This window comes from Erpetoichthys calabaricus, chromosome 5 (assembly GCF_900747795.2).
Source record: "Erpetoichthys calabaricus chromosome 5, fErpCal1.3, whole genome shotgun sequence".
Classification (NCBI taxonomy): Eukaryota; Metazoa; Chordata; class Cladistia; order Polypteriformes; family Polypteridae; genus Erpetoichthys; species Erpetoichthys calabaricus.
The window spans coordinates 79825574-79897662 of record NC_041398.2 but is presented as its reverse complement, the minus strand read 5'-3'; positions in this window follow the sequence as shown (position 1 = coordinate 79897662).

The window sequence follows — 72089 nt, the reverse complement described above, 5'->3', positions numbered from 1 at the left end:
GCATATGCTGGTTGACACTGACATTGAGTGTAGTAGCCATTATGCAAAATAAAGTGTCACTCTGCACACCATATACTCATAAATCTTAATTTGCCTGAAATGCATTTATTGGAGATGAAGTATTTGATTGAGGCAGTTGCTGAAATAAAAGCACAGCTTAAAGAAAAATTAGAAAATAAGTATTAGTCATATACTGACAAGGCATTTGATAACTCAGGAAGAGCAGGGAAATTGTAACCTTGAAACCCATAGTATTCTTACAAATGACTTGGTAAAAGAAACTTTGGCCAAAGAGATTATAAAGTGATGGCAAAAATGTTTCAAGTAATGGCAAATGAAACTACGCACTTATGGGAAAGGTTTTTGAGCACTGTTCTTGGACAGTGATCTGCATTTAGCTCCCATTTATATATTGTGGTACCAATGATGTCAAGTGATGTGACGTGTCTTTGGGGACCACACCCCTTAGAAACTGTGACATAAAACTGCAGCACCCACAAGAAAATAAAATGATATCATGATAATTTCAATATAGAAGAGAAGATACAATAACAAATCCAAAAACACATTCTAAGTACAAAATGGAAATTAGTACTGAAAACAACTGAATTTGTTGTTTATTTTTTTTAAAAAGTTGTAGGAAAAATGAAAACCTCTGGTAAAAATGTATTGATTAGAATAAAAAAGACAAAAACAAAATAACATAATAGTCTACTTCTTTGGGTGTTAAGTCACCCTGCTTGACACAGACCTGACTTTCCAATTCAGGTGATTAGTAAAAATAAATGTTTTCAATCTGCTGCACTGCTAATAAAAATACTGTTAGTGGTAGAAATAAGGAAAGAAATATCCACAAATTTGAACTTGTAATCAGGGCTGAGTCATGGTCAAAAGCAGTGTTTTAAGAAACTAGAGTACTCAGATTTTAGAACGAATCAGATGTGAAAATCAGGGGAAAGTTGAGGTTAAACACCAGAATCAAAAATCATAGCCACATTAATTCAAGGAAGTCTTTTGTTGCAAAAATACAAAAAAGAGAAAAAAATACCCTATACTTTTCTCTGAAAGGTTCTATTCAGTCCAAGTGCTATCAAGTTCAAGATACAGGAGGTTTTTTGTTGAAGTTAGCAAAGTAATTGCCAAAAGTATTTTTCTTTTGTTTTGTTATTCCTTTTTTTAAAGGATTCTCACACAGAAGTGATCAAAACACCTAGTGAGAGTTTTTCGTGTCCAGGTCAAAGGTCTGAATGTTTACAGTGAAGACAGAGGACATCATTGGCAAGAGTTGCTAGAAGCACAAGGAAACCGATAAGAAATCACAAAGAAACCACAACAGTTAGTAAAATAATGTTATAATTGATAATAATGGCACAAGACACTCAAACAATGTCAGATCTAATAATCCAATAAATAAAGCTACAAATCTGACTGGCATGAAAGTAAGGAAGTGGAGGGCTATAATGGTGACTCCTATTTTAATAAATAGCACAGAGGACGGATCTCAATACCTGGATAGATAAACACTTCAGACTCGATGGAAGAACTTATACCTTGGCCCAGTAGTTCATTTTAAAATTTTTTTAAAGAAATAAAACATAGTAACAAAACAAAACAGAGCTCAGTCAACTGAAAGCAACAATAGTGTGTTCTAAAGAAGCACCATGAAAATCAGCAATTAATTTAGCCCTCCAGCCATCTCTTTATCCTTTCACAGACACTAGAAAAGTTTTGGTATTTTGTTGACACTTTTTCATGTGAGAACTTGGAGATGGCATCCGTCCATTGAAAGTCTTATAGGATGTTCGACGTCAGAGCTAACTAGAACTTCATATTAGAAACTGCATAAGACGTGCCTTTTCTCCAAGCCTCTACAATTTGGTAGACAGCATATCAAGGCATAGCCAAACTTTATGAATTTTTCTGTGTTTGAAAGTGATATCTTTGTTATTTGTTGAGGATAACGTCATTCTTGTCTCACCTGAAACTTATGTTTTATTAAGCACGAGCCATGGTAGCTGTCGAAGACAGGTAATAGAATCATTTTTCCCTACATATAACTTTAGCACCTTTCCTCGGTATCTGCATGTGTCTGAACCTCCCTTCACTGGCACTCACAAGCGTGTTCCACTAAAGTCTGCTTATTTTCATGATGCTTCTCTTGCCTCCTGTCCAGTATTATACTTTCTGTGTTTGAAGACAACTCTCTCTGTGTACCCCCTACACGGTTACTAACGTCTCTTCACCAGCATTCCCTCTTTCGAGTGCATTCCTGTAAAGCCTGCTTCTCAGACTCTGACAAATCATTTTCTAGGAGACTTAGTCACCTCCAGTCCGGTTTTATACTTTCAGTATAACGCTCAGTGTATGTCCTATGCCATTTCTCCTTCTCCTGTGTCTAACAGTGGCACTTCCTTGTTCATTCGTGTCATCAAATCTAAATTGACCAATCAGATTGCTGTAAGGGACTGGACTCACAGACTTTACAGTTTTATTATATATTAGAGTTTATTGACTAGTGTGACACACCGAGAATGAAACTATCACATCCAAAGTTAATGGAATGGGTCAACTTTTTTCTTTGAATTGTTTCATATAATAAGTTTTCACTGAGAAAATCACTTCATTATTTATGTTTCACCATTATCATTGGATTATTCATGCATCGATAAGTCATATTTTTGTTATACAAAACATTTTTTTAAAATACTGAATGCACCAATGTAATGATGACTGTTTCAAACAGTTGCATAGTGGGGCTTTAGTTAGTTCTAACGTTTAAGAGGCATGGATTTGAATCCTGGCCTGTTTGTGTGGAGTTTTGTCACTATTCTGTCTGTATGGATTTTCTTCAAAGTTTTCTGGTTTTCCTTTCCCATTTCTGAGACAGGTGGGTTAGTTTTAGTTAATAACTTTAAATTGGCTCTCCATGAGTGAGTGAATAAATGTCAGTGTGTTATTTGGTCCTGTAAAGAACTTGAGCCCTGCCTAGATTTAATTCCTGCATAGTGTCTAATCCTGGTATATTTTTAGAAAAATGGTATGACAAATATGGTGCGTCCCAGAGACAGTCACACTAATGACAGTCCCTGGTTCAGGTCCTCATGGCTCTGACTCATCAGAGTAAGGTGGAGGTCCTCTTTTTAAACAACACCCACAAACATTTCATCTCCGTTAGCTTTTCCAAGCCACATGGAACAGTGGGGGTTAGTCCTCTCACTAACAACTTCCCCCTGATGCACCCAAGGAACCCAAAAGGGCAACCCAGTGTGGAACTGCAACTTTCATGGAGCCCTGCAGTTGTCCAAATGGCAGCTTACCAAGAGGTTTGCTGAGCTCCAATGTACTGGGAGAACACATGACCCCAGGAGGCAGTCTCCCACTGTTCCTACTTTATCTTCGCTTCCTGACTAGGAAATGGAACATCAACCATCCTGGTCAGGATGCCCCTTCTCCCATAGTGTCCATCCATGGTCGGCCTCCTTACTAGAAAAGGAAACATGCGCTGTTTTGGCCAGGATGTCCATCTGCCCCTGCTCTCTGTTCATTATGATGGCCTACCGGCAAGGTAAGGGAGCCCAATTAAGTCCAACAGGGATGCCAGTCCACCCCTGCCTTTCTTCACAATCGACTGATAGATGTTTTACAGGAACCAAACACTCTGTTTACCGCAGGACACTCACATGTGCATCACCCACAAATTTCACTAATATGGAATTACCAATCATCTTACTGATTTGGGAAATATCAAGTCCCTAGGTATACCTCTGCAGACAAGGGTAGAATGTGAAGCCATCCATAGGCAGTGACCCTGAAGAGTTGTTGAATTCATCTACAATTTTTGTTTCAACTCTTTTCTAAATTTATTCTGAAAATAAATATTTTTAGCATGTGGCATTTTGGTAGAGTGGTTAGAGCTGCTGCCTCACAGCGTCAGAGACCTGAGTTTAAATTATAGGTGGGCTTTTCTCTGCTGCCTTAAGTTTCCACCACATCCCTAAACACAGGCATTTTTGGCTAATTGTCAGCCCTGAGTTTGGCCTGTGTGATTTAGTACCCTGTATATGTTTGTTTTTTTATCCTGTTCTCATTGTTGCAGGGACAGGCGCTAACTCAATGTGACACTAAACTAAAAAACTGAGAGGATGAATATTTTGTCTCAGTTTAACTTTATGGAATTCCTGTAGCCACGAGTCACCTCAAAGATATAGTACGGAAGAAGAGGTAAAAAATCAGTTATATATTTTCACAGAACAAAGTTTCTGTTCAGTTTTAAGCTATCCATTTGAGCTTTGACTCCATATATCTCATTTGTCATACCAACTAATAAATATAAAATGCATATCGTTGAAATGTGGAATGAAAACTGTAAGGTGGCAGATCTAATCACTGCACCACCATGCCGTCCATAGTATAGTTTTAAAACTGTATACGCTCATTATATACCTATATCCTATGTGATATTTGCCCGGACACCACCAGTCGAAGACCACATCTTTATACAAAATCTCTTCTTTATTTTACTTTTCCACAACACAACACAGTCCCGCACAACTCACAGTGCCTCTAGCCCCAGTCACCTTTCTCCTGGGCCTTCTCTCTCCTCATCCCTGGGCCACCTGTCCTCTCTCTCCAGGGGCTTCGTCCTGCTCCTGACTCCAGCTCGGTGACTGGAGGGAGGCGGCCCCTGTTATCCTCACCCGGATAAGCTCCAGGTGCTCTACCTGACGTCACGTCCTGGTGTGGCGGAAGCATCAGTAGAGCCCCCGGAAGTACTCCGGGTGACCCTGGAAGGATCGTCCTCCATGGGTGTGGCGGAAGTAAATAAGTACCCGGGCTCCATGAGGCTCAGGGCGCCCCCCTGGCGGTGGATATGGGCCTCCACGGACTTGAGCCTCCCTGCTCCCCTTCCGTGGCCCTCTTCTGCTCCAGAGCGGTTGCCCCCTCGTGCCCCTTGAGGACAAATATGCCACCTCTTGGTCCCTCCAGGCGTCCTAGCCGGGTCTGACCCCCAGCCATGTACGACACCTAATTGCATCACAAGTGGGAAATGGCAATATTTTTGTCTCTTTCAGTCAATATTTAAGTCTGTAAAAATATATACTACAATCCTGTTTTATTTATTTAATGCCTGATGTGTGCTGTCTTTATATTAGAACAAATCATATTATACTGGACATCACAGTAACAAATGCTTCAGTTTTGTGTAAATATTTACAAACATTCCCTTTGGAGCTGATAATGATCACACCCATTAATTTCTGAAGTGATGAATGATCTTTGGTCAATAAGGACCAGTTAAAATACATTTTTATGAGATCCATTACTGAGAATAAGTGGGTAATTTTTCAAGTACTATCACCCAGGTTTACTCTAAACCAGCAAGATAAATTCAAATTCATTTCTTCATTATGCAGTAGATGTATACTAGTAGACCAATTTTTATTTACCCCTGTGGGGTCTATATTGATAATGTAGTAAAATATAATGTATGTCATTCTTGTGAAATACAAAAAACAGCTTAAGTAGAAAACAAGGAAATGGGTCTTCCTATTGAACACTGTATATAGAGTGATTTACACACAGAGTAGTGTAATAAATAAACAAATAAAAAATGAAACTAAAGACTTAGTGACAGTTATGTGCTGGACATGAATGCCCCAAGGCTTCTTTTGAGTAATTGAGAGGGTGAAGGAAAAGCAATTATATTTACAAGTCTGGGGCACTGATGTAAAATAGCCTTATTAAAGCTGAAGATTTCATATGTATTGTTGCAAAATGCTGCATTATTATTCTAAATTCAGTATGGAGAAAAGACCCGAAGGAGTCACATTGAAATTAAGATGCCAGCTTGATTCTGGGTTTCTAAGAAAGCATAATTGGAGGCCTTCTGTTCTTCTAAATTTCTCTAGATGTGTTATTTTTCCAAATATGGTATCTCATTTATTATAAATCAACTGATTTTATTCTGTAAAAAGAAGTGAATGATAAAATGTGTATATACAGCTTTGAGAAAGCAATTCGCTACGACAGTTGTGGCAATATTTCACTCAGCTCAGCTCTTGGACACAGCATGTACCCTAACCCTGTTGTGCCCAAGCAAGTAAACTGTGATGAAGGAGCCACAGCTATCTTTGTACTTCTTTCAAAAATGTTATGTTTAGGGAATTTGAACTGCAATTAGTCACAGACCCTCTACAGCCAATAACTAACAACAGGACAACAATCAATGCATTTTTACATCACCTGAGTTGAACTCTGTTGTCTATGAAAGCATGCAGCCAACACAAGCCTATGTGGGCTACGTTTTTAATTGCTTGATAATTGTAATATGTGTTAAAAAGCATACATTTAATACAGTCTACTAACTAATTTAATTGCATTCCATTAATGCTCTTATATTTGTATATAACTCACTTTTACAAAAACATTTAATAAACAAAAATGTGACTGACTCTTTGATGAAGTGACAAAAATCTAAATGCTTACATTTTCAAATCAGTTAACTATGTCCCTGAACACACCCAAATGTTACACACTGCACATATTTTTTTAACTTTTTGAATATTCCACGTGCTCAAATAGTAGATTCAGTATTGTACTGGTGATGTTCTCCACGCTACTCTTTGTCTTTTAGGTAAATTGCTAATTGTTCTAATAGGCCTTGGATTTATTTAGCAGATCTCTTTAAATCAGATTTTCAAAAAACTTGATGATGTGAGAAGTTAAGGTCACTGGTCAGAAATTATTTATGTTTTTGGCTTCAGTTTTGGTGATTGAAATAACATTTGCCTGCACCTACTTAAAATCCAGAGACATCTGAACTATAAAATGGAACAGTGGAGAGAGTTGCTTTGTACAGAACTGAATCAGGGGCTGTTATTCTGTCTAGTCCAAATAGCTTTTTTTTATTTTAGTTTGTCTTGATCAAAGAATGGCTGACTCCCAGCTCTAGCCCTGAGTCTGGTCTTTTGCTGAAAAACTGCAAAATCCTGTTCTTCAATCCTAAAATAGAATTCGTTGAATTTTTGAGCCAATTGATGCCTCTGCCAATTCCATTCAATTATCCTCGCATTAATCCTCAAACGAGTCTGTTGTCAGTCTTTAGTTTAATCTCAGTTGTTTCCATATACTTCATGCGTGCTTTGTTTCATATTTCACCTTCTTCTGTAGTTTCTTCTGTTCAGTTATAGTTCCATAATGAAATGCCCCTCTGTTTAGCATTCTGCTAAAAAGTTTAATAATCCACAGCTTGTTGTTAGAAAATGTATTTTTACTTAATCATAACTGTACACATTACAGGGTTAATTTAACATGGTCAACTCACTACATTCAAAAGAGCCAACCTGGCTCTTAATAAACTCCTCATCATAGACTTTGATTTGTTTAATTACCAACTTTTCTTTTTAAGTCTCTTTTAAAGACTGTAATATGTAGTAATACAGTAAGATGAGTAAATTGTAAAATGCAGTGTAACAAGAATAAGATAAAAACATATAAAGTAAACAAAAACAATAACATTTATTTCTATAGCACATTTTCATATAAACAAATTAGCTCAAAGTGCTTTACAAATGTCAAAGAAGTAGTTACAATTAAAAATCAGACAGATATAAGTAAGAGAAATTGACTCCCTAAATATAGAATTTTTTTTTAAGTTACTAAATGATGGTCTGATGATAAGGTCAGTTGTCTATGGTAAATATATACAGTGGTGTGAAAAACTATTTGCCCCCTTCCTGATTTCTTATTCTTTTGCATGTTTGTCACACAAAATGTTTCTGATCATCAAACACATTTAACCATTAGTCAAATATAACACAAGTAAACACAAAATGCAGTTTTTAAATGATGGTTTTTATTATTTAGGGAAAAAAAAAATCCAAACCTACATGGCCCTGTGTGAAAAAGTAATTGCCCCCTTGTTAAAAAATAACCTAACTGTGGTGTATCACACCTGAGTTCAATTTCCGTAGCCACCCCCAGGCCTGATTACTGCCACACCTGTTTCAATCAAGAAATCACTTAAATAGGAGCTGCCTGACACAGAGAAGTAGACCAAAAGCACCTCAAAAGCTAGACATCATGCCAAGATCCAAAGAAATTCAGGAACAAATGAGAACAGAAGTAATTGAGATCTATCAGTCTGGTAAAGGTTATAAAGCCATTTCTTAAGCTTTGGGACTCCAGCGAACCACAGTGAGAGCCATTATCAACAAATGGCAAAAACATGGAACAGTGGTGAACCTTCCCAGGAGTGGCCGGCCGACCAAAATTACCCCAAGAGCGCAGAGACGACTCATCCGAGAGGTCACAAAAGACCCCAGGACAACGTCTAAAGAACTGCAGGCCTCACTTGCCTCAATTAAGGTCAGTGTTCACGACTCCACCATAAGAAAGAGACTGGGCAAAAACGGCCTGCATGGCAGATGTCCAAGACGCAAACCACTGTTAAGCAAAAAGAACATTAGGGCTCGTCTCAATTTTGCTAAGAAACATCTCAATGATTGCCAAGACTTTTGGGAAAATACCTTGTGGACTGATGAGTCAAAAGTTGAACTTTTTGGAAGGCAAATGTCCCGTTACATCTGGCGTAAAAGGAACACAGCATTTCAGAAAAAGAACATCATACCAACAGTAAAAATATGGTGGTGGTAATGTGATGGTCTGGGGTTGTTTTGCTGCTTCAGGACCTGGAAGGCTTGCTGTGATAGATGGAACCATGAATTCTACTGTCTACCAAAAAATCCTGAAGGAGAATGTCTGGCCATCTGTTCGTCAACTCAAGCTGAAGCGATCTTGGGTGCTGCAACAGGACAATGACCCAAAACACACCAGCAAATCCACCTCTGAATGGCTGAAGAAAAACAAAATGAAGACTTTGGAGTGGCCTAGTCAAAGTCCTGACCTGAATCCAATTGAGATGCTATGGCATGACCTTAAAAAGGCGGTTCATGCTAGAAAACCCTCAAATAAAGCTGAATTACAACAATTTTGCAAAGATGAGTGGGCCAAAATTCCTCCAGAGCGCTGTAAAAGACTCATTGCAAGTTATCACAAATGCAGCGGAACAAATGGCATCTAACGCCGATGAAAAAGCCACAGCTGCGAACTCGGAATACAAAAAACTTGGAGACAGACTTGCAGCCCTGGAGGATGGGTGCAGAAGAAATAATATAAGAATTGAGGGTATACCTGAGAAACGAGAAAGCTCAAGCCCAGTGAAATTTGCAGTAGAATTACTGTCTAAAATAATTGGAGATGACTTTAAACTCGACAATGAGATAGCCACGGCTTATCGCACAAAGATACCAAGCGCCTTTAAATCTAGGTCTTTTATTGTCCGCTTCGAACGACTAAGATGTAAGCTTGATGTGATGGCACTTCTCAGACACAAGCAAGAGATTATATTCGAAAATAATCTTATTCGTATTTTTCCCGACTTCTCACCATCAACAGCTGCAAAACGCAGATCCTACAACGACATTAAAAGGATGCTACGGGAAGCCGATATCAAATACAGCCTCTTGTATCCTGCCAAACTGAAAGTGGAAGTTCAAGATGGACATTATATCTTCTTCAGCAAAGAAGAAGCTGAAAAAGAATTAAAGAAGCTGTTTCCGACACTTTTTTGAAAGTTAATTAAAATTAAAGAGCCGTATTCTATCAAGGCACGGGAAAGACCTATGATCTGATCGCTGGATCCATGTTTAAAGAGACTGGTATTATAATTATACATCTTATTTTCTTTTTTTTTTTTTTTTTCTTTTTTCTTTTTTGTTTTTATCTGGACTTTATATGTTATATGTTTATGTTTTAATCAGAGTTATAGAGTTATAGACGTGAGTGTGAAAATGTGGAAGTGATTAAAGTAGGATTCGTTTTATTTATTTATTTTTTTATTCCTTTTTTTTTTTTTTTTTTTTTTTTTTTTTTTTTTTTATTTTACTATACCTTAAAGTAGACTGTTTAACTTCATACCCTTGGTTTAATGCTTGTTCTACTATTTATACAATTACCATTATACTATTACAGTATGAATTACCAGGTTTATCCTAGACTAGTTTTTTAAAATCACTCCCAGGGTTTTTTTTTTTTTTTTTTTTAATCTTAATATCTTAACTTAAAAGCGCTGAAGATTATTTCAAGCTTAAATATTGTTAATGAGAACATTTTCGGCAGATAGTATTAAGGATTTAACTGTAAAAGATATCTCTGTTTTAATTCTGTAACGCCGCTGCAGGGTGGGGTTTGTTTTTGTTTTGGACGTGCTCTGTCTCTTCGTATGTCAGAGGACTGGAACATCGCGAAGTGGGGGTCTAGCCTCATGTGGGGAGGCAAAATGGGGGGGGGGGGGGATAAAGGGGGGAGAGAAGGAGAGCAGGTTATATTTAATCTATTCTTATAATCCTTATAATTATAAATATCAATGCAGCAACAGGCTAACATGCAACAACTCCTGGGGAATCTTGAAACTAAGATTAAAACTGCCATATTACCAATTAAAAACTATAAAATGACATTAAAAACTCAGAATCAATGTCTCCATGATGGGACAGTTAACTTTGTGAGCTGGAATGTTAAAGGCCTGAATCACGAATTAAAGAGAAAGAAAGTATGCTCTCACCTAACAGGCTTAAACGCTAAAATAGTATTTTTACAGGAGACCCACTTACTAACCAAGGATCAGTTCAGATTACAAAAAGACTGGACTGGCCAAATGTTCCATTCTAGCTTTATAAAGAAAACTAGAGGGGTGGGAATTCTCATACATAGAACAGTTCCATTTGTAGCATCAGAGGTAGTGTCGGACCCTGAAGGGAGATATGTGATGGTCATGGGCAACTTATATAACAGTAAAATGATTTTGATAAATGTTTATGCACCCAATGTTGATGATAAGGAATTCATGCAAAATCTATTTGCATCCATTCCCAATGTAAACACTCATAAAATTATAATGGCTGGGGACTTTAATTGTGTTTTAAATCCACTCTTAGATAGGACTCCCGTGACAGGGGGGACGACATCTAATACTGCAAAGATAATTACACAGTTTTTAAATGATCACAACTTATCAGACCCCTGGAGGTTTCTTAACCCAAACTCAAGAACATATTCGTTCTACTCACCAGTGCATTATAGCTACTCAAGAATTGATTATTTTTTTATAGATAATAATTTCCTGCCTACAATTAAATCATGCAAATATGACACAATTGTTATCTCTGACCATGCCCCTCTAGTCTTGGAGCTAAAATCAATAAGCCCCTCGTACTCACCTCGCAGATGGCGTCTTAACCCTCTTTTATTGGCAGACGAGAACTGCACAGAATTTATATCCAAACAAATCAGCTTCTTCCTAGAGACAAACACGTCTACAGAGGTTTCTGCAGGAACACTCTGGGAAACTCTAAAGGCCTTCCTAAGAGGCCAGATTATTTCATATCTTTCCCATAGAAATAAATTAGAAACCAAGAAAGTGTCAGAGCTAAGAAATGAAATTACTAGAATAGATGAAGAACAAGCCAGGCGTCCAAGTGAAGCTCTTCACAGGAAAAGGCAGGCCCTGCATACAGAACTTAACATCTTAACAACTAAAGAAACTGAACAACTTATTTATAAGTCTAGACAGCATTACTATGAACACGGAGAAAAAGCTAATAAGCTTTTAGCTCAACAAATTCATAAACAAGAAGTTCACAATGCAATACCAGTAATCACCAACAAGAATGGAGAAGAAATCATCGACCATAATAAAATAATGCACACATTTAGAGATTACTATAAGTCTTTATATTCCACTGAGCCCAAAGAAGACAACACGCAATCTAATGCATTTCTGGATAATTCACAAATACCACAAATAGATGCTTTAAGTGCTGAGGAACTAGATAAACCTCTAACGCTAACAGAATTACTAGACGCTATAAAGTCACTACAAAGCAGGAAATCATCAGGCCCTGATGGTTACCCCGTAGAGTTTTATAAGAAATTCTCCACTCAGCTAGCTCCACTCTTATTGGTAACATTTACAGAAGCTAAAGACCACCAAATACTACCTCAAACATTTCGACAAGCATTAATCACCGTCTTTCCTAAACAAAATAAGGACTTGTTACAATGTGCATCATATAGACCAATTTCACTCCTGAATAATGATGTTAAGATACTCTCAAAAATCCTAGCTAGAAGGACGGAGAAAGTGCTGCCCTCGGTAATATCACAAGATCAAACTGGATTTATTAAAGGCCGACATCTATCTTCAAATCTCAGACGCTTGTTTAATGTTATATATTCACCAGCAAAATCAAACACCCCAGAGATATTACTATCATTAGACGCAGAAAAGGCATTTGACATGATCGAATGGAATTACCTTTTCACTGCATTGGAGAAATTTGGGTTTGGCCCGAATATTTGTGCTTGGATTAAACTACTGTATACCAGTCCAGAAGCTTCAGTTTGTATTAATAAAATTTGCTCAGACTACTTTAAACTAGAACGTGGTACCAGACAAGGATGTCCCTTGTCGCCACTGTTGTTTGCAATCGCTATTGAACCACTGGCGGTTCACTGCCAAAATTCTCATCAGATAAAGGGGATTGTCAGAGAAGGACTGGAACAGAAAATTTCTCTATATGCAGATGATATGGTCTTATATATATCGGACCCAGAAAACACTGTCCCTGCTGTTTTACCAGCACTAACAGAATTTCAAAAGATATCTGGTCTTAGAATTAATCTGAATAAAAGTATACTCTTTCCAGTGAACTCACAAGCATATAATATTAAATTAGACACCCTACCTTTTACCATAGCAGATCAGTTTAAATACCTAGGGGTAAATATCACAAGTAAACATAAAGCTCTTTATCAACAAAATTTTGGCGTCTGTATGGAAAAAATTAAGCAAGACTTGCATAGATGGTCAACCCTTCATCTCACTCTAGCCGGAAGAATTAACATTGTTAAGATGAATATCCTTCCTAAACTTCTCTTTTTATTTCAAAACATTTCAATATATATCAATAAATCGTTTTTTAAACAGTTAGATTCAATAATAACCTCATTCATTTGGAACTCAAACACCCACGTATCCGAAGAGCGACCCTACAAAGACCTCAGGCAGACGGTGGCATGGCTTTACCTAATTTTCAGTTTTATTACTGGGCAGCAAACATACAAGCCATAAAAACCTGGACACAAATAAATGCACATACACAGGCTTGGTCTGCAATAGAAGTAAAATCCTGTAGTACTTCTTTATATTCCCTGCTCTGCTCTCCAATAAATGAAAGTTATCGCAAATATACTTATAACCCAATTGTGCTTTACTCACTCAGAATATGGAACCAAATTAGGAAGCATTTTAAGATGGAAAATCTTTTATCAGTGGCACCTCTGCAAGGGAACCACCTCTTTCAACCTTCGCAAGTATATCCAGTTTTTAATACCTGGAAAAGTTTTGGGATTAAAATGCTCAGAGATCTTTATATAGACAACATATTTACATCTTTTGAACAATTACGTTCAAAATTTAACCTCCCAGCTACACATTTCTTTTACTATCTTCAAATTAGAAATTTTGTTAAACAGAAATTGCCCGATTTCCCCCACCTTGCACCCTCCACAATGCTGGAAAAAATACTGCTCAATTCCGAGGAAACAAACACTATTTCCGCAATATATAAAATCTTATTAGAGTCCCTACCTTTCAAAGATCCAAGAGGACATTGGGAAGAAGATCTCTTAATCAATATATCAGAAAAGGAGTGGAAGGTAGCAAAGCAGAGAATTCACTCGAGTTCTATATGCGCAAAGCATAGAATTATTCAACTAAAAATTATATATCGAGCTCATCTGTCTCGCTTAAAACTGTCCAAAATGTTTCCAGGCCAGGATCCAACCTGCGAGCGCTGCAACCAAGCTCCTGCCTCACTGGGTCACATGTTCTGGGCCTGCACCAAACTAACATCATTTTGGACAAAAATTTTTAAGTGCCTCTCAGACAGCCTTAGTATCACAATCCCTCCTAACCCACTAACAGCAGTGTTTGGTGTCCTTCCAGATGGACTTGAATTGGAGAAGGACAAACAAACGGTGATTGCATTCACTACACTCTTGGCACGCAGACTTATTTTGTTAAATTGGAAGAATCCTAATTCTCCTCTTATAAGTCAGTGGGAAACTGATGTTTTATATTATTTGAAATTGGAAAAAATCAAATTTTCAGTTAGAGGATCTGTACAAAATTTTTTCAAAACTTGGCAGGATTTAATCAATATTATTTTAGAATAAGAGAATTAACTATTATTGCATTTAACTCCCTTCTCCATCTCTTATTTATATAGATATTTACTTCTCCCCTTCTTTTGTCTAATGTTGCCTTATTAAAAAGCTTAAAGAAATTTTCCTTTAGCTAAGCTCTCCTTCTCAGGGATGGGGTTTGATTTGTTTTTAAATTTGTTGGGTTATAAATTGATCTGTTTGTATGGAATGATTACAATGAAAATTAATAAAATAAAAATATAAAAAAAAAAAAAAAAAACACAAATGCTTGATTGCAGTTATTGCTGCTAAGGGTGGCCCAACCAGTTATTAGGTTCAGGGGGCAATTACTTTTTCACACAGGGCCATGTAGGTTTGGATTTTTTTTTCTCCCTAAATAATAAAAACCACCATTTACAAACTGCATTTTGTGTTTACTTGTGTTATATTTGACTAACGGTTAAATGTGTTTGATGATCAGAAACATTTTGTGTGACAAACATGCAAAAGAATAAGAAATCAGGAAGGGGGCAAATAGTTTTTCACACCACTGTGTATATATATATATATAAATATATATATATATATATATATATATATATATATATATATATATATATATATATATATATATATATATAAGGTGAGTTAAGCAGAAAAAAAAACTGTGTCAATAGGCAAAAATACAAAAAAGTAAAGTTTATCAACTTCTGGAGTGCTTCCTTGTTGGGGCACAAGATTTTGAAACGTGAAGATTGAAAAAAAGAGAAAGAAAAACAAACTGCAATGAACATGTTATTTATTTCACTAACTGTAATGTATGTTTCTCCACTAAGGGCATTGTAGTAATATATCTCAAGTCCATGGCTGATCAGGCTATCCACAATCTATTTATTCCCTTTGAATAGGCAACAGAAGAGTTGTGACTTCACATTACACTGCATTACAGTTTCAAAGTTAAAAATGGGCCGGTGTGTTTTTGCTGAAGTCATGTATAGTGGTGAATGCAAACTGTTAAATTATGTGACAAACCATTGATGAAAGAGGCTGCTTTTGAGTAGGAATAAACAACCAACTCCATCAATCTCATTGATTCATCCACATTAAGTGCAGGATAATACTCAGCATACAGAATCCTGTATAAATCTAAACTTTGTGAGCAACAAAATAATAAAAATATGATGAACCTTGTAACGGCCGACCCCTTTACCCAGCTGGCAGCTACACTTCCAAGACCTGTGGCCTTGATGATTTACTGAGAAATAATCTAATTATCAAGCAGTACTTCTAACCAATTAAACTATTCCCCCACAATCGACGGTGAAAAGATAAGTACAAAAACAGGATGTAAAATTTAAACGGATTATATGTATTAAGCGAAACAAGACAGGCAAAAAATAGAAACATAAATATAAATATCCCTCCACCCCAGCAACAACAAGACACCACCAAATATATATACAACAAAAACCCTCCCTTGTCCCTGTAACATATAAACACACAACACGAATAACAACAATGACTGATAAACTGAATGCTTGTGAACTTGAGTCCGGTAATAAAGAAACTGTCCTGAAAGCGGTTGACTGAATTAGTGAAATTGAGACGTTTGATTCTCCCCGGAAAAAATGGAGCAGCCTCACCGTGAATCCTCAGTGTGTGGTGGATGATTAAGTCCTACCCCGGGGTCTCTCGTGGTGAGGTCCTTGAAGCAAATCCGGCAGATGGAAAAACAAACTGGATTGATATGCGCGATGTGGAAAATAACAGGTACAGTTGGCTCGTGGTCGTGAATGTGAAAAAAAATCTCCTTCTCTCCTCTCCCCTTCCTTCTCCTCCTGCTGGCTTAAATAGTCCTGTGACGGCTGTGATTGATTAATTGTAAACAGGTGTTTTCCAGGTTTGTGGCTGTGGTCTCCTTCCATCCTTTACGGGGACGGTATTAACTGATACACAAACAGTAAACGGGACAATGAAACAAGACGCACTCAGTACTGACATTTAACACTAACTATGTGGCCCCGCTACAACCTTACATAAAATAAAGATTCACCTGAATCATGTCCAATGTATTTTCTGTTCCAAAGTTCTTACAAATAACATTTCGTACCTGTGAACTCCACATACAAATATAACACAGCAGTGCATTTTCTGCAGTAAAGAATCACAGTTGCCTAGTCAAAAACTAATAATGACAAAACAAACCATAGCAACAGCCAAAACTCTTGTTTAAAATGGTATAATTGATTGATATAAAAATCTTTATATGATTTACCAAGGCACTTATTTATCTAGCTCCATTGGTTATTTGTCGAATTAAACATGGAGAGACATTAGCCAGCGTGTCTAAGCAGATTCCACTCTCGGCTAATACATTAAGCCATCATATCAGTGAGATGGCAAACAACCTTAAATTTCAACTTAAAGAAAGACTTAAGAGTGAGAATAATTTGCTGTTGCAGTTAGATGAGATAGCATCATTTTTCAAATTAATACTTTTTTATATCACATTTGTATGGAGGAATTTTAGGTTGAGGTAGGAAATTTAGACATGTTCCACACCTCAGAGGAATTTGAAAAGAAAAATAAGCTCAACGTCACCGTTACAAAAGTGGAAATCTGTCATCATCTTCAAATGTTTTCTGAATATTTCAGGAAATATTTTCCTAAGTTGTAGACTTGGGCTCATCATGACTGGGTTCATAACTCCTTTCTTAAAAATTCATGGTGTCAGTTATTGTCAAACCAACAGGTTGTTCTTCTGGACCGTCTTACAAGTCAACTCAAATTGAAATCAGTTTTCAGATCAACCCCAATCCCAGAACTTTGGCTGTTAGCTGAAAAGACTCACAATTGAATATTTTACATTGACCTGGCTCAGCCAAAAACTTTTTTCTTTATATTAAAACCAGTGCTGCTCATAATGATAATGGAGGATGATTTACAACTAGCTGTACTTGGAATTGAACTATGAACATACATACAGTATGTTTCTCTCAGAAAGAGAAATCTTAATCTTCACACTGCATAAGGCCAGGTGTAGGCTACATTCTGTACAAGTGACAATACTACTGCTACTACTACTTCCACCACCCCTTCAAAGAACTTTAATGAACAGCACTGAAATTCACATACATATGCATAACATCAAGTATAATGGATGAGTGAGGATGACAATTGTCTTAACATTGTTTTCTCAGTGAATTTGGCTTGAGAGAGCAAAAGTCGAAACTTTGATTGTTGGGAGTTGGGATATATCAAAAATAATAATGCAAAGTGCTAAGGAATATAAAGAAAATAATTTCCATACTGTATTACAGTAATACGTTTGGTATTTTTCAAGTTGGAGTTATTTCTTTACAAAACGGGGTATATTTGAGGTTGCCACACAAAACTCTAAAGATAAGCGTTTTCTATAATTTTAAAAAATACATAGCCAGGCCTGCTGTTTTATAGTGAAGCCTTACCAAGCATATCCATTTTTCAAGCTAAGACTGTTGTTGAGTATTGATTGGCATCTCGTGATTACATGCACACATTGTAAAATATCTTATATATGTCATTTTTGAACAAAAAAACACCAATATTATGAGATTCAGTCATTTTAAAAATAGACAAACTGTGCAGACTCAGTAACCTTTTACACCCCGTGGCGTGGTTTTCTCTCAAAAGACCAAATCACAGTCACAAGGTTGGTTGTTTTTTTAATTCTCTTCCATATTTATGTGAGAACTCACACAAATGAAAAGAAAATGTATCCTTACCTTGAGAAAAATAGTGCCAGGAAAATGTGATACAATTATTATTTCGAGATCCCATTTGTCAGAAACAAAGAACTCATGTTTTCTTATATTGAAACTTTTGCCAATTCATCTGTAAGTTTTTAGGCCTTTATTTTCTAGTGGCTCTTTATGCTCCATAAGGTTGCATTATAAAACGCAGGAACTGGCTATGTATTTTTAAATACAACATAATTTACTTTAGAACGCAATATAATGTAGCAAATGTAGCAAATATATACCATGTTTGTGTAGCAATAACGAAAAATACAGAACTTATTCTTTAAAACAATATATACATCTCTGCTTGCTATGGAGAGTAGGCCATCAAGTACAAGGCAGATAGTAACTGTGGAGAGAATATCACTCAGCTACATGGAATGCTCAATATCTAGTCAGTTTAGAGCAACCACTGAACCTGGCATGCATGCCCTAGAGAAAACCCTGTAGAGGGTACAGGGAGAAAGTGGAAATTGCACAAAGGCAGCGATCCAACTTGTAAGAGAGGCCAGGTTCCCCGTAGCTTTAAGTTAGGTGTGCTAATCGCACCACCACTACGATGCACTAAAACATATTTTTTATAAGAATATTCTCGCTTTTGTGTTGAGATATTACCATATAGAACACAATAAACAATTGATTTCAATAATTTCTCTTTTAATATGCTGTTTTGAAGGACATTTAAAATGTAATCTCAATGCATTTTGTGTATGTTTCATATGTAACCTGTAACATTTAATTTGTCGTTTGAGTTACTTATTCTTTACCGTATTTTATTTTGGCTTACTTTGCAATAATGTATACATTTAGAATACTGTTCTGTTCACAGATCTTTCAGTTTGCTTTGCTGAGTAATGTACATTGTAACTAGGATTACACTGCATAATGTCCAATTAATTTTTTTGGGAATCTGCCAAGTTAAAAATGGAAAAATAAGTATCTTGTAAAGAAGATATATACAACACTGATTAAATGTTAGGTGAAGTAAATTGGCTCTGTGAGGGAGCTTGATTGTGTTTGTGATTATAGTCTGCAACAGACTACCACCCTGTCCACAGTAAGCTCCTGCCTTGCATTCAATGCACTCAAATAAGGTTCAGCCCATGTAACACCAAACTGATAAGAAAATTACATCATGGATGGATGGATAGATGGATGGAGGACTGTAAGAAAATGTGGGTACTCATATGCTTTCAAATGTAGAAATATAGTAGTATCAGATTAACGATGACAATAAAACAACCTCATTGGACCTGTAAACTGGTTTAACCAACTGGGATATACCATTGTAAAGCTGGTGCATTATCCCGGTGCTTACTGAAGCACTGTTTCCTCATAAAATACAAAAAGTAGCTTGCTTGGCCACTCTAAAATGTCACTATACGTGTGTGTAATTAGAAAACTTTTTTTGTGGGCCATTTGATGGAATTTGTGTCTACTGCTGATAAGAACTGTAGTCTCTGTGTCATTGTTGTTGGAATGGGTTCTAATTTTCATCAGTGATGCATTGGTGTAGGTAGTTGAGATAATGAAGCTGCCATAATATGTAATTAACTAAAATAGAATCAAGTCTCGTAAAAGAATGGAGATAAAGAATCAATTAATGTAAAGGTTGCAAAAAAGATATTATAGTACTTTAAATCAATATTCAATGAAGTACAAGTTTGATCTGTGTGAAATGAGCTTTGTTACCACTGTTTTTGCCATCTCATTCATTCAGGATTAAAATACTTATAGATATTGTGTTGTTATAAAGGATATTATAAAATAAATCCAGTGAATCTTATTTAATCACCTGTTTGGCAGGACTTGATATGATCTGTAATAAACATGTGATTAGTATGTGTCACTCATCTGGGGAACGCCTTCCAAATTCAGACGAGGTAGACACTACCAACCTGAGACGAGAGGGGATGCAGTCGTTAACAATGTTTTCAGATCCAAAGTCTAAGGAGACTTCCTAGTGCTCCCCACACTCTGCCCAGACTGTCCATTCCCCTTCTGGCAGAGCTGCCATAAAAATGGACACGACGCAAACAATTGTGGCAGGACTCAACTGAGCATCACCAAGGACGGAGCTCCCAACAAAGCCTTATTAACAGGTTGCAAAGAGCAATAGTTGAAGAGCCCTTTTATTAAAAGGGGTGACCCAGTTGGTGTCCCTACATTCCTTTTTTGTTGCTGTGGGTCTCTTTCTTAGTCACATATGTTATACTTGTATATTCACTGTATAATGTATGTGCGAACTGCTGTTTAGCTTTGAATTTTTGTTATTTATAACTTGGCTATAAGTGTTTTCTTTTTACTCTTAAAGGATATAAAGTAATTTGCCATAAATGCAAACCCATTATATTAAACTTGTTATAAAGGAGGTTTCAGAAAATAGTTCAATATTTCCTGTCTAGGACCAATATTAATAAACCTAAAATCTGGGCCAAAATTTCCTTTTATTGGTGTTTTTTTGTGTAGTAAATAAACAATTCTGAAAGTTTTAGGGGTTTTACTATGTGTTTATACTGTCACTTTATCATTCATATTATTTAATATTGTTCTTGCTATAAATATCAACTTACTGATTTTATTGATTAATGAATAGAAAACGTGGCCCTGACGTGGACAAACAAACCATTAGATGGTGCCAAAAACCTACTATTGACTATGTACCTTTGGCATGTATGCATTTTTGGCAGATATCATTACTCTTAAAGCTTTCTTGACTTTGCCTTATTTATTTAAGAGGTAAAAAAACTGCAAATCCCAGTCTATTTTTATTGCTTTCTGCACATCTGTTAAACAGAATGTCATGAAGAAGCCTGGAATAAATTCCCCAGTGGCCATTAATAGGATGAGGGTTGGGAGGTGCACAGTCTCCAAATGCAATGCTAGAATCCCTAGTGGCAGTGAAAGCAGATGCTATGCAGACCTGGTAGAATCCTCTGGGGAGCCAAGGAGCCTTGGGTAATGTTGCATGCTTTCTTGAATAGGTACAGTAATTTTGCCGCCCTACTTTAGATGGTTGGTGGTGTAGGCGGTAGAGATCTACAGCAGGTAAAGGGGCAAAAGTCTTTTGATCTCTAATAGAAAGTATTGTTGCTAAATATAATTCAGGGTTTATGTTTATAATAATACAATTACTAAGTTACAATGTGAAACTTTTATAAAATGTAGTTTAAACCTAAAAAAAAAAACATGTTTCCAGTAAGAAGTAGTCATAGAAGCTGACATAAAAATGCTATTCTGTATATTGTCAATAAAGATTTTTCTCTATTGGGAAATTATTTATAATATTAAAGTTAAACTCGATCATGGATGACTATAATTTATTACAAAGATTTATAGATACATGCTCAATAAATAATGGATAGTCAAAGCAAATTGCAAAAATGTATGCTTTTGAAAATAAAAAGACATTTTATATTGCAACATCTTCACAGATAAAAGAGAAATTTAGGTATCATTTGGATTTCACAGTGTCGGCTATATTAAGTGTTTGAGAAATCTACAACATCTACTATTTAGACAGAAATATATTGTATACATTTGTCACAAGAACAGAAGCATACTGTACTGTAAACGTATATACCTGTAAAGCAGCACTTGGTAACTGACAGGTGAAGCAGCTCTTACTGGGTATCAAGACTTTTGGTTGTCTGGCTCCATAGTTACAAAATGAAAACAATTTCTACCAAAATCTAAAGCTTTTACTCATGGAAAATTAGTATTCTTATGATGATACATTTCTAATATTTTGATCCACCTTGGGAAATATAAATATTTCTGTGTTTCCTAAGCTACGGAAAGTTAATTTGATGATTTTGCACTGGTCACTATGTTCTGAGACTTTAGTCATCCTTGTAATGAGTGACAGGATCTCAGACATGCTGGCAGTCTGTTTTCCTCTATTACAGCCACAGCAATGGACCATGTTATATGTTCACATTAGAGGCAACCAAAATGGAGTTTATTTTCTCTCTGCTGTTGGTTTATTCAGATTTAATGTATCAAAGCTGAAAGGCCACTAACTAAAATGTTTAATTATTGTTAGGAGCATAAATTGAAAACTAATTCATTGTTTAAATATACTTATGTATTATTTGACACTGATACAATGAAGTTTGGTAGTGAAGAGTAGTAAGAAATGGGTAGGTTTTTTGACTGGCACCTCCCATTGAAAATGGTTGCAGAAAGAGTGGTATGAAGATGAAGAGATGTTGCTTATATGACACACCATGTCCAGGTGATGTCGGCAGTAATTTTTTATGAATATTGAACAAAGATAAATTTCATTCACAAATAATGTTTAGAATTGCTGGTTTTATTTTAAGTCAAGTGTTGGTACACAAAATCAGTGTATTAGTTAATTCCATCTAATAAAGACTCATCGTCATCCATTTATTACTTTTTACTGATTTCTTCATTCAGGTGGCTTTAAACATAAGAGCAATTCTGACAAGAACAGGGGATTCAGCCCAAAATAGCTTACCAATCCCTATGCACCTAACATTTGCAATAATATCACCAAGTCAAGATTTGATAATCTACCATTCTTTTTAAAATATTTGACAACTCTGTAATTCACTGTGATACTTAAAATTAGGCAGTTTCACTTGTCTTCCCGTAGCCGAAGAACTCAATTTGAAGTAACAACCAAAATCTACAATGCTCTTTCTGTCATTATATGTATTCATTTTTACTGTATCTAGCATATCACCTCTTATTCTTTGTTTAGTTCAACTGAAAAGTTTTTACTTATTTATTTATCCTTTTCACCCCATAGACCTAGAATAAGTCTATTTACTTTTCACTTTGCTGAAACTGCACATTCTATTCCAGATAAGCACTCATAAATGTGCTGTGCATCTTAAGAATAATTTGTAACTTATATACAACACATCATACTTTTTAACCTAATATCCACATTACTAACCGAGAATGTTAAACCGGATGGACGCAGGGACATCCGACCATGGGCCGTGGAAGCAAAAGACGTACTGCGCAGGCGTCCCAAGAAATACGTACTGCGCAGGCGCCCCAAGAAATGAGGCGCCGCGACCACAGAAAAGAGGAGTCAGCACAGAAAAAAGGAGTCAAAGAAATGAGGCGCCGCGACCACAGAAAAAAGGAGTCAGCACAGAAAAAAGGAGTCAAAGAAATGAGGCGCCGCAACCACAGAAAAAAGGAGTCAGCACAGAAAAAAGGAGTCAAGCGCCGGCGACGCACACAGCGCCGCACGAAACCCATTGCACACGAAACTAGCACACAAAAAAAAAGAAGCCGCTCGCGCCCCACAAATCCCACACCCACCTCCAAGCACCCCCCCCCCACAAGCAACGGACGGGACACACACAAAGAGGAGGATTCAACAAGCCCCTGGCACACAAAAAAAAAGCAGCCGCTCGCGCCCCACCAATCCCACCACCCCCTCCAAGCAACATCCCCCCCCCCCTCCTCAGACGCCGGCAAAGCACACAGCGCCGCATGAATCCCATTGCACACGAAACGGGACACACACAAAGAGGAGAATTCAACAAGCTCCTAGCACACCAAAAAAAAGAAGCCGTAACCGCCACACAAAGCCCATTAGACACGAAACGGGACAGACTACGGACATTGCACACGAAACGTTCACAAAAACAACGATTCAGACCCACAAACACACTAACATCAATAAGAAGTGACACCCAAAGCCCCATTTCTGAAGGAACCGTCCGTATTAAACATACGTCATCTCAACACCTTCACACTATGCAGCATAGGTGGATCTCCTTACACTGAAGCACTATTAACCGTTCAACTGCAGAAAAGGCTCCATATTAACAGTGAGTGCGATCCTCCTTATTACTTATCCATATTTCTCACGCTGAAGAACAAACAAGTCATGAATACACGATCACAGGTACAAAACGATACGGCTCGGATAACGGGACCAAACACACGAACCCGCATGAAAAAACAAAATACACGGCGGCGCATACAACGCGCTTCTGAACCTCCGGAAGAAAAAATGTCTCGGCTCCAAAAACGCAAAGCTCAACTAACACATTAACAGAAACGTGCGCATATGGACAGACACAATGAACGTACACGCATACAGCATGCGTTTCAAAGTGCTGCATCGAAACAGGCACGGATTCAAAACGAAACACCTCCCGTCTCAGACATACAGAAACAGCAGCGAAGGGACAAAATAAATAAACGCAGACGTCTACACCGCGCATCTGGAATGCCGAAAAACAAGCAGGCAAGTCTCCAAAAAGAGAAAGCTCAACTGACCGACATACAAAAACGAGCAACACTCAATACAAACAATGCACGCAGTAGACTACAACGGGCTTCTCACACAGCACAGGGAAATCAATTACAGCTCAAAAACAACACGTCCCAAATACTACACATACAACAACGCGCCTCTCAAACGGCACAAGCAAAAGATACACGTCACGGACATCAACGACAGACACCTGCTAAACACTTGCACCAGTTAGCTGACAACGCGTTCAATAATGAGTCCACTATTCAGGAAAATTCATTGGGATTAATGAATGTCATTTGCAATCATTGTCATTCACTTAACTTCCCTGAAGAAACAACTGACAATACAAGTAATGAATTTACACGTTGTTGTCAAAAGGGTCAAATTAGACTGCCTCCTTTACATTCATATCCTGAATATCTACAGAACCTTCTAACTAACGATGTACCTGAAAGTAAAAACTTTATGAACTGCATTACATCCTACAAATCGGTATCCACTATGAACATGAACAGTGGCACTGCACATGACATCCGTCTTGCAAAACTGTTAATTATTGATGAATGTACAATGGCATCCAGTCACTTACTCAACACCATTCATACACTTCTACAAACGTTGATGAATAATAATATTCCCTTTGGAGGAAAGGTACTTTTATTAGGAGGAGATTTTAGACAGTGCTTAGCTATTGTTCCACATGCCATGCGCTCAGCTATTGTTCAGTGCACCTTAAAATACGCAGACAATTGACATTGCTTTCAAAAGATACAGTTAGTACAAAACATGCGATGTCCAGATCCAGATCATAACAATTGGTTATTACATCTGGGAGATGGTACACTCACCAATACAGATAGACTTCACCCAGATATTAGTACAATTCCTCAAGCCTTTATCTGCGACGACTTAGTTACAGAGATATTTGGAACAGCAATCTCATAAGACCAAATGCCCCTTTTAATACAACGCACTATATTATGTCCAAACAATATTAATGTAGAAAACATAAATAACCAAGTCATTGCATTACTTCCTGGAGAGACACAACTCTTTCTAAGCTCTGACAAAGTTGACTCTGATCACGACAATGACCATCTTCATTGACCTTACAAGCTCTGACCTGAAATTACCTTTTACACTTAAAAGGCGTGTACAAAGAAATTTTCCAATAACCCTTTACACTGTGCCACACACTTTATTTTTGCTTTCTATTTGCATCATCTACACCTTCACACTATTCTATATCTCATTCATACATCACGCTCTTTGTCATTTCCCAACACCAGGGGTTGGCGAGCGAAGCGAGCAGGGGGCGGAGCCCCCTAGTCTTATTAGAGACCTACATGACGAGTCTGCTCTGACCCCTAACTCCTTCTCCCATGGGGTAATCTTAGGCTTCAGGCCAGTCAATGTGTAATCATATCTTGTATTGTTCCTTCCTTCTCACGTTTATTTACAAGCTTGAATTCTGTCGAAGTACATCTCTAATGATTTGATGACTCTGAACTATCCACTGTTAAGCCTAGTTTGGTGTTACCTGCAAACCTAGCCAACTTGTTTGTTGTGTTTTTATCTAGATCATTTATTTAAATTGAAAACAGCAGAATCCCCAGCAGTATCATTTACACACTGTGTTTTGAACTCTGACTTCCTTAGTTTAACCAGTGACCTCTCAAGAGGGAACCTATCAAAACCTATTTGAAAAATAGAATAAATCTATCCTATGCACACCTCTGATTAAATGCTTGTTACTTCCTCATAAAGTTCCTCATAATTTGCTAGTTTATTGATACATCTACACTTAATACATATTGGTTGATCTTTTATTTAATGAATACTTGCATTAGTTTACCTGTGATACATGTTAAGATTACTAATCTATATGTATTAGGATAGACCTAAACCTATCAATTCAATTCAATTCAGTAAATTCTGATTGTAATTTATACGTTTTTTTAAACTTTAAAGGAACTGACTGATTAAAGTGAAATACTAAAAAATGTGTCTTGATATTTTTAAACTAAAACATAAATCACTATGTTTACCTGATATTTGTGCAGCACCTCAAAAAGTATTCAGTCTTTTTTTTCTCAAATTTAATGGGTTTTTCAGACTGAAATTCGGATTGGTATTTTTTTTTTGAGACTCACACTTTTCTTCTTCAGTTTTTAAAAAAATAAACTCTGAAATATCTAAATGAGTGGAAGTTCTGTTAAATTTAAATATATTATTATTATTATTGATTAAATCTGATAAAGTTTATCGAATCTAATGTATTCTAATTATTATACAATATTAAATATTTTTTTCTATTCATTCTCCATTGATAATTGAGGTTGGGGAATTTTGCACACAGCGATAGAGCTTTAGTTGACTATTTTCATTATTGTTGTGATTGTTTAGATCTTTCCATAAAAGAAGAATCTTGTTAAGGGAAGAAGGCAGAGAGTAACAAAATCAAATTAACAGAGTGTTGTTTTTTAATTGCTAGAATGCAGCATGAAACATACATACTGCCCCTGTATTTTCTAGACTTTTCTCTTGTTTCCTCCTACATTGTAACATCCTCTTTAATAAATTTAAAGGAAATGCTACAACATTTTCTGAAACAGTCAATAAGCAAGTGTTTACGTGAATGTACCCCATGATGAACTGCCATCCTATCTTGGATTGATTTCTTCTTGGAGTATTGGGGTTGGCACCAGAATTACAAGACTAAGTAGGAGAAAAAAATGGAAAAAAAGTATTAATAGCTTTATGAAAATTAAATTATATGGCATTGACTTGCAGTGAAAAAAATCACGAAGATCAATTATGTTTTATGCTGATCACCTTCTAAAATTGGAAGTTGAATGAAATTAAATTAATCTTATTTCAGTAAGGCATATGGCTGTCAGTGTGTGCATCTAATTAAGTCCTGGTATTAAGTTTTTTTTTCTTTTTAACTTTTACTTGTAATGAAAGAGATGAGGTGTAACTTATTTTTTGGACCTTATTCTATAAACAGAGCAAGATGCAGAAGACAGGACAATATGGAAGAAGATGATCCGCTGTGGCAACCCCTAACGGGAGCAGCCGAAAGAAGAAGAAGAAACACTCTGTAAAGAGTATCAGTACCTTCAATGTCTGTAAGAACTTACTGTTTAACAGCTGTAAAACTGTAAAAACTGTGTTCTGTTCACCCTTTTTCTTTTTTCAATATTCAAAGTAACATTGCCAAAGTAACTGTGCCCTAATAAATGGTAATGCTAAACTGATGAACAGAGAGACTACTTTCTACTGAGTGCTGGAAACAGTAAAATACACCACAAAATTGTTGTCCTTAGAATTTCAGACTCAAAAGAAATTAAATTCCCATATGAGCACTGAAAAATGCATTCTATTTACCACGGCAAATACAAATTAAACTACTACTGAATTATAATGAATATTAAAACAACAAACATTATTCAGGTTACTAAGTAAAGAAAAACCTAAGTAAAATAAAATTGTAAATTAAAGAATGGGAATTAACCTAACGTCAAGTGAAATTCTGATCTTTTTTTTTTTTAAACTTCAATATGTAATGCTTTCTTAAGTTAAAGAAGACTAAAACATTTAGGTATAACTCCATTAGTTATTTCTGTATAGTAAACAACAAAAGTATTAGCAAAAAGTATTAGAAAATATAATAGAATGTATATTAGAATGTACATATACACACACTAGTCCCAGTTTCTCATGGGAAATTTTCCTGAGACTATAGTGCTGTGAGTTAATCAGATTTATTATGTAATTAACTAAATAATTTTCCGCATATGATATTTTTTTTTTTACCAGGAAACAATATTACTAGTTCATTGAAGCTATTTACTCGTGAATATGCTACATACAATTGCACATGAGTAAAACATTCCTGCCAAGGATCAATTCCTGCTGTTCCTAATGACTGCCTTTGGCATTTGTTGATAGTCATTGCAAAACACAATTTAATAGGAAAGTGAATTCTTTTGAATTGAAACATGTAGTCAGAAGGAATAATGTGAATTTTGAGCATATATTATTATTATTATTATTAGATGTGTACGATTTTCATTTGTTTAAGTTGTTCACTCATAGGCAATCTATGCAATGAATGGAATATTTTTAACCTTGGGATTATTTCCACGACTTGCAAGAACTGGAAGAAAATAACAGTATAACAATAAAATATTGATGATTTGAAAAAAAGACACTGGGCATTACATTAGGCCAAATGTTACAGCATTCACGTCTTCTTTGAGCTTCACTGAACTTTTCTATTTCACACCTCACTATACATTGCAAACGTGATTATGTCTGGGTCCTGGACACTGCTTCTTCTTCAGTCGTCCACCAACCTATTGGCTAGTGCTGCTGTCTCTTCTGTTGTATAATTTATTTGCATAAGGCACCTTGTCAGTGTTGTGCAGAGCAGGTAAGTTAACATATTAATAAACATTAACAAACAAAAAAAATTTATGGACAAAAAAATGTGTCAGCTGATTTTCTTTTTTCTACAATGTCACCAAATTTCAATCAAAAGAGTTAAAGCATTTTTGAGATTTTGGGGTATTTAGTTTTTCTTTCTATTGTAGGGGGATTTGTTTATTCCCAAATACTGATATATTGAAATGTCTATTTCTGCTCCCATACATGTACAATCCTGCCAAATTTCAGTTTTGTAAATAAACAGGAAACAGTGTTTTCATCGATGAGAAAGTGAGTCACTCAGTTAGTTACTCTGTCAGTCAGTCAAACTTTGAATTATATATATATACTGGCCTCCACCTGTTAAACCATTTCTGTTTTGGGGGTCGCCTCATTGTTGCCCCTCTAATTGCACCTGTTATTAATTTCATTAACACCAAAGCAGCGGAAACTGATTAACAACCCCCCTCTGCTACTTAACTGACCAGATCAATAGCCCAGAAGTTTCATTGACTTGATGCTATACTCTGATTAAAAAGTGTTTCTTGAATTTTTTTGAGCAGTATATATATAGATATGGATTAGAATTTAAATATTAGAATAAATTACAATTTTGTCAATTTTTTATCTTTACTTTCATCTTAAATGTCTTTTTTTCTTATACTCAATAAAAGAAAGAGTACACAGAAAATTGCAATAAAAGGTATACCAATAAAAAGACATTTTTTAAGTCTTCTAAAATGCATTATTAAACTCCTTTAGAGCAGGCATGTCCAAAGTCTGGCCCACGGGCTAATCATGGCCCGAGATCGGATTTTATATGGCCCGCTCTTTTTGTCTCAAAATGTGTTATTTTTGGCCCGTAGGCACAAACAGAGTAAATAAATCATACCAGTTTAACATGCAGTTTCTCTTTTGAACTCAAGGTGGCAACACTTTATAGCAGACGTCTGCCAACTGCCATATACCCTCAAACAGAAAAAGATTCAATGATGGACCAATCACAGCTCTCGCTGGAAGTGTGATGCTATTGGGCTTGGGCCGGTTTAACACCGAGGATTCTGCAGGTGTACGCTGCCAAGTCAAAGCTACACTGTATGGCTGTGTAAAATTTGCTCTGACCCTACAACTGTCATGCTTACAGCAAGTAAAAAAGGAAAGTTGATAATGACGCCGCTTCCAGGGAAGGTGGAAGTTACAATATTTTTTCACTGAAAACCGAAACAACTGTGTCTGCCTAATTTGCCACGAGACTGTTGCCTTGCATAAAGAATATAATGTGAAGAGACACTACGAGACAAAACATGCTAGTACATATGACAAGCTATCAGAGATTGACTGTGCTGAAAAAGTGAAGCAACTCGAGGACAACTTAGCCGCCCAACATCAGTTCTTTACACGGCCCATGAGTCAAATGAAAACATCACCAAAACTAGTTATGAAGTGGCTATGTTAATTGCTAAACATGGAAAACCTTTTACAGAAGGTGAGTTTGTTAAAGACTGTCATGAAAATAGCAGAACACATTTGCCCCAAAATGAAGAAAGACTTTGCCAATGTTTGCCTCACTCATAACACTGTGGCATGGAGAATTGAAGAGCTGTCATCAGATGTTAGAAGACAACTGGGAGACAAGTCAACGAACTTTGATTTTTTTTCTTTGGCCTGCGATGAAAGCACAGATGCATCAGACACTGCTCAGTTAATGATTCATTTGAGAGGTGATGATGGTGACATGAACATAACAGAAGAGATGCTGGACCTCAAAAGCCTCAAACGCCAAAGAAGATGACTGATTTATTCAATAATGTTTGTTCAACTGTTGATGACATGAAACTACCATAGAGCAAGCTTAGTGGGATTATTACAGATGGTGTGCTTGCCATGGCTGGTGAACATAGTGGATTGTACATGCTTATCTGTAACAAAGTCAGCGATGAAGGAGGCAATGCTGTTAAACTTCATTGCATCATTCATCAGCAGGTTCTTTGTGCCAAACATCTAAGATTTGATCATGTCAAGAAACCAGTGGTAAAGGCAATTCATTTCATCCTTTCTTAAGCTCTATACCACCACCAGTTACAGCAGTTTCTGCTTGACATCCAGGCTGAATATGGAGATGTAATATATCACAACGGCATAGGGTGGCTCAGCAAGGGATCAGCACTGCATCGATTTTTCTCACTTAAAGGAGAAATTGGACAGTATTTGGCTGAAAAGAAACAGCCAAAGTAAGAACTGTCAGATACTGAGTGGACAGCAGACTTGGCTTTCTTGGTTGACATAACAAAGCATCTGAATGCATTGAACATTAGCCTTCAAGGATAATGCAGTAGTGAGCCAACTATATTTACACATAAAGGCCTTTAAAACGAATCTGCAGCTTTTCCAGACACTTGTCACAAATGGAGCCCTGCACCACACATTTCGTAGCTTTGTGGGATGTCATGGTTGGTAATATGGGTGTGCAAACAAAGAGGTATGCAGTAATCATCGCATTTCTTGCCAGCGAGTTAAACGACCACTTTTGAGATTTTGCTGCAATTGAAAAGGACTTGTTGCTATTCTCTTCTCCCTTCATTGTGGACCCCGGTGAGGTTCCAGTTCACCTACAGCTAGAGCTGATTGAGCTTCAGTGTGACAAAGAGTGCCATAGCCGACAGCAGCAGCTCTCTCTCTGGCCTTTTTACTGCCAACTGGATAAAGGCAAGTTTCCAGAAATGCAAAGAAAATGTTGAGCTTGTTTGGCTCTACATATTTGTGTGAGCAGACTTTCTCTGTTCTAAACTTAAACAAGAACCGCTTGTGATCAAGACTTAGTGACTCCCACCTATGTGACATTTTATGCATGTCTACTACTGCTCTCAAACCAGACCTGGCCTGTGTACTGAAATCCAGATCTTAGCTTCACCCTTCACATTGCTGTCAATAGCTTATCTGTTGCTCTGTTATTAGAATTAGACACAGCTGTATTGTACAGAGTTTCTGAATGTTTTCAATTTCTGGTAGAAATTTAGATAACTTGTATGACGTAATCAGTATATCTAAATGCTTAAATTTGCATATTTTTTTCTTTTGCTGTGTGAAAAATAACATTAAATAACAGAATATTCACATGCATCTTTTATTGTTTAAAATGATGTCATCAGGGGCTGTTGGCCCTCGGGCACTTTTACATTATCAAATCTGGCACTCCTTGACAAAAGTTTGGACACCCCTGCTTTAGAGAATCTGTGACCTACAAAATGAAACATTCCAGCCTTTTCAGTTAACTCTAATCCAGTTTTTTGTTTCATATTATACTATTGACATAGCGGATGAAGTTATGCAACACATAATTGAAGTTATGCAACTTATGACTGTTACTAAAACTAATCTTAACTGCCTTATTTATTATTTTGTTGCCTTTTCGTTTTATTCTTGAGTGCTTAGTATTCTGCCTCATTATGGTATGGACTTTACAAATATTTACCTTAGAATTATACATATCTGAGGAAATAAATTGTGAAGACATTTATTCACAAACAATTACAAAAAAGATGCACAAAGCTCAACTCTCTGATTTGTAACTGGACATTTTTAACACTTTGAGACCTAATCCTCAAAAAATCACTAAGGCATACTTTGGTATTTATGTTTGTAAAGTAGTAATATTTCAACCTGTCATCAAGTACTTTATGTCATTTGATTCAAAACAAATTCAGCCTTCCCCTCATGCCAGTTATGAACAGTACAACACAATCAATGTAATATATGAAGTTAGTGAGGAAAAGGGATTAAAAATTAAAAAATGAGCAGTTTTTCTTAATAAATAAATAAATAAAACATTTCAGAGTAAAAGCAAAATAAACAGCATAAAAACAGAGCTGATGTGTATCAGCTATAAAGCATAACCAAAGCCAGTAACATAAAAAGCTAAAACATTTCATTATAAATAAAAAGCACTGCTGATTTGCAGAGGAATCTCCTTCTCCTCATCACTGCGTTTATCATCTCTAGCACTTCGACTGCTAAAAATGTCTTGTTCTCTCCAAAATTACAATCACAAAAAGTTACTAAGAGATTTTATAAACCACCAAGTAGAAGTCACTCTCATGAAACAATAAACACTGTTGACTGTTTATACAACTTGAAACTACCACAGATCTGGTGCCTCATTTCACTCTGTTTGATTGTAAACGTTACTCTGGGTGTCAGGTTGGGTTGTCTTGTTGGTAATTTAGACTCTGCATGGCTGTGCACGGCTGCTAATTGAGCCTCTAATTTGTCTGAAAACTTTGAGATATGTCCTAAGATTGGGAAAGACTGCCATCTGTCTATATACGGAGGTGTTATGCTATCCATATAACCGGGAAATAGGATTGATAATCTACATCTTCAGATTTTCATGGACAACAAATAAAAGAGAAAAGTGCTAAAGTGATAGATATGTATTATTGCAAACCCCTAACTATTTGCATTTCCATGAAGGTTGAAGGGCCTTGATATCAAAAAACAATCTGAAATTAATATCACTTAAAATGGTGTACATGAACATATCAGTGCCGATATGTTTGGGTTCAAAAGGCCAAATTTTAGACATTTAAGAGGTGAGGAGCGCTGCCCAGATTAGGGATGCCACAGAGTACAGTACTTTCTGGGTGGCTAACCAGACATGCTACAAATTCCTAATCCTAAATTATAACTCCAGAAATTCCATGTTCCCAGACCTGTCTTTGACATCTTCAGCTTTGCAGGGCACTAGTGCTGCTTTGCTGAATTCCATTTTGTATCCCTTGTTAATTGAAATGTGTGTACTTGTGTAGTTCCCTGCTAGGCTGTGTGTAAAAACACACAGTGGATGTACTCTTTCATTAGATCCTCTTCTTTGAGAGCAAACTATAGGGTTCCCTGATGTACATAAAATGAAAGTTATTGAAGATCTGAAAAGACAGACTACAAAGTTAAATATGGGCTGCATCACTGGGTACAGAATGTTAGCCCTTCCTAGTCAACTGATATTTTCTTGGTTCCTTAAATCCTTTAACCAGACTGTTTGAAAAAAGCCTCGGAAAAACAGGTAGTGTATTCCTTCCAGTGTCATTTTCTCTTACTGTGTATACAGGTAGTCCCCAGGTTACAGACACTCGGCCTACGACTTATGAACGAGGCCGCAGATGTGACACATGCGCCTCATTAACTGCCACTCCGTCATCTTTGGCCGGAGGACGCTACAAGTAGTGGCTGGAGGGGTGCGATTTCGCTGCTTGTGCAGTGTAGTGTCCCTGTGTCCCTCGGGCGGCTCCTGGCGGCAAGCAAGCGGTGACCCGTGGTCCATAGTCACTGGGACCACAGCTATCACTCGTGTGCAGGACGGAGGCTTAATGGGGCGGTTCACTGTCTGCCCACTACGCCACCACAGCTACTGCTCCTGACTGGATGCAGGCTGGATGGAACAGTGAAGGGTGTATCACTGCCCACTCACTACACACGGCTCCCCCCGAATCATTTTTGGTGGGCGGCTGGTAATGCTGCAAGCGGTGACCCTGTTGTGGCTGAACGGAGGCCATTGACGGTGAACGGGGCGACAGGGGGTAGCATTGTTGTGTGCTTCGGTTGGCTGCCTGTTGAATGGGGGCGGTGGTGGGCGATTCACTACATGCCTTTGGCCGCACCGTGTTCGTTCTCGGTGGGCAGACGCACGCTGCAGGCTGCATACTGTAGTGGAGGTGACTGTGTGGTGGGTGGGTGGTCAACCGCCCCTCGCTACTCCCATTCATTCTCAATAGCAAGCCTGCTTGTACTGTTACATACATAGCAGGAAGTTGTCTCTTGTCAGTACACCAGACGTGCTGACGAGGGATGCCTGCCTGCTGTGATAGCTGTATAGTGCTGTGCAGAAGAGCTCATCTTAACCTTTTGTCTTCACCCTTCAAGAATGTCTCTGAAACAGAAATCTGATGCTAGTGCTGGTGATACAGTAAAGAAGAGAAAAACCATCACCATTGAAAATAAAGTAGAAATAATAAAAAGGTCAGAGAGAGGTGATACTCCATCATTCATTGGCAGAGCACTTGATTACAGTCGGTCAACAATAGCATTTATTAAAATAATGTACATGTTCTGACTTACTGTACATACAAATTCAACTTAAGTACAAACCTACAGTCCCTATCTTGTACGTAACCCGGGGACTGCCTGTATTCAACTCTAATTGCTAATTAAACGTATTATAACCAATGACAATCATATAAATGAATTGGTGTGCATTAAACTAGTAGTAGATAATCTACTATCCTTAAGTGATGACAACTGTATTGATGATAAGATACATTTAATTAAACTATTGAAGGAATCCTTGCTTTACAATTTGAAGTGAGCCTTGAAGGTAAACTAACAATCTCTCTCTCTCTTTCTCTTTCACTATTTTGTGCCCCACTTATCAGAGCTTCAGTTTTCCAGTTAATGGTAGCTCATTTATTTTCAAGTCGAAGGAAAACAGAACATTCCACTTACTACTTATGTTTAACATTGATTCTTTTCCTACCATTTCAGAATTAAAACATTGCTCTCCCTCTAGAAAAAAATGATCATATATGCAACTTAAACTGACAATCTGTATATTCATTAAAGTCAGTAGCATTAGTATATTTATTTAGACTGATGCATGACTTGGGTAGAATTCTAAATAGTAATGCTACTGGATTAATAGCAGCCCTTTGTTGGTATAAGTTGGCTATAGAAATGAATGAACAAGTACAATCATTTCAAAAATGTATATTTATTTAATCTCATTTGATCAAACATTGATAAATAATCCAGAAACCTAGGGACTAATGATACTGCAGCTTTAATTATCAGAAAAAGATTTAAACAAATGCTTTCTCATTAAACATAGATTTGAAAAAAATATTCTATTGAGTGAAGTCTGTTGCACACAAATGTGCAATCAATACTTTTCCCAAAATACAAACTTTTCTATTCATGTGTTGTTTAGTAAAGTGTTTGAACAAGAATAAAGTTTCATCTATTTAAAGGTACTAAAGGTTAAGTATTTATATGAACCATTTCTCAAGGGCAATTTATCTATCTGGGGACCAGGCAACGAGAATCTTTATAACTCCAAAATTAGACAGAAATTTATATGTCAAATTGAGTGTTCAAGAACATTCTACAAGGCAGGTAAATAAATGCAAAATTTTCTTCAAACAATTTACTTCCAGCTATTCTTTGATTATAATGCTGGATGCTTCATGTCTTGAATAATTTAGGCAAATATTTCCCCATCCCTTCCTTTTTCCTGTAAATTGGATAATATAATTTAACATTCAAAATAATTATTTTATGTTTGTATTGGAATATTATATTATATTATATTATATTATATGTAATACCCTACCGTGGCTGTTCGTTTGTCTGTCCAGGATTTTAAATCACCTGTAGCTCGCAAACAATTTGGACTATTGATCTGAAATTTGGTACACATATACTACATGCCATCTACTATCCACTTTCGGGGTGATGATTGACCTCCAAGGTTATTCCTCTTTTTATTTTATTTTATTGTAGAATCAACTCTCGGCAGCAGCCAGCAGGGCGGTGCATGCGTACGGGCGCCATTCTCATTCCTACCACCTTTACTGTCATATCTTAAATCATTCTTGAGGCAGATTGAAGATTTAAGTGCTAGCTTAAGTGAAAAATTAAAGAAAACGTGCTAAGTAATTGCAACACAAACTCCGACTTACTCAATTTTAACACGAAAAGATGCCGACGAAAGAAGAGAAGAAGTGGGCCGTTAGGGTGGAGAAAAGAAGAAAAGCAGCAGGAAACAGCAAGTGCATCAACCTCTGAGGAAACGAATATTAAACAGACACAGAAAGATTATGAAAACTAGGAATGCTCAAGTCAAATGTATTCACTGCACGTTATCGTGCAGTGCACCATTAATGGTAATATAATAATCTGTTTATTTACTTATTTGCCAATCATTCAAAAATGGCTGAAATGATTTTCAGGATATTTTGCCCTGTGTGTTGCAATTGGTCCCATTTAAAATACAGGCTGCACATCATATTGTGGAAAGTGGTTATAATGGGAGGGGGAACACAAAAACCAGTGCTGACACTGGGGCTACGATTCCCATCAGGCAGCTGGAGTATGCTGGGGTTGATAGAAAGAAACCTTTGGTGCACATGCACTGTTTTCTTCTCAACTAATTTGGATAATAATTTCATTGTCTCCCTGTGTTAAAGCTTTTATTTAAAAATGTTTTTGTTGTCTTATCATGGCTTGTGTTTAGCCATGTTTCTAAAAGACAGTTTTTCCCCATTTGTTCATTAATAGGCAAGGCTAGTATAGTACAATATAGTACAGTAAAATACAGCGTGGCACAGTGGTAGCACTGCTGCCTAGAAATAAGGAGACTGGGATTCATGCCCCAGGTGCTCCATGTGTGGAATCTGCATGCTCTCCCAGTCTCTGCTTGGGATTCCTGTGGGTGCTCCTGTGTCCTCCCACAGTTCAAAGACATGAAGACTAGGTGGACTGGCAGTGCTAAACTGGCCCTGGTATGTGTGTGAGATTGTTAATCCTGTGATAGATTTGCAAACTTTATAATTGATTGTTCCTGCCCTGTACCCAGTTCTTGCTGCGATAGGTTTCAGCTTCCCTGTGACCTTGCCCTGAATACGAAGGTTTAGAAGACGGATGGATAACATAGTATAATTTACTGATATAAATAAAATTATAATATCCTATCTTTGTCATTTGAATATTTTGGCTTTATTTTATATTTTATATAATCATTCTGCACACTAAAAATTTCACTTCAGTCATTTGATTGCATATTATATTTTTGTTTGTTTATTAAGCAATCTTGCAAGAACACCTAAATTGATTTTCCCAAAACTTTTCATGTAGGTTTTTATTGGTCCAATAAAGGCTATATGGCGTTTTGAAAACTTTCATTGCAAAGGATTGTTATGATAGGGGTTATACAACATTTTGTATGCCTATTACTGTTGAAACAACCCAAAATGTAAACTTTCAAAATTTACATCAAAAAATTGTGTTCTTAATAGTGTGCTAAGACCACAAAACCAAAACTGCGTTTTCATGCCGATGGTAATAAATTTGACATTTTTTTTAGCTTTTAGCCCTGCTTACAATATTGTCTACTGCCCATGACATTAATTCCGTTGAAATCTGGGGTGACATGGATAGGGGATTTCTAATGGGGGAGCAACACAAATACCATGCATTACTTAAAAACATCTATGTGTCTACTTTCACAAAAGTTTGGATTTACGATATTGTTATGCAGTTTAAAATATAGGCTTTATGCAGTTTCAGGAATTTCATTGAGGAATCATAATCGGAGGGCCAGCACCACAAAAACCATGCATTACTTCAAAACAGCTTAGTGAATATTCATGAAATTTTGCATGTATATTACAGTTAACCTGCAGTGGGTTGGCACCCTGCCCAGGATTGGTTCCTGCCTTGTGCCCTGTGTTGGCTGGGATTGGCTCCAGCAGACCCCCGTGACCCTGTGTTCGGATTCAGCGGGTTGGAAAATGGATGGATGGATTACAGTTAACCCAACTTAACATTCAGAGTTTATCGAGTTTCAAAACTTTTATCATGAATTGTCATTTAATACAGGGAATAATAAAAAAGAACTGTCAGTTTTGTCCAGCTTATATAGCATATCAGTGATTCAATTATTCAACAAACTGTCCAGTTTATTATTTGTGAGACTAAATATCTATTTGTGAAACCACAGGAAACCAGAAAATATCAAATAAGCAGTGTTCCTGGTTCCAGCTCAGCAAGGAGTTACTACAATCCAATCAAATACAAAAAGAAAAAAAATCTAGACTTATGAGAGCAGAGAAATTGTTAGAGAGGCAGTGCAGGTGATGGATGGGACACTTGACTAAATTGTCAACATTTAAAAAGCACAATCTGTTTCAGCTAGTACAATATATTTTTTATCTTATAATAATATAGCTTATAACTTTATGAGATGGTGGATGTGTGTGAGTAAGCCATGCCGTAAACTGCTGATCTACCAAGAGCTTTTTCCTGTTTTATGCCCAGCATTGTTGGGATAGGCATTGGAATGGGAATACATATGGGAGGTCAGAGACAAGTATGCTACTACTACTGCTAGAATAAATAAGAACTAATCATCAAAAGGAGAAAAAACTGTATCACTTCAGTACAGTATACTGTATGTGTGGAAGAAACAGACTGGGCATATCAGCCTATTCATGTGGCTCCTTTATTTAACCTCATCTCTTGCTGTGCTGGTTAGCATTTCTCTGCCTCCTTTTTGAGCTTTGATTTAATTATGTTCCTTTGTTCATATTGATTTCATCTTGGGTTTGGTGTTTCCTAGCTGAGGTGAGTGGTTTTCTAAAAACTTTATTTGCTACTATCTGTTGCTTATTTTTTAAAGAAAAAGCTGTGCTAACATGTTCAGTTCACTTTTAAACTAAATACAGTTCACGTTAGACAAGCAAAGATGAACATTGTATGACAATGCTTCTTTGACTTACATTGAGGCTGAAAAGATGCTTTCCCATAGCTTGACATAGATGGTTAGACTGCTGGGATAATGCCGACAGTGTTTTGGATCTGCTCTCTGAATTCAGCTTAAATTGGTATGTTTTATAGATTTTACCCACTAATAATTCTAGAGTATGTCTGCAATATCATTTATTTCATTTATCACAAACACTGATATTTGAAATTAGTCTTTTTCAGTAGTGACTTCTTTCTTACCATTGCAAACATTGTCATATTTAGCTGAGAAAACATAATGATGAATGCATCTACTCCAACTTCAAATCAATAAGCTTTGAGTATGCAAAAGCAGAAAGTATAACTATAATTTTGTGACCTTTTACACTGGAGTAGATTGTGCATTTTCTGTTCTTTAATAGTCTTAGCTATATGTCTCTAAAGTGGTAATTGAAGCAGTTACTGCCAGGCAGGACTGTCTAAGAATTTGAGAAACAGGCAATTTAGCACTGTCTTCTATTATTATAGTGACCTTGAAAAGTCTGCAAAGCATACACATTTACTATATATTTTCATTGAGTGAAACTCGTTTCACTAACAAATCTTATAGATTAAAATGATGCTAGCAGAATCTGAAAGAATATCTTTAAGATAGGAATGTTTAAAAACATTCAGAAAGCAGTCAACTTTTTTCACTATAGAAAGCATGAAGGCAAGAAATGCTCTCCCCGTTTCTCTTCTAATTCCTCTGCTCCATCTAACTTGCTCAACTACTCTAGATAAAGAACTTTTGGAGGGATTAAGGCACTTATATATGATCCTAATTTTATTAGCATGAGACAGATGGATCATACTCTTTTTTTTAAGCCATCATTTATTTTTCTAAAATTGCATAATCCTCATGGTCTTGTGGGATCAGAAAATAAAGTAGCTGGCAGCACTGATCAAAAGGAAGGAACCCACCCCAGTGCAGAAGGTCCACCACATGGCAAAGAAGACATGATCATTCAAACAAGGTAAATTTAAAGTTATCAAGTAATTAAACTGACATGTGTACACATTTAGGATGTGGTTGGAAAACCAGTGTATCTTGAGGGAAAACCAACATATATAACATGACTATGACCAGGCCAAAATCAGAACCCATTTTTTGGAATCTGTGAGGAAACACATTAACTTCTTGAAATTAGTTGTCAGAATATTTAAGTTTTTTTGTTAACTACATTGTTTCCTTTAAACATGTCCTAGGTACTAATAAAAGAATGGAAATGTTTTAAAGAATTAACATCTTATAGATATTACATTTTTTTAGAAGTAAGTCTTGATGTAAGCACCATTCATAACATACCAGACTTCTGTATGGTGTTCCGTTTCCCTTCATATTCTGTTAATCATATATTTTAAAATAATTCCTGCAGCTGCAACACTTTTATCTCAGACGTTTTTACAAAGTAGGCCTATTTTTTGATAAACTCTGTATTACGTTGTGTTAGATGTAGAGTTTAGGATGACTAAGTTCAGTAAATTGGTTTACTGGCTTGTGCACACATGTATAGCAGGCACTAGTACAATCTACCAAGATGTAAAATTAACCTGCTTGTTTTACTCAGAGACAAAAATCACAGCATTAAAATTTACTGAGCTGTTACATTTTGAAATGTCTCCATTCTTTTGGATCCATAACCAGTAATGTAACCAGAGTTGGTCAACTGAAATAATCAACCTGATGTGTTAGTAATTAGCCAATCATTTGTGCAGACTGAATGTAAGCATTGAAAAAAGTGGTTTAGTTGCAGACTGTAAATGTTTGGAGTGATGAATACTCTGAAGTATGTATCGTTGTTTTTGACACATGTTCAGATTTAAAAAGAGGTGAAAGTGATTTCAAGACAAAATGATAAAGTTTAAAAACATTTATTCTCTCAAGTCACTAATAAGTCTGTGAACCTTGAGCAATATATCCATATATGTAGTATGACACCTGACCAACAATATTATTGGTGAGTCAACAGTGGACAATTTATACATAGAATTGTATCTATCTTCTTTTTTGGAATAATGGTTAATCCCCTTATTTTCATTGAATGAAGATTTATTGATATCACCAGTTTGGGCTATACAGTACATTAGAGTTTTGCTATATCAGCAAAAAAAAGGAATGCATTTCATGTCTCTGGGCAACCTCATTATTATTTATAACTGTTTGAATCATTGAATATTACCAGAAGTAGTTAGAAGTTGTACTGTAGTTTAATCCTAATATACAGTCCCATGTCAAAGATTTATTTTAAATTGAGAAGCTATTGGCATCAGAGTTAACTTACAAAACAAGATTTCAAGTTTGCTAGTTGACAGGAAGTAAAGAGTTCTGATAAGAGGAGAGTGCTCTACGTGTAGCAAGGTGATCAGTGGAGTCCCTTAGGGGTTTGTCCTTGGACTATTACTTTTTCTAATTTATAGAAATGATATAGATTCCAATAACAGTTAGAAAACTTGTCAAATTTGTAAATGTCACTAAAAAAAAAAATTCAATATGACCCGGACAGTCTTCAGAACTGAGCGCACTCAGTCAGGAAATGTGACATTGGCAGCGATATTCAGACATTTAAGTTGATGTGGTCCATTGACATGTAAATGAAGGTGTTTCTGCTGTGGACACAGAGGGAAACCCCCTCACGGTTACGGAAGTCTAGTAGTAACTACCCGCTGTACACACCAAGGGCCGCTGTTCCACCCCTGAGGCTCCAAATGTGCTTTGTCCACCACTGGTAGTGTGCTTTCATGAATATGAAAAATTATGTTTCAATATAAACAAATTATAGCAAATGAAGAAAAAAAAAGAAAACAATTTTTTTGATAGTACTATTAAATCATGTTAAAAACAGTACCGATTTTACATGCTTTTGTATACTGCATATGCAAACAATGCAAATACATTTTTGGACTTTGATTGAAAAAATTTATAAGAAAATGAATGAATTTACAGTGTATCTTGGTGCAAGTGCTTTTAAAATGGTACTTAAAAGATTATGTTACTTGAACCCAAAAGTATACTGATAATATTACTGAGCATCACACAGCCCATAATGCATTCAACTAACCATATGGCCTGTCACTGTATTGCCATTGTCACCTCCTTAGACTTTTGTTAGTGTTATTATCGAGCAACATATTTTTTCATCCAGGTGGGAGGTGGATTCACACTTTTTTAACAATGTGGAAGGCATATGCATATTACTGGGGAGGAATAATTTTTTAACAGTTAATATATTGCTGCAAATTCAATTTCACACTAATATCAACTGCAAAGGTTTTACTATTCTACTCTGTGTGTGAGTGATACTAACATTAAACAAGCAACACAATCTATACATCGTTAATAATACAACCTAAGGGTATAAGAAATCAGAAGCAGTTATCCAGGAATAGATTTATAAGCTGTAAAATATTAGATGTATTTAATGTCACATTTTGTGTTTGCTTCAAAGAAGCAGGCACTCTATATTGTACTATTTCTGCGTTCTTTATTGGATGCTTTAAACATCAAGATTTTAGGATTTCGTTAACTATGGAAGCTAAGGCTGTTAAAATTCAGATTGCCAATACCCAAAATTATTTTCAGTATTAGAGTAGATTTTTTTTTTTTTGCAAATGATATTTGCAAATTGTGTCACAGAGTTCAAACCCACTAATCCATACAGAAAATTAAAGTCTGTTAGCTATTTTAGCGACTGATTTAGTTGTATAAATTATACTGAGGAATGCAGTAAAGAAGGGGAAAACATAAATGCAATGAAGGTTGTGATTCTAGTGCAGAGTTATCTAAAGATGAATGGGAATATTTAACTTATAGAGTGGAATTGTCCTCTGTTATTAAACCATGTTACACATGTAAAATATGCATCCATGTCACCTCACTGTCTTTATTCCATGCTGGGGGTACTGTATCCCTTGCTCATAATTTTTAGTTAATATATAATCACTTATGAATGATTACAGTAAATACTTAAATGAAGTTGCAATAATGAATTATTAAAACATATGGAAAATTACTGAAGGCAACTAAAGGGTTAACTAAACATGGCTTAATGCTTGAGCACATGAGGTCTGCCTCATCTCAAAGAAACCACCAGCTTGATTTTCCAAGGTTAGTATGAGGTAAATGAGTAATAAGTACCCCTCTAGAAAGTGAGGACAAACTAGTGGGAAAGCCCAAACACCCCTCCTATAAAGAGGTGCCAAGATTAATAAAAGAATCCACAGATCACCCCTATTTATGAGGCAGCCTTCAGGTAAATGGAAGAGTCAAAATGAGTCAGAAGACAATGGTGGCACTAGATGATTGAATAAAGCTATGCATATTAAGAGTCAGATAACATGATGCATTAGATGAGGTAATGGTAGAAGAAAAGAATAAAAGCAAATGAATTGTATTATGAGGGCTCATTCTATGGATAGAGACATTTGTGCATATTTATGTGCAAATAAAGAATAATTCTCATCTGGCATCTGCGAATGAGTTCTTTGAAAATGGAAGAAAGTTTTTTCCACAACACACATCTCCAGGTTAAAACACATTGGTGGCTTTAGTTATAGATGTTTGAACAAATCATTATAGGAATAATGAACAACATTAAACAACAGCAAGGGTTCTAAAACTGCAATAGAGTAGTGCTAACTAATGGCCCTTTTTGTCACTGCATCTCCATCTTGTTGGCGTCTTCAAAGGACATGCAACTGGGAGAACTGTGCATCCTTTTTTTTGATATTTGCTGTGTTGTAGCCAGCACTTGCCTAATGCATCTCACTCCAGCATCCCTGTTGTGCCTGTCTGGAAAACAGAGATAAGTGCATGTGACGGGTTTGCATCACATGAATTAAATTGTCTAGAAACGAAACGATAACTATTTAGAGACGTTTTTCTAAACTTTCAAATAATTATGTAGAAAAGGACACACCTTTGGACAGAGGTGAAGTGCAGAGACAAGGGCTCCAGTAAGGTGCAGCTTTTTCGGGTGTGCGCCCCCAAAGCAATATGGAACACTACATGGCTCATATACACTTTGGGCAGATGATGAGAGAAGGACCCGTGATAATTAGATGCTGTGAGACAAAGAATGTTATGAGTTCTGTGCCAGCATGGACTAAGGAGAAAGGCCAGGGTAAAAAGACATAGAAAATGTGTACAAGAGAGGAACAGAGAGAGAGAAAGCTCACTGTGTACGCACACAAGTGAGAGAATTTGTTAAGAGGGGAGTTCTGAGAAAGAGAACATGGTGCAGAGCCAGACTGGAGCCTCATTTGGAGAACATGAATGGCACAGAGCAGGTAGGATTGGTCATACAAGACCAGGGGTTTAGGAGCGGGTTGTTGTCTCTTCTGCCGTGAGTGACCAGTCACTAAACACCTATGTAGAGGAGCAATACTGGAGTTTAGTTAGTCCTCCAGTGTGAATAGAGGGGCTGATTGGGTGAACTATGTGCTCATTTTATTTTCTTATGTAAATAGTCTTGCCAGTCCTTTTTCTGCTTCTTCTTGTTTTTTAATGGAGAACAAAGGATTTTAAAGTAAATAATTTTCCTGTTTGTTATTTGGTGTGCCAGTGGAGCTCGGTTTGTTTATAGAAGACACTGTACTGATTATTATTTTGAAGTTTTTTTTTGTGTGACTATATTTGTTGTTTTACTATTGTAAATAATGAATCACTGTGTTTATTTTTTTTGCACTTTGATATCTGTGGATCTGTGCCTTACTCAACCACTGATGCTTGGTCATGAACTGTTTAGGTGCCCTGGGTAAATTGTACGTCGCTGAGGGCTCAGAGCATCACAGTGCCATCTAAAGAGCAGGTCTACTATCCTTCAAAATGCAGTTGCCTTAGGGAGAGAAGCACATACAGTAGATGTTCTGGGCCAAGATACAGTATGTCTGTCTGTTCCTTTCTGACCTGAAACAGATAATTTAAAGGCAGACAGGTATTTGTTTTGCATGGAAGTTACAGTACGCTACAAAAATACTTTATAAAGAACAACATAAAAATAGTTCTACATGTCCATAGTTGAAATAATGTAACTGTAGTTAAAAAGAATGAGTGAAGAAATTAGAAACTGTACTCTAATATTAAATTAATATGTAAAACTAACCATCCAAACTGTATCTTTCCTTCATCCTTTTTCAGTTTCTCATTTTTTTTTTCTCTCCATATTGTTTTTTTAGGATATTCATCTCAAGTTACTGAAATTTACAACTTCTTTTTCTCTTCATCTTTCTCATCATTTGGGTCCATCATAAGTAGGGTGTTGTGATGTGAGATTTTGCATTTAACTTGATAAATATTTTGTATGTCTTTATTTGTAACTTAGGCAAAGCAATGTAATATTAGTATTACATTATTTATAATAACAGCAATGGTTTGATGGTTTAAGAACTCCTTCCCCAATCCCCTAGGACTAAGTCAGGAAAGTGAATTTTGGCAAGTGTTTCTCTGCTAAAGTCTCTCAACCCCCATAGGAAAGCCAGGCTGCCTAACTGCCAAGCTTTACCTTAACATATAGTTTGGAGGGCAGGTGTGAAGATGTTCTATTCCCCCATTGGTCTGAAGTATGGCTGTTTGGAACTGGCTTGTATCAGAAGCCTTTAAGTACAGTACTATGACGTCCTATTGGCTCTAGGGGTCGGACAGAACATCTATAAATTTGCTCACTCCCTCACTCTCTCACTCTCTCTCTCTCTTACTAACATCTGATGAAGGAGCATCTCACACCATGAACTGAAAAAGACAACACAATGAAGAGCACAGCTCGGCAGCCATATTGAGACAGGCATGCGGCCTGTTCTGAAGAAAGCTGACCACAAAATGATGCCTTAACTAGAGACATTTTAAGTAACTAACAAGTCTGTGTGCCGCCTGAAACTACACATCACCATTTAATCAGGTTGTATGGTTGCCAATATTCAAATGTACTTTGCATATTGTTATTATTTCTGAATATTATTAATAATACATTGTTTAAATTGTAACTTAACTCCTGCTTGTCTTTTACTACACCTAATTGCCTGAGGTTATAAATGTAGAAGGGAAGGTGGGGAGAAGTTACAGTATATACTATAATACCTTATAAACAGTGGTAAGTCTGTGAGATTAGAGGCATTCTGACAAAGGCTACATATTAATAACACAAAAGGGGAAAGGAGAGCAATATATTACTCTACCAAGGCAAAACATAGGGACATATTCTAATGCCTGAAATTGACTGCGCCCTCTTTCCCAACTCCTGCCACCAGCTGGAACCGACCTGCAGACACAGTGAAAATAAGTGAGATATTCAGCCAAACTCCAATGTTTATTTGTATTTATAGGGCATCAAAACAATCTAATAACATTTTTTTACTAGGTAGGTAAATAGCACATACTACATTCAATAATATTAAAATCTGTAGGGATTAGTGCGCTTTGCATGAAGAAAAAGGAAAGAAAGGCAACTGAGAAAAAACACAATAGCCTATACACTCTTTTGCAAAATATACAGTAAGTACAGTAAATCAATTTGGGAAATAACACAAATATTTTTGGCCACCTTTCTTTTCCACAAATGACCACAAAAATCACAGGCATTATTTCACTTGCATGTAGACTCTAGCTACTACAGCTGAACAGTGTGGTGGATATTTAATATCATGTAATCAATAAAGGCCACCACTTATTGATTTATTTTGTTTTTTTGACACTGATCAAGATAAAAAAGACTCTTTAATTTCAACGTGAAAACAGATCTCTGCAAAATATTCTAAATTATTACAGATCGGCACTGGAGAGTAGAAAACACATCTAAAGAATTAATATATTATAATAATGGTCCGGTGTACTCAGATTTCACAGATGTTCCGAAATACCCCTGCAATAGTAATATTACCCCAAATCATTTGGTTTAATTTTTACGAGACAGCCCCTCCTTTTGGGCCCAACAGGCCTATTCAGAAACCGGTGTATTGTCAAAGGTAACTATAGACATCGACTCTGCCTTCTTCTTTTTTTCTCACCCAGTTAGATGTGCTTGCTTCACTCTTAATGCATAAACTGCCCATTATTCTGAACCAGTGGTTCCTATTTAATAGCAAAGCATTTTTTTCTGTCAAGTATACATTATTATTATTTTGAACACTGCAAAATTTAGTCTTTTCTGTCAGTAGTTTGATAAAATGGTCATTAGATTATAAAGTGACTTGTTTTTCTAAGCACTTTATTCTTCTCTTGCTGTGCCCATTTTAGAAAAAAATGAACATTTTGTTCACAATGCACTTCTAAATTTGAAAAAAAATGAATAACTGTTAATCCTGACCGTGTATGGCATGTCCATTCTATAGAAATCGATTAAATGCTTCATTAACAATACTTCCATTTCTTTCCTCAATCACTTAACTTGTTCATGTTTTTTACTGCATCAATGACCTTGACGCAACCTGGCCCTGAACTCAACTCTTAGCACTCATATCTTTATTTAATTCAGCAGCAGCAGCCTGATGTTTTGATATATAGATTTTACACAAGGCAGCCTTTTGCTCTAGTGCTGGACCTGGCTGCCCTTCTAAGCAATTCATATTTCTCTTCCATTTCCGTTATGAGAATACCCAATGGCAGTTTCATTCAATGCAAAGTTAATAAACATTTTTTCTATCTTATATGTGGCATGTGACCCTCCATTTTGTCACTCAGTTTCATTACATTTTCTTATTACATTTCTTAACATTATTTCTAGGTGAGACTAACTCTGAAGATGTAATTTGTTTGAATTTAAAACGAATGCATAAAAATGAATAAAAAATGAGACCCAGTAAATGATGAAATCTTTCTAGAGCTTTTTAGTCAAATATATCTCACTATGTATTAATCACCATGCAATGATTTATTTTCCTTAAAGTTTTCTAAATGATAAGGCTCCTTTCAAATGCAAACATCTTTAACTTTGATAATTAACATTATTACACTTCATTTTCCACTAAAGGATTTATGTTTATATTCAAGTGATTTAAGATAAATAAATCTATACAAAATATGTCTTATATTTAATAATCACCAGTGACCATCACTTATATTTACAAAAATCGTGTTTTACATTAATCCATGCTATACTATTTCTGCTCAAAAAGACAGTTAAGTGTTGTGTAGCAACTAAAGCATTGGGTAGGTTACAGTTTAAATGAGAGTGAAGCACTTAATCTGTCAGTACTTCATCTCAGAAGATAAAGAAATAAGTGTATAGTGTGGTGGGCAGCACGGTGGTGCAGTGGTAGCACTGCTGCCTCGCAGTAAGGAGACCCGGGTTTGCTTCCCGGGTCCTCCCTGCGTGGAGTTTGCATGTTCTCCCCGTGTCTGCGTGGGTTTCCTTCGGGTGCTTTGGTTTCCTTCCACAGTCCAAAGACATGCAGGTTAGGTGCATTGGCAATCCTAAATTGTCCCGTGTGTGCTTGGTGTGTGGGTGTGTGTGCCCTGCGGTGGGCTGGCGCCGTGCCCGGGATCTGTTCCTGCCTTGCGCCCTGTGTTGGCTGGGATTGGCTCCAGCAGACCTTTGTTAGGAGATAGAGGGTTGGAAATGGAAATGACTGTATAGTGTGACAAGTAAGATGCTGTTGATAAAAGAATCGAAGAAACAGGTACTGATAGACAGATAGTGATGTGCTAATGATAGATAGATAGATAGATAGATAGATAGATAGATAGATAGATAGATAGATAGATAGATAGATAGATAGATAGATAGATCAGAATGGGGCTACACAAAATCTGCACAGATGTAATCAAATTAGTAGTCATTACATACTTAGTGGGTTAACACTCCTGCATCAGTGCTCTAGGAAATTGAGTTTAAATGCTCTCATCTTGGTTTCTGCCATGTGATCATTGCTGCTGGGATAGGCTCCACCCTATGTGACCCTCAAATGGACAAAGTAGGTAGAGATAATGAATTAATAATTTTTTATTCTTTTACATCATATTGACATGATCTTAATCAGTGCCTTATAATCATGAATTAATTTGGCAGCACACATATAGAAAGGATATTTACTTAACAGTTTGCCAAACAACCCATGTGGCATGTGTGAAAAGAGAACACAAATGAGGCTTAAAAAGAGTTGGGGTCCCAGATGGGAAGGCCCCATTTTTTGCCATTGAAGCAGAGGGTTGAATTAATAAACACCAATGTTATTTTCCACAATGCTAGTGGTCACTATTGGCAGCATAATGTAGTTCCAGGTGGTTTACATAAATTGGAGATTAGAAAGAGGCATAATTGAAGACAGGTCAGAGGCAGGTTTTCTCTTCTTTATGCTGATTGTTGACTTGCTGACCATAGAGAAAAAGGATAAGTATGTGATCTGCAATGCAACTTCAAAATTCCCTGCCCCACATTCCCTTTAAACTGGTCGCCATAAGGGCTGTGGTATGTTCAGTTATGGGACACATACTGCAGACACGGATATGCCCATAATGATATCTTAGTATTTACTTTTATCTTTGGCAACGCTCCTTATTTAGCTTTAATTGTATGATCACCACATGAAGCAATTTTCATGACATCTTATTTAACCGGTATTGCTGGCATTCTGGCAAGAGCCAAATTCATAGCTCGTTTTGATAGATAGATAGATAGATAGATAGATAGATAGATAGATAGATAGATAGATAGATAGATAGATAGATAGATAGATAGATAGATAGATACTTTATTAATGCCAAGGGGAAATTCACATTCTCAAGCAGCAGCATACTGATAAAATAAACAATATTAAATTAAAGATTGATAATAATGCAGGTAAAAAACAGACAATAACTTTGTATAATGTTAAATGTTAACGTTTACCGCCCCCCCCCCCGGGTGGAATTGAAGAGTCGCATAGTTTGGGGGAGGAACGATCTCCTCAATCTTTCAGTGGAGCAGGACAGTGACAGCAGTCTGTTGCTGAAGCTGCTCTTCTGTCTGGAGATGATACTATTTAGTGGATGCAGTGGATTCTCCATAATTCATAGGAGCCTGCTGAGCACCCGTCACTCGGCCACAGATTTTAAACTGTCCAGCTCCATGCCAACAATACAGCCTGCCTTCCTCACCAGTTTGTCCAGGCGTGAGGCGTCTTTCTTCTTAATGCTGCCTCCCCAGCACACCACCGCATAGAAGAGGGCGCTCGCCACAACTGTCTGATAGAACATCTGCAGCATCTTATTGCAGATGTTGAAGGACGCCAGCCTTCTAAGGAAGTATAACTGGCTCTGTCCTTTCTTACACAGAGCATCAGTATTGGCAGTCCAGTCTAATTTATCATCCAGCTGCACTCCCAGATATTTATAGGTCTGCACCATCTGCACACAGTCACCTCTGATGATCACGGGGTCCATGAGGGGTCTGGGCCTCCTAAAATCCACCACCAGCTCCTTGGTTTTGCTGGTGTTCAGGTGTAGGTGGTTTGAGTCACACCATTTAACAAAGTCATTGATTAGGTCCCTATACTCCTCCTCCTGTCCACTCCTGATGCAGCCCACGATAGCAGTGTCATCAGCGAACTTTTACACATGGCAAGACTCCGAGTTGTATTGGAAGTCCGATGTATATAGGCTGAACAGGACCAGAGAAAGTACAGTCCCCTGTGGCGCTCCTGTGTTGCTGACCACAATGTCAGACATGCAGTTTCCAAGACGCACATACTGAGATCTGTCTTTAAGATAGTCCACGATCCATGCCACCAGGTATGAATCTACTCCCATCTCTGTCAGCTTGTCCCTAAGGAGCAGAGGCTGGATTGTGTTGAAGGTGCTAGAGAAGTCTAGAAACATAATTCTTACAGCACCACTGCCTCTGTCCAAGTGGGAGAGGGATCGGTGTAGCATATAGATGATGGCATCCTCCGCTCCCACCTTCTCCTGATATGCAAACTGCAGAGGGTCGAGGGCATGTTTGATTAGTGTTTTTTAGTTTCCCTCATGTTTGTAATCTTTGGTATTGAATAATTTCACTTTTCTGTGCATAACATTTTGTGCTTACCCTTTTCTGGATGTAATTTGAAAAGATAGTTCTTTGTGACTCCATTAACCCCAGCTCCCCTCTTAAATACTGCTAATTTGCTATATAGCTCTGTGCAAACACTTGTTCAGTTTTTTCAGTTTTTCTTTCTGGAAATCTTTTTCATGATCTTCTAGCTGCTTCAACAATCAAATCCAAACTGAAATCCAATTTCTGTTTTTTTAAACACTGTCCCTTCATTTATGGTCCCCTCCACTCAATGAGAAAGTACAGTATTAGGTGACAGTGTTAAGCTGAAAGCTCAGTCCATAATTTATCTATTGATCTTGTACTGTTATTTTGCCATGGGTTTCATATTGTAGTTGTATTTACATAAGTTATATTAACTAACTTACTACTTCATTTTTTCCCAAATTTTTTATGTATAAAGTATTATTTTCATTAAAAAAAGTACACTTCAGGTTTTTAACAATCATGCTGGATCATGCTGAGGGCATTTTGTGGAACTATATTTCTTAATTTAGTAGTGGGCAGCATGAATGTCTGATATATTAGTTTTGGACCTTGGCTGACCATTAGGAGTAACAGAGGTCTCCTGCTCGTTTACATGTTACATGGAACCTTGAAGTACAGGAGAACTCTTCTAAGACAGTCAAGGCTGGGGGGCTGTCAAAAGGCAGGGCCTGTTAAAGTCCATTGGGGCACTTCTTGAGTGATTTTGGGCTATACAAAAATAAATTGTCTGTTGTATAAATGGTGTAACTCAGGGCCACCAAAAGGAATTTCAGGAGAATAGTCCCTGAGGTGTTTCCTGTGCCTTTCCTTCCAGTCTGACAAGTTTACAGTCAGAACCAAGGGCTCAAATGATATGAGGAAGATAGGCAAAGGAACAGTAAGAAGGAAGGTGTAAGGCCGGGTTTATACTTCACGCGACACATGTTCCAGCGGACACTACTGCTACGCAAGTGTTTTGGTGTTCATACTTGTGCGCATACTTTATGTAAATCTGGAAGATTCCATCACGTGGCAGTGTGAGATATCATCGTGGTGAGAAAACGTTCGGCTTCGCTGTGTTGTGAATTGCCTGAAACATCCATTAAATTCTGAGGACACCTTGCTGAAATATCTCTAAAAAGGATGTTTAATGATTAAGTCCATCAATACAGAGATGCGCCCATTCTCACATACATAACAAGCACTCACATACAATAGCGTCATTTTAGAGTCACCATATCCCCAAATCTGTATATCTTTGGAAGGAAACCAGAGCAAACTGTGGAAACATACCAGGAAAACATGCAAACTCCAGGCAGGGAACACTAACGACGTAACTCCCTGTGAGACAGCAGCACTACCCCTCCGCCACAGTGTCACCCCCATGTGTGTAATTATTAACAGTATTCATTATTTAAACAAAATTGATTGATCTGTAAAATATAACATACATATTTTAATGTATTTAATCATGAAAGTGATATCAAGTATAAATTTAAGGATTCTAAATGTGCAGAGAGTTAGAATATCATAAATGTAACGTGTTCTGTGTGGTGATCTATTGCTGCTTGCCGCTGCTGTCAGGTCAGGAGGAAACCCCAGAAGTACGTAGCGATTAACAACTGGGTCGGTTTTAAGATCACTTTACGACGGTCAACTTTACTGATAAACTGCAAGATTAAAGTGGACATTTTGAGATTTAAGCCGAAATTTCCACTTTAATCGCAAATGACAACTTTTCACTGTATCCTTAATTTTTTTCTTTGTGGCTCAAATACAGCACTATACATTCTGTTGCTGTTGTGAAGATGCAAAAAAAAGACGGCACAGAAGATGGTATGTGAGACTTTTAAAATGTATTGTGTCATTATGATGGGGAATATGTGACGCTTGAATATGAAAGCACCACGAATGCATTTGTATGTCGGCATTTTGCTTCACCACATTGAACCATTCATCAAACATCGAAGCACGCACATCAATCCCGGAGGATCCTCAAAGCAGCTTTTTGTCACATGTAGATAGTAAACAAAGACTCTGGCGTCACATTCCAACTTTTATCACACTGTGCCCTCCGACTTTTTGCTGGGACTGCAACTCGCGCACGCGTCATGTTAATTTCTGAGGACGTGCTCAGAGGACGCATCAAATGAACGCTAGGAATGCACGGCAGCCATGATGCGTGCGCGTATGGCTTCTGAGGGTGAAGTATAAACGAGCCCTAAGACATGATGAAACAGAGTGCATAATTTGGTACATTTAGTTGGAGAAGTGCATTAACAAAAATTAAGTGGTAGACATTTAACATTCCTTATTGGACAGACTTTGATCTTCAGTGTAATAGATCAAAAGAGGTGTTTCTTTAAAGGCAAAATAAAACGAGAGTCATTGACTCTATGTTGAAACATGAAAGTCTTTTTGTCATTAACCCAAAATCATAAGGACAAAACTAAATAGAAGGTCTTTGCTTTAATGGTTTAAAATTCAGACACCATGAAATGATTCCTGCCGTCTTTCTTGTTATGGCCACTAAGGTGTTTCACAAGCACAGAGCTATAGTACAGTAGTCTTCAGTATTCTTCGTCTCTTTATTGGAGCACATGCAGGCAGAGAGAGATACACTTGTCAGATAGGGAGTCGATAATGATGACTGAACTGGCAACTCCTCCATTGTCACCATTAAACTACATTGCCAGCAACATAGCTACTTGATGGAAATATCTAATCTTAGGAGGCAAAAAGGAGTTGATTTGTTAAATGTTTTCAGTTTTTGAAATAACGCCTGGGATCAATTGGTTTATTTAGCATTGACATGGTTTTATAATGTGTATCCTGTTTCTCCTTCAGTTGTAAAACTATAAAAAAAAAGCTGTAACAGACCCGCTTTTTATGATTAGATGAAGTTCAAAGAATAGTTTAAGAAGTGTACCAGACAAACATCTCTCCACTCATCTATTTTAAGTTTAATCCAATTCAGGGTTGATTTATTGACAAAATTATCCTGACTGCAAATATAAGGCAGGAACCAATGGTAATGAGGTGTCATCCATCGCAGAGTAGTAGTGTGTGTCTAGAGAGAATATTTTTTTTTTATTTTAATCAAGATTGTTATTAAAAGCTGGCATAGTGGGCAATAATGCTGCACAGATTTAAATCCTGGAGGTGGCATACTTTCCCCATATATTCTTCACTATCCTCTTGAGACATGCAGTCTAAAAATATGCTCTCACTTCATGTGTGAGCATGCTGCAGATGTGAACCACGTCCCAAAATGGTTTGTGTAAAATACTGAATGTATACAGAAAATGTATTATCTATGTTTTATGTATTAAGTTGCAAATTTAAATAAAAAAAATCAGACACTGCAACATATGGTATATATAGGAAGTCTGCGTACTTCTTATAGTCCTATTAAGCTTATGCAAATATGTTGGTCTTGAGGAGAAATCTTGGTTTCATGTTAGATGTGAAAGTGTTAAAGCATCCAAAAAAGAGCTAAGTTGAAAACAACACCTAGAAACTGAAGTAACTAATGTGGTGGCAATGGTAGAAAAAGCATAAATAAGGTGTTAGAAGTGAGAGGAAAACAGTGATGTGAGTGCAGAAGAGCCTGTGTATCCTTAAGAATCTTAACTTACAATTTGTAGAGTAGGAAGGCAAACAATACTCTGACAGGCCTTTTTATTGATTTATTCACTCATTTGGATGTGGAGTGACCTATCCACAATACTATAATACTGCAACAGACAAACCTATAGATCCACAATTTTCTCTCTCTCATCTCTACTGGATTATGACATATTCCATTCCTGGTATAGATTTACTACACTGGACTGCTTTAGTCATATATTTAATGTTCTTTAAATTGAAACTGCAGGTTTTATGATTGTAAAGAGCATTATTGGGAATATTTTTATTTTATCATAACTTTCTGGATGGGTATCGACAAAAATCGACATCAAGCAGTAGAAGGCTAAACGTCAGGAAAAGTGACCTAGATTTGATTATTTCATTCTATTCAATAAATGGCAGCAACCGCGATAAGATAAAGCTGAATTGCCATTCATGTTTCTTACAGCACATATACAGGTAGTCACTCTCAGCAAAAAATAATTTTCTTGAATCAGACTCTGAGCTGTCAGAAGAAATGACAAATAAGAGTGCTGCTAAAGATTGTGTCAGCAGTGCCACATAGATAGATAGATAGATAGATAGATAGATAGATAGATAGATAGATAGATAGATAGATAGATAGATAGATAGATAGATAGATAGATAGATAGATAGATAGATAGATAGATAGATAGATAGATAGATAGATAGATAGATAGATAGATTCTAAGTTTATTTGTACCCAAAAGGTAATTTCAGATTTTACAGAAGTTCTTTAAATAATTAAATGGGCAGATAAATAAGTTAGAAAGAAAGAAAACTTCTGACTTAGCTGTCACAGTCACAGTGAGGCATTATGGAGGTGTATTGCTGTTGGCAAAAAGAAGCCCCCGTTATATTTCTTCAAACAGTTTTGCTGAGGTAGGATGTGCAACATTGTTCATAATGACACTCAGTTTTGTTTTAATTTTTTTTTTTTTTTGCTACTTACTACAGGGAGTCCAGAGTATGCCCCATAAATGAGCTTGCCCTTTTAATTAGCTTGTTGATTCAGTGGGCCTCCCTTGAAGTGATGTTTCTACCCCAGCACACTACAGTGTAAAAAAAAGATGTGAAGGTTGTCACTACCCATATTAAAGGAATGCAGTCTCCTAAGCAAAAAAAAGCCTGCTCTGCCCTTTCTTAAATAGTCACTGATGTGGACCCCTAAGTGCTTGTAGGAGCGGACCACCTCTACAACCACTCCTTGAATAGTGACCTGACATAGAGGCTGTTTGGTTTAGTGAAAGTCAATAGACAGATCCTTGGTTTTGCTGATGTTATGTTTTTTTATGCAACAATAAACAAAGTTCTCCACCTGACTGCTATACTCTGGCTCATCCCCCTTACCAATACACTCCATAAGTGCAGAATCATATGTAAATAATGTGAACTGGTGCTTTTTTTCCTGAGGTGTAAAAAGAAAAGGAGACAGGACTGTTCTGCATTTCATTCATCCACATGTAGCTTCTGTAGAACAGACTTAATTAACAAAAGAGATGTTATCTTTGAATTAGTAAAAGGAGCACTGAGACTATTCCTGTCTCCCATAGTGAACTGGAGTGTTTTGAGTCAGAGGTGGTCTTTTTTATGACACTATTCAAACAGGCTATGTTTTTAGTAATCAATTATTTTAAGTTTATCAAAACATACTTAAGGAGAAGATTAAATTTGTATTTGTTTTTAAATTTTTTAATGGTTGTGCCCCTCTTTATTTGTCAAAACTGCTCCATTCTTGTGTACCGTCTCGCTCTCTCAGGTCAGCAGACCAGATGCTTTTACGTGTTCCCAAGGCACGATGCAAACTCCAAGGTGATCGAGCTTTTTCAGTTGCAGCCACAAAACTCTGGAACAATTTGCCGTTGCACGTTAGGCAGGCTCCTTCACTAGCTGCCTTTAAATCCAATTTAAAAACACATTTTTACTCTCTGGCTTTTAACCCAGTATGATATGTTGGCTATCTGTATACTTTTTATTAAGAATCTCTTCAGTTCTTATGTGTTTCTGTTTCATTTACCCTTTGGTTTTGTGTCTGATATGTTGGGTTTTCTTTTTCTTTTATTGTACAGCACTTTGGTCAGCCTTGATGTTGTTTTTAAAGTGCTTTATAAATAAATAAATACATAATTTTCCAATGTGCAGTGAAAAAATGTTAGCTTTACTAAATAACCCTAACACTAATATTAATCATTTTACAAAAGGTACAAAAATAACAAATGCAAATTTGTAAGACAAAGAAAAGCTGTGTATTTTAAAAAAATATTTTTAAATTAAGCCCCTCACCCATGCTCTGAATTTGCTTATTCTTTTTCAGGGTTGTTGGATTTTTATAAAAGTGGTCTGTTCTGGTGTTTCAGGTCTTTCGACATCAGACACCCTTGCCTTAGACTTGCATCCAAAGAAGCAACTGACCACCAGTCTGCCCCCTTAATCTAAACCACTCTGCAAATCCCCAACAGCCCACCTGAAAGAAATCACAGTATGTCCACCAGTGTTTCCTTTGACATTGTTCTACTAGCTCCTGAAACTTTGCACATTTCCAAGTGCTCTTCCCAGGGCACTATGAGTTCTCCCATGACCATTTTCTTGGTTGCCTCTGTGTAGGTGATCATGCCCAGGCAGAGAGTTGTAAGAGCAATGTTCTCTGGGAATTCTCTGACCAGCTCTTCCTGTTGCCTCCATGTCCACCAATGCCTTCTGAGGCATGACTACCCCAAGCTATTTCTCTGCCTTCCATCTTCCACCTGTTCATATGTCAATATTAGCTGCTTTCACCTTGGGATCTCTAGAGTCTCTGTATTTGATCACTTCTGTTGTGTGTGTACCACCTTGATCTCTTCCTGAAGACCTCAGAATGGGAGTTGCAAGGAGCTCTAAGGTAGCTGCTAATCTTCTTCTACAGAGGCTTAACTGTTGTTATGGAAATTGTGTATTAACAGAGGCCACAAGACTCCCGGCAAGATTGAGTGATGAAAAATCCAGGCATTAAGACTACCAGGCAAACATGAATTTTCTACCTTGGTAAACCAAACCTTGAGGTCTTTAGTGGCTCTCTGGATGGCAGTGATGTCTCTGAGGATACAATCAAAAAACTTCCCAAGACTATTCACTACTTGTTCAGTAATAGAACAGATAAAAATAAACTGAACTTAGCTGTCATTTTTTCCATCTTTAGCACAAGAGGCATTGATTTTGCTGGTTTAAAGCTCATCCTAGCCTACGTAATGTTCTTCTCTAGGTCTTGCAGGATCTACATGCTGCCAGGTACTGATGCTGTGGTGAGTGTAAGGTCATCCATAAATGCATATATGGTGGCTGGCGCCATCCAGTCTTTGTCAAGGGACCTCTGATTTTCACTTCAGCCAATTTTACCATCATGTTTATAGAAAGGGCAAAAAGTATAACCAAGATGGTACTGTCAGTTATTATACCTTTCTGAAACTGATGCCATTCTGATGAAATAAGCTCAGAAGTAACTCATCCTGAAATTGCTGCAATAATGCAGAATGAGGTCCTTGAACTTGCTTGTTTTTGGAGAGTGACCTCAACTTGCTTATGTATACCCTCAAGCATGTGCAAGGTGCAGTGATAACATAACTAGGTCATCTTTGCCTTCACAAGTTTTTCTAATGAGGTATGTAACTATCCCAATGTGCTCTAAACATCCTGGCACTCCAGGGATGTTGCCCTTCTGCACAGAGGTTTCAAGAGGAACTCTGTCAGTCACCACGACAAGCCACTGAAGAATATCTTGCCCTCCATACTCAGAAGTGAGATGCATCTAAACTGATCAATATTCTTCTATTTGTCTTTCTTTGGGATTCAAATTCTCCATATCTCACCTGCCTAGCGAGCTTCCCCTGCACAACATCATCTCAAAATTCTCCACATTTGCAAATAATTTCTATGCAGCACTTGTGTGTAATGCAAGACATTCCACTGAGTCCAGAGGTGGAGACTGCTCAAGATCTAGTTAATCACCTCACACATCACCTTCCAGCTGCGTTTCTCTATTTGCAGCAAATTGGACAGTAGGCATGGTTGGGTTTATGAGGGCCTAATGGTGTTCAAGGTAATAAAGGATGTCCATTTTTTGGCTTCCTTTTCACACCTCAGAGTATCATGAGTGTTTTCCTCAGGATATTACGTAGCTCTGCAAGTGGATGTTGCTCATCTCGCCTGGCTATCTTATATTGCTGTTTCAGAGTTTAGAGCTTTTGCCTCTGCTGATGTATCTTAGTGGCGCTGCAGTTCATGGAGTATATGGTCATTGTGTCCGGTTTTACCTATCCAAACCTTTCGCAGGCATAGCTGACAATTATAACTGTCATGGACTGGAGTCCCCTTTCACTGTGGCTTAAATAATCTTACTCATGATTTCGGCAAACTGCTGCCACTCTCTATGAACAGAAGCTGAAAGCCACTTGATTCATGGCTGCTTCTTATCTACTCTGCATGGAATGGAATTTTGAAGTGTTTGGAGGAACTGTGTAAAAGAAAGCATGAAGAAAACAGGAATAAGGGTTGGGGTTCCATTAGAAAACTCCATTTAATAATCATAACTGAAAAATCCAATTCCTTGACACTGTAAAGGCATAGAGGGAAGGAAGAAGAAGAAGAGTCCTTGTGCACTTATAGTTAGTTGACAGATTTCTCTCCTCACTGTGTTGGTTTTAAAAAGCAGCTGCAGTGACATCACTGAGTTGGCCCGCAAGAGTTAAGTGAGAGATCTTCCTCAGGGACAATGATCTTGGAGGTACAGAGAAAACAGATATGTGAGTCCTCTAATATCTCTTTCAGAGACTTGACAGTACTTCCTAAAACTACTGTCTACCTTAAGGTTTTCACAATAGAAGCCCCTTTGGTGTTCCTGGGGATTCCAGTTTCTTATGCAGTCCCAATATAGTTTCTTAGGTCATGTTTCAACAAAGTTTTCCCATTTTTAGGTACTCCCTTTGGTGTCCTATTCACTAAATGGTCCTGTCTTCTACTAATGTATGTTGTGGAACTCCTGGCACTTCAAGATATCATTAAAAAGACCTGGATAAACTAACGACTTCACTTTTTAGAATTGAGATAATAATCTATTCTCACAATATTACTTAAGCACATTCAGGTTTAGTTTGATGATGCACCTATCATTGAGTATGATTTTAATGTTTGAGTGAAGAATGTCTATCCACATGGTCTTTTGGAGGTACATAGCAAGCATTAATCCACCCAATTTGGTGAATAGTATCATCATAACTTATGATGGCACATTTTCTGATTTTAACAAGCATATGCATTTTAATATTCAATTAATTATTCTTTAATCATACCTTTGTGATGTATGTGACGAGTAAAGCTTGTCAAGGATATTATTAAGCAATAAATTGGTATTTCTCTGTAGCTTGTGCTAACTAAAATTGTTATGAGCTGGCTTTACAATTCCTATTGCAATTTTACAACCATGCATTTAGACATTTATAGCAGTGAAAAGAGATTCCTCTATAATGTGGCCTGATCCAGGCTAGACACCCCTACCCTTTGTGTTCTGACCTTTTATAGCTATCACAGAAAAAAGATGCTGTAAATTCTGTGACTAAAGAAGAGGTTCAAAAGCAGAGTATATTCCTGACCTTAAAAGTCCTGGCATGCATTCTCAATCCAGATTTCATTATGTGGTGGCATTTAGAAAACACACAATGCTCCTCAGCTTAATGTGTTATTATCTCCAATGTCAGGGATATTAAGTAGCGCACCTCATTGTACTTCTGCTTTTAGCAATTCAATTTAGTTGCCGTCAAAGAAGGCTATGACTGGGCTGCTGCATTTTAATAATTTATTTGACAAAGAGAAAGTTTTTTTTTTAAGAATATTTGCTTTGCTGTTTAACTTTAATTGAGTAAGTCAATGTAGCTATTTTTTAAGAGTTATTTTAACCCAGAATTTAAGAAAGTTTTGGTCAAAAATGTGAAAAAGGCAAAAATGAGAAAATTACATTAGGCTAGTTAAAGCTCTTTTTCTACCCAGAATCTAATGAGAACTCTTCTTTGCTTGTCTTAAACCTTACTTAAACATTTAATTTAGGTCTCTGGAGTTATGGATGCTGCAGCTGTCTACTGCCACATAATCTGAAGACTCTTTATATCCTAAATCTGTCTCACACAAGATGCCAGTCGTGACCTCTGTTCCAGTTTTACACATTAAGAGTGGAATAATGATAGTGCTGTGAGAAATTGTTACTGTATTAGGTTTTTGCCTGAAAATCAACTGAAACAGATGGTTCACTTTTTTGTTTGTATTAGTAAAAATACAGGAATGCCATTAGACAAACTAGAAAATTTAAAATAAAATTTTGTTTTCAGTATGTGTTTAAGTAAATCCAATAAAAAACAGTAAGGACAAGTAATATGTAATCAATAAACCAATAAGGTAAGTGTAACACAGTATTAAAATTGTATCTTGTTTTTCTCTGTCCGTTGAATATTTTTTTGGACAATTAATTAATCTTTAGCTCTTAACTTCAGAATGTTCAATTAACTTGGTGAAATCCTTGGTAACAGCATAACTTCTCTTGAGTAAGTCAAAGTCATTAAGTAGTCTTTTCTTTGCTGTGTAATTACATACAGATGCACCTTGGCATGAATGGTGGGCCATTGATAAGAACTTAGAAAGCCAGAAGTCTTATTTGCTTGCATCCTGAAACACTGGCCCCTCATTAAGTGTTCAAGGTGGTTTTCCATTTTACCAACTTACTTAAGGTGTTGGTAAGCTAATCTTTTTATTATAATTATATCTGAATTTGTAATTTTTTAAATATATTATTTGGAAGTATTATTGTAGGTATGACTCCGGCGCCGCCGAAAGTGGCAGCCTTTTCAGCAGCTCCGTGTATGCTGCTGCTGAAGTATATGAATTTCCCCTTGGGATTAATAAAGTATCTATCTATCTATCTATCTATCTATCTATCTATCTATCTATCTATCTATCTATCTATCTATCTATCTATCTATCTATCTATCTATCTATCTATCTATCTATCTATCTATCTATCTAACATGTTATGAAGATACACAGTTCTAATTTGAAACATTCTATTTTCTGCATTGAAAGTTGAATGAAATCTGCTTATACTATGACAACATAAAAACACAAGAAAAGCTTTCACTTTCAGAGATCATTCAGTGCAATGCTGTTTATTAACTTGCATTTGCCAAGCATGCTGAAATTAATGTCAAGCCACCATATAAAAATGGTAAATGTGCTTAACCACTCTAATAAGTGGATTTCCCATGTATATTTTGTTTGATTTATCTTTTTCGGTTTAGTTTTCATTGAAAAAAAAATACTTTAAAGTAACATTAGTCAACCCACATATTTATTTTCTTCATAATTTTACATCCTCTTTCCTAAATTAAAAGAATGCAGCTCCTTCAGTCCTCAGATTAGCATGCATGCACTCCATTGGACAGACTTGCCCTTAAAAAGGATAATTAAGAATGAATTGAGATATGAAGTGCAAAATACAAAACACTTAAAACAGAACAAGTCCATTACGAGAAAAACTAAAAATGAAAAATTCCTTGCCAAAGCAAGAGCCAAAAATCAAAGTCAAAATAGTGCAACACGAATGGTCAAAAAGTAGAAAAATTTGAAATAAGCAAAAATAGAGAAATCTTTTTATTTCTATCCCAATACTGAGATCCAGAAAGATCTGTGTCTCCATTTGTTAAAGACGGAGTGACTTACAGGTCATGTGACCAGAAATGACCTTGGCAAAACAATATAGCAATGCCCATGTAAACAAAACTCACAAAATGGCCACAGAATGGAAGAAATTTGAAATGGCATCAAGAGAAAAGAATATATTACAAAATAATATTCAAACAAGTACAAAATCATGACAGTAATATGAAAAACGAAAGTACATACACTATTCTAAGGAATTACAAAACTTAAGCAGAACCAACTGAACTCTTTATCCCAAATGGGCTGGTAAAAAAATAACCTCTGAACACAATCTAGTGGTGAATTGAGATATGTTAACTAGACTTACAAGTCTTACTTATAAAAGTTTACTTTCAAAATCCAAGCAACCCATGCAATAATATATGTTTGTCCGTATGTTTGCTATTCAATCCATATTTGTTCTCTAGGATCATAAGGACAACACAGACCATGTTGGAAACTAAAATTTTGACCCTGAAGGTCCAAGTGTTATTTTTTTATGTGTATTTTTTTATGTTTGCATACCAGTGCCACTTCCTGAGCCAGAGCAGTACTTAACTCTTTGAGGGCTGAATATTTAAATTTTTTAAAGTCAGTTTTCTGAAAAGCACACAAAGCAATGGTTTCCCACATAAATCAACATAAAATGTCTGTTGTTGCATGCTCTGGCAGCAGCAGCTGGGTGGGGGCAGTTCGACAGCCAGCAGGAATGTGCTGCAGGCTGGGCTGCTTGGCTGTCTTTGCATGACAAGTGGGCAGCGGTGGCAGTCACAGTGGGATGCAATCTGGTTTATACTGTACCTCTTGTCATCGTAAGTGGTGGTCCTCCCAGTTGAACGTTACCATAGATGCATTAGCTACATGAATGTGTTCAGAACCACAATCAGCTGGGGACCGATCAACTGATGCTGATGCCTCACTTTCATTTTCGACCTCCATCTCCAGATCACTTGTATCAAAATCGGAGTCTGAAAAGCCAGAGTAGAATTCAGTGACATAATGCAAAACATTGTCCTGGAGTATTTTGCTTTGCGCACTCTCCTTGGTCTCTCACCAGATGTCGATGCCATTTTAGATGTTGTTTCTTTTCGCTGCTAATGCACGTTCAGGGAATATAGGTCAAATCAACAAAGCTAACTTTCCTTATAACAAAAACAGTGGAAGTAAAATGATACAGATGATTACCGTCCTCTACTCCTGAATTTCAATAAAAGGACATCTGCCCTGAAAGAGTTAAGCACTATGGACTGTCCATCTTGAACTAAGAGGATGAGTCAGACATGACAGTATTCATTGTTACAATCTAGCAAGGAGTTACTACTATTCTGGAATCCCATCAGATCCATTAAGAATAAATATTCAACTCACAAGAGCAGAGACATTGATAAAGAGCCAGAGTGAATGACTGATAGGACAGCTAGCAATAACAACAGGGTCACCATTTAAAAAACACATAAACCTTTGCTTTCTTTTCTTAACCCATTCTACAAACATACCTTGGCAACATCAAGTACTTCATGCAATTACAGTGGTGTGCAAAAGTATTCAGTCTCCCTTGAAAGTCATCATAATTTTCTGCATGACAAAAGATTTGTACACATATTTATCCATTCAGTATTTTAAATGCATGCTCTTATGCTGTAACAATACATTTCCAAAGCCAAAATAAATCATTTTCTGTAGATATTTAATTTAAGAAGAAAAACTCAAAAGTTAATGCTTGCATTAACTATTCAAGCCCTACACAAGCCCTAACCATAACCCTAATAACAGCCTTAATTCTTTTGGAGTATGTGCCAGTTTTGCATATTGTTCAGGAGTGAATCTTCCCCATTCCTCTTGGTAGAATTTACAGAGATCCTCTAGGTTGGTAGAATGGTGCCTCTTGACAACTCTTTTCAAATAGTGACACAGATTCTCAATAGGGTTTCTTATAAACTTCCTTTTTCATATTTTTGTGACTGTCATGAATTCATTGACCTAACAGTTAAATACATTTTCAGTTTTTTTCATTATAATTTTTTCTCTCAGCTCCACCACTGTATGATGTCTTGTTGCTTATTTTAACATCTACCTTTTTGTTCGACTGCTCCTACATGCAGACTTTATTTGTTTATTTCCTGAATATCTATCTTTGTTTAGTAAATTTGTTTTAATGTTATTTGCTCATATTATCACAAAACTGTAAAATGTATAATATAATTATATTATCACTAATTCTAGACTTGTTTCAACTCTGCTCTCAAAGCTAAATTCTGTGTTTCACTATTATTCAAAACTCACAATTTATATCTCATTCATTGAAATGTAATATTCACATCCAACATGAAGTCATTAAGTTGAATCATATAAAGTTGGTGAAAAAAAACTAAAAGTATCTGTATTTTTTAAAGTATGACTATGCATGAACATCGACATTATACAGATTATACAGAGTATTAAATATCAGCGTTGTAAACAATTGTGTGCAAATGCTAGTAGACAGTCACACAATTAAATTTAAAATGTTTTGTTCCTGCCTTGCGCCCTGTGCTGGCTAGGATTGGCTCCAACAGACCCCCGTGATCCTGTGTTAAGATAAAGCGGGTTGGATAATGGATGTTTTAGGCACTTTGTGCCTAAATTGTATTATCATTAGAGTAGTAATATTAATTCATGAATAGTTAATTCATGGTTAAAAAGTAATTCTGAAGTAATAGGCCAAAGAGATGAGTATTAAATTGAGTACTGAATAATTAAGAAGAAAATTCTGGGGACATTAAAATGTCTTTGATGTATAGTGGATTAAAAAAGTATTCAGACCCCTACAGTTTTTTCATATTTTATAATGTTAGTTTTTTTTTTGCCATACCAGGCTACATTCAATGCTCCAGAATAACTATGTAAAAACATGATTTTGGAAATTTTTGTAAATTTATTATAAAAACTGAAATATCACATTGACACAAGTATTCAAAAACTATGCTATGATGTGTGCAATTTGGCCCAGGTGAACCCATTCTATTGATTTTCATTGAGATGCATCTATACCTTGTTTGGATGTCCACCTGTGACCAACTCAATTGATTGGGCATGCTTGGGAATGGTACGCATCTGTCTATAGAATGTCCCACACTTCAATGTGATCAGAATAAAAAACACAGCATAAATTTGAAACAGCTGCCAGCAGAGCTTAGAGACAGGATTGCATCAAGGCAAATATCTGGGGAAGGCTACAAAAAATTCTGCCATATTGAAGGTTCCCAAAAACACAGTGCCCTTCATAATTCTTAAATAGAAGAAGCATGGATTGACCACAACTCTTACATAAATGGCTACCTGGCCAAACATGAGCAATCATGTGAGAAGGGCCATGGTAAAAGATGTGACAAAGAACCTGATGATCAATCTGGCAGAGGTCCAGAGAATGTGTTCAGATGAGAGAAACCTCTAGAAAGACAATCACTCCACTGATCTGAACTTTATAACAGATTGGCCAGATAGAAGCCCCTCATCAGTAAAAGATAAATTGAAGTCATTTGAATCTTAAAAAAAATATCTAAAGGAATCTCAAATTTTGAGTAACAAGATTGTCTGGTCTGATAAAATCAAAATTAGTATCATGTCTGGAGTAGACCAGCACCACTCATCACCTGTGCAATTCAATTCCAATGATGAAGCATGGAGGTGGTAGTATCATGCTGTAGGGTTTTTTTTTTTTAGCTGCAGGGACTGGGAGACTAGAAAAGATTGAGGGAAAGCTGAATAGAGCAAAGTACAGATATATCCTTAATGCAAACCTGTTCCAGAGTGCTCTGGATTTCAGACTGGGCTGAAGGTTCACCTTCCATAGAACAATGACCCTAAGCACAGAAACAATTCTGGGAATGTTCTCAAGTTGCCCACCCAGATTCTAGACTTGAACATCTCCAGAGAGACCCGAAAATAACTGTCCATTGATGGCCACCATCCAATTAGAAAGAGCTTGAGAGGATCTACAGATAAGAATGGCAGACAATCTCAAAATCGAGGTGTGCAAAGCTTGTCACGTCACACTCAAGAAGACTCTTGTAATCACTGCCAAAAGTGATTCAATTATGTACTGAATACAGTGTCTGAACACTTGTGTCATGGTTTTTTCATGGTTTTCATTTTTTAATAATTTTGCAAAAATTTCTAAAATCCTGTTTTTCCTTTGTTGTCTGGTATGTTGCTTGATTTAAATCTGACACTATTTTATCAATATAGACCTGATGTAATGGATAAAAAAAGAAGACACTTTGAAAGACATTACAGAGTGACAAAATTGCATGTTTGTGAATGTTACATGAGCAGTATATTACTACAGTGTGAAATTTTGTTTGGGTATTGGATCAGTCATACATCCATCTGCTATCCAGGTCAGGGTTGCACGGAGCAAGTGCCTGTCCTGGAAACATCTGGAAGCCAGTCTAGCATGCTGTGTGGGGCACAGTTTATCACAGGGCATATTAATATATATATATCTTATATATAAACGTCTACACATGGTAGTGTGTGTGCCTGCCTGCCTGGCCCGGAAGTGAGAGGTGGAGTCGGGGTAAGGGCTCCAACTCCAAGGAAACAAACTCACTTAGCCGCTAATGCAGAAGCGAGGCCAGCACATCGGCAAAACGGTATCCCTTTTACTTTTCCTTCAGCCGCTAATACAAAAGTGAGGCGAGCAAGTGGGCAAAACGAATCCTCCTAGGAGAGAAATGCCCAGAGTGGTTCCTTTCAATTCCTTGACATCTGTACATTTCAATTTTTTTTCTGACGATTTCAACATTTGATATGTTTTCTATGTTCTATTATGAATAAAATATGGGTTTATGAGATTTGCAAATCACTGCATTCTGTTTTTTATTTACATTTTACACAGCATCCCAACTTTTTTTGAACTGGGGTGGTTATACATACAGTATATCATTAGACTCACAGAGTTCCAATCTTGAGGAAGACATTATCTGAGCAATTATATGGAGGCTCTTTCCATTGCTTGAAAACTTGGCATTGTGCATTGCTCAAATATCATTTTATTTACGGCCTCATTGCAGATGCTTTGCATTTTTTTCTGTCAAGAAGAAGATAGAAATGCCTTGTAAACAATAAAAAATCCTTTGTTATTATTATTATTTTACATAGTAGCATGTGTTTTCTTTCTCTCTCCTACAAGGCTTGTTTTGAAATCGTAGTTGGGCACATGGCTAATCATGCATGATAATTTGCCCTGTGGTGCTGTGCGGCCAGCACACAGAGTTCAGTGTTATATGTCCAGTGGCAGTACTCATAATATTCTCCTTATTTTCAGCTAACATACTCCTCAAATGAAAATTCTGCAAGTTTTTTGGGTTTTTTTTTTAAACAGATGCAGTGTTGAAAGTTGAGTACTGATCAGGTAGTGACATCACACATGCCTGAAGCAGCTTCACAATGGTCTTACTATACTCCTGTCCACAAGGTAAGTTTCCAGGAAAATATTTGCTGAATAAGGTCACTGGTAAATACAGTATATTGGCTTTGAAAAACTCTTCAGTGAATTTTGACGATCAACACTAATCACCACCTACTGAATTTTTTTTTTCTTCGGTCTATAGCAGCTATCTTTAATAGCCATAAACTGTTGTTATATCCTAGTTATTTCCCAATAATAATATGTTGTAAATTATACAATAATAGAGAACAAGAGAGGTTGAAAAGCAGGTGCTTCTTTTTAGAAATTAACAACACATGTATCTTTATACAGCAGCCTAATGGATTACATGAGTCAGACACACAGAACATTTAATTTCAATAGCTGCCTTGCATAATACATGTGGAAGTGTTTAAAGAACATTAATGTTTATTCTTCATTCCTCATTTATTTTAGTGTTATTAAAATTTGTTAATATATCTGTGACATTATTGCAGTGCCATTTTGTGTTTGTTTTTAGTGCATGTCACCAGTTTGGGATTTAGTTTTCTTGGCGTGGCCATGTTGTTTATGACCACTGTGTCAGCCATCATTATGTAAACATTATTTAAGATGACATTGTGGCAATTCTTCCACATTAGCTTTGGATTCAGCCTTAAAGAAACAATTTAATTGATAGGATTTAGATAAAGGATTAATAGGTTTAGGAAATATGCTTTTTGTTTTGTGTTGGACAATCAGTTTCATTTAACCAGGTATCATCCATGACTCTTAATGATTAACTATTTTGAGACTTTACATAATACTTGAGATTTGTTTCCTGGACTATACCATTTATCTTATACTGATTGGTGTGTTTGAAAAACTTCATAATCATTATTTGTAAATTAACCAAGCTGATAAAAGTAAGCTTTCTCTTAGATTTTTTCAGACTGCCTTGCTACATTAACAAGAGGACGTGGGGCTCCACCAGTTCTTGTAAATAAAATACATCTATTTTAGAGTTCATATAAAACAATTAATAAATACTATTTACTGAGTGTTTTCTGTAAAAAAAAATATTATTTCATGTTTTAAGGTTTGTTGAAACTTTGAGTACCATGATTTTGTTTGTTCATAATCCAGACTGTACAAATACTTAGATGTGAAAGAGTGGGATCAAAGATCAATAAATACTGTTATGAGTCTGTTCTAAACACTACATATATAAAATTTGTCAATTTAAGGATTTCTAATTAAATGGATGGTGTTTTATGAGATGAGGCTTTGTAGGTTTGGTTAGGGCATACTGTAGTTGTTCTTTCAGTCTGCATTTGTACCCAGGCAGGAGAGAAACAAAACAATTTATTGTTTCAGAATATTTACAAGACTGATTGGATGTGGTGTTTAAAATGGTATATGAAACTGCAAACAATAAATTAAACTAAAGCATTTCTATAGAAGCAATTCGCGATGAAAACTACCTTGAGCTTTCAATGGACTTTAAAATTTTCATTAATATATTTACAGTCTAGAAAAATTAAGAGTTTTGCTCGGAGTTAGCTTTTCTTAGTATTTTTCTATTTTCAATAAACTGTTTTCTTTCCTTGTCTCATGTTCTTACAATAAATCTTTAGATAATATATACTCTATACTATATATTATACATAAACATGTTCAGTGAGGATGGAGAGATGTACCAAAAGGATATATAGACAAAATTATAATTGCTTTTCAAAGGTAACAGATCATCATGCAAAAATTATTTAAATCTAAGAATTTAAAACATCCAAATAACACTTCAGAAAATACGCCTTGTTAAAAAAAGATCCCTTTTGCTCACATGTAATCTTCCTGTATCCACACACATGCTAGACAAACTGTCAAAGTGTTACTAAAATATTATGGCATCTCAATAGAAATATGGGCAGTCCACAGTTTTAAAAAGAAGAAGATAATGTGAGAAAATGATTAGTTAAAAACAAAAAAATAAATATTAATATATGATCTGTAAGAAAATGTGAATGAGAATATTTCATATTTGGTTTTGACTTAACTACTGTATGTCAGTTAGCAATATAATAAAAGCACAGGAAACACTTTTAAATTAATCATTGTAGTAAAATATTTGTTTGATTGAGGTTGCTGTTTATTTATTTTTTATTATTTTTAATGGTTTAAATGCTCTCATGTGTCCACTAATCCCGTTGGTTGTAATTAGTAAGTGAGAATATAGTGTCTAGAGTAGAATAAATCCTACTCATAGCTCTATAGTAGACAAGAAGAACTTCAAACAGCTTGTCAATCATGTGTCCTGTTCAAAAATGTAGGGCCTAACTTTTATTTAGCAAATGCAGTTTTTCATTGCCAGTTGAGGCCAGTGCAAGGCAGAACTTATGGACGTTATAAACTGCACTAAACTTCTGAGCTAACCCTTTCTTTTAACATATGACTATCAAGAGTGGTGGAAAAATTTCCCTACATTTCCTGTGGTGATGATTGTTATCGTCAGGGACTCAGCAGTTTGTTAGAGCTGAAGGAAAAATGGATCGAACACAGTAAAGTTGTCCCTATTTCAGTGTAGTTAAAAATATTACATTTCAGAGAAGATCCATCTTATCACAGAATAGTGATCTCATATAGAAGTCACAGCAACACTGGAAGGGTCCAAGATTAAAACTGATTATCAATGAATAGTAAAATCAAAATACCAATTTCTGTTCCCCGTGACAAATTGTGCTGTGCTAAAAATTTGAATGAGCTGGAGCATATGAAGGAGCAAAATTCAGCCAATAGCTGTGTGTAAAGCTGGGAGCCAACTACTCCAAAAGCAATTATACTGTAGCTGTAAGGGTTGTTTAACTAAATATCAAGGCATGAGTTCTGACTGCTCACATGAGACGTTTGATCCAGCTTTTGTGTATAAGATACCTACTGTATATCTACAAAAAATGACTCCCCTTTTTATTTAAGAGTTTTCTTCCTGAGTTTGCTTTTTAAGGCACACATTTGAAACATTTATAATCCCAAAACACTGAAAAATCGTGACCCTCTTGTAAGACAATGTATATTACTGTGACAACATTTCCTGTTTTATCATGTTACCTGACATATATTCTAATCATCCTCTGTGTTGTTCATCTAGTGTTTGTGGGTTGATATTTTAAGAAATAATGTTTAATTTTCCATTTTTCATTTCACTTTCGTGTAAAAATAATGTCTACATTATTTTTAAATACTGGTCATTTAATTTAAGGATAATTTTGATAGGAAAAACTAAAGTATAATTCACATAATCATGAAACATATTGCGTATTAAGGTAATGCATGGCTTTAATACTTTGAACTTAAATGGTAGAATATTGTTTCAGCTTCTTTTATTATTTTATTTTGCATTGCATTAAGATGATTATATTGCTTTTATTACATAATGTAAATTGCTTTCAATCTATGCAGGTTTCAATTGGGAACAGTGTCCGGCTGCTGAAAAATGTATATATATTGTGGTGGGCAACCGGGTCCCATGCCCGGCCAGGACTCCCCTTCTACTTATGTTCCAGGGGAGCAGCCATGGGCTCCTCAGTACCTCCCCTGGGACGCTTGGTGGCAGCCTCCCTGGCTGACGATGGTGCCTCTGTTTCCCACAGGGTTCCATGGGAGATGGAGTTCTCCACAGCCCTGTGGGGATCTGAGGTGGCCGCCAGGGGGTGCTGCATGGATCCCGGAGCCAGCTTGGACAACTCTACAGCCCCACCTGGAAGTGCAATCAGGAACAGGTGATCAAGCACCTGGAGCACTTCCAGGTGGGCTATAAAAAAGGCCAGCGGCCAGAGTCGGGTGGAAGGAGGACAAAGCTGTGGAAGAATGGTGGTGAAAGAGAGAAGGATTGTGGTTTGTGTTACTGTGCTTGGGACTGCGTTGTGCTTGGAGGGTTCACGGGGAAGACGTGCCCTCCAGCTGAAGAAAGAAATAAAAGTCTTTGTTGAGTTTTACACGTGCCTCAGTGTCAAATCTGTGTCGGGTCGGGCACTATATAACGTCCATTTCACAATATATATAGTGAGTGCCTGTAGTATAGCGGGTCCACA